General features: G+C 37.9%; 2 protein-coding genes and 1 long non-coding RNA gene across 5 annotated transcripts; 1 reads left to right on the forward strand and 2 right to left on the reverse strand.

Annotated features, from left to right (window-relative positions):
* Positions 1-1,861: 1,861 nt before the first annotated feature.
* LOC135327782 (uncharacterized) lies at positions 1,862-5,791 on the reverse strand. Its single transcript, XR_010388159.1, has 2 exons — positions 4,584-5,791; positions 1,862-2,621 (listed from the first exon to the last, which is right to left on the reverse strand). It is a non-coding gene; the product is annotated as an uncharacterized LOC135327782 (long non-coding RNA).
* A 2,081-nt stretch (positions 5,792-7,872) lies between these two features.
* RPAP3 (RNA polymerase II associated protein 3) lies at positions 7,873-29,930 on the reverse strand. 2 transcript variants are annotated; one of them, XM_064508295.1, is made up of 17 exons: positions 29,675-29,930; positions 27,841-27,999; positions 26,861-27,001; positions 26,315-26,437; positions 23,630-23,757; positions 23,009-23,130; positions 22,555-22,625; positions 21,478-21,609; positions 18,772-18,899; positions 16,853-16,974; positions 15,953-16,023; positions 15,695-15,811; positions 13,419-13,627; positions 12,005-12,200; positions 11,247-11,344; positions 9,695-9,795; positions 7,873-8,286 (listed from the first exon to the last, which is right to left on the reverse strand). In XM_064508295.1, the coding sequence occupies exons 1-17, from the start codon at positions 29,825-29,827 to the stop codon at positions 8,195-8,197; spliced, it is 2,163 nt and encodes a 720-aa protein (XP_064364365.1). In that variant the 5' UTR covers positions 29,828-29,930; the 3' UTR covers positions 7,873-8,194. The 2 variants fall into 2 exon arrangements, with proteins under 2 accessions (XP_064364365.1, XP_064364368.1); XM_064508298.1 differs by lacking the exon at positions 29,675-29,930 and adding an exon at positions 29,328-29,347.
* Positions 29,931-29,949: 19 nt separating this feature from the next.
* Positions 29,950-36,789, forward strand: ATP23 (ATP23 metallopeptidase and ATP synthase assembly factor homolog). Of its 2 annotated transcripts, none has more exons than XM_064508300.1 (6): positions 29,950-30,178; positions 31,008-31,053; positions 31,177-31,258; positions 31,626-31,763; positions 34,153-34,236; positions 36,247-36,789. In XM_064508300.1, exons 1-6 carry the CDS (start codon positions 30,016-30,018, stop codon positions 36,448-36,450), a joined length of 717 nt encoding a protein of 238 aa, XP_064364370.1. In that variant the 5' UTR covers positions 29,950-30,015; the 3' UTR covers positions 36,451-36,789. The 2 variants fall into 2 exon arrangements, with proteins under 2 accessions (XP_064364370.1, XP_064364373.1); XM_064508303.1 differs by having other exon boundaries at positions 30,064-30,178; positions 30,950-31,053.
* The last annotated feature ends 35,300 nt before the right edge of the window (positions 36,790-72,089 follow it).

Here is a 72,089-nt window from a genome sequence, read left to right on the forward strand (position 1 = left end):
TGTAGACCTGGTATGTCACAGGCAAAAGCATGAAAGGACAAAGACAAGGACAAAAAGTAATTGAGAGAGAAAAGCTAGCTGAAGCTATTAAAAACAAACCTAAGTCCTAAAGAGGGCTGGCGGGTTGTTCAGTTCCCAGGTCCTAAAAATTTCACATTAGAACTGTTTGCTAAAATTCTTATTTTATTTTTAAAATATCATTTTTCTGGAAACCATGTCTTTCAGACAAGCATATCAAAAATATATATGTTGTCCCACTTTCACTGAGTTTTAATGAAGGTTTTTACCTTTTTCATTGAAATGTCTATGCAGCTGTTTCTTAAAAAAAAGTATTTCAGTAGGAAAACAAACTAGAAAAAAAATAGACAAAAAATCATAATTAAATACACAGGGACTGAACTATTGAAGCCTTAAAAATTATGCTTATTTCTAGTTCTGTGAGATGGGAACATTGACATTGAAAATTTTCCTAAAACTCCTATTTTTTTCCACCAGTCACCATATTCCTATGTTAGACTGGGAATGATCCGGTACTTACACTGGCAAAACACATCCTCTTCTAGATCCTGCTTGACACATTTTGTTAGCTGATGGTCCTGCACCCATGACAGCTCAGAGATGAACCAATCTCATGTCCCTCTCAGCTGGGCAGCTAAGTCCCTCCTAATCCACTTCAAGGAAAAATTAGCAAGTTAGTTTAGACCACCCACAGAAATGGTTTTGCTGCAAAAAGGGAAGTCTCTCCTCAGCCTATCCAGGCATTCATTCCCTCATCTCTAACAGCATGGGGCAAGGACATATGCTGTGCCACCATAAGCAAGTATCTCTAAGTCACTTCTATAAGCATCTATATAAGAACCACAGGGCGCCAGCCTCACCTGGGGCCCGAGGGATTACTGGAGTGCTACATTTCAAAGCACTCTGTATAGTCACAGTCTGAACAAAGCAGACAAACAGTTGATCCAGCTGCAAATCATTTCTTCCAGTTAGCCAAAAATCATATTTGGAATTAAAGAATGACATGAAGTAGAAGTTTCTCCTCAGAAAGGCTGCAGCCAAGACACAACCTTCTCACCATGGCTGGTACTCATTTTCAGGCAGCATTAAGTCATCCATAGTACTATTTTTAGGGCAACTGGGGGTGGAACCCATGACAATGAGACCCTCAAGCTTAGAGGATCAAGCTAAAGCTTGATAGTTTCAAAACAGTGCAAGGGATGAACCCACTTCTATCTCTTGCTTTAATTTTAACGTGTAGAGAGCGTAAAGTTAAAGTAAGTTTAGTGTGGCCTACACTTATCATTGTTGAGAAAAAATAACTCAGATGTCAAAAGTTATCTGAATGCCAATACTGCAGACACATCAGATCATCTGATAAAGACTGCAGCTGATCAGAGAAAAAGACAGTAGACTGGGCCATGTGGTGATGAACATGCTTCTGAGCATGCTGTGAGGATTCATGGCCCAGGGCTGCTACCTGGAAGTGTCTCTTCTGCCTTGTTTCAGATGAGCCTCACTACCTTTCTGCTGCTCTGGTATCCTGTGCTACAGGATCAGACATGTCACTGAGCTAATCAAGGCACTTGGAGTCTGGGAAGCAGAGAGAAAGAACAGTGTCATGCTCCTCATGCACAAAAAACAGGCACCCTAACACAAGACTGAGAGTGATCAAAAATAGCACTTCAGTGACCAAAGCATGAGACTTGACAAGCCTTTTTTCACTTGTAATATTTCATGTCTACATGATATTCTCCTGAAGCTCAATTAATGCTTGCAGGTTTTTGGGTGAGAGATGCCAGCTTTACCAATCAATCAGACAAGCTTCTCCACAGAAAAATGAAACATGAAACAGAAGAAACTCTTTCCAGAAATCTGGCAAATGCCAAAGTATTTATTTTGTGCCCTTTCATTGCTGCACATTATAAGGGAAATATTCCCTAACAAAGTCTTCAGCCAAGTGTTGAGAAAACATACCATTTTCACTTAAATATCACATTAATCATTTAATAAGATGTAACCATGCAATAGCCTAATTTCCCCATCACTAGAATTCAGTCACAAAATGCAAATTAATTTTTAACACTGGGGAGAAAATTTGAGTCCTTAAGGCTCATGCGCTATGTATGGTGTTACATACAGACTTCGGTGTACAGCAGTAGCTCATTACTTCTCCTTGCAACAGTTTGCATGCCAGGCTATTTTAGAAAAAGCTAGCAGCATTTTCACTTCCCCATCAAAACATTACAGTACAATTCTCTGAAGTCAGCAAAGTCTGCCTGATTTTTTCAAAAGTGATAGCAATTCATTATAAATCAAGTTTAAGCATCACTTCTCAAATTGAGTAGTCAGACTGGTGCAGTCAGAAAGGCCCTGGATTTGGACTCAAGGAACACTGAGGCTCCCATCACAATCACAACTGGGCAAATCTCACATTGGATAATCCTTCTCTGCTTTTTGACGATATACAGACTGCAAATTCTTTAAGGAGGAAGCTGTCCTTGCAATCTGAAGTACAAACAGTCATTCCTGTAATGCATGTAAAAGCATAAAATTTGCCTTTGATTTGGTGGTGCGTTTCCTCACTTAGGTCCTGATCAAGCACTCGGAGCCGTGGGACAGACCTGTTAAAGGATGTAGTTACAAGATAGGGTTTTAATTTGATAATTTATAGAGAATGTTAATCTGGACCATCTCATCTGGCATCAGAACAAGGAAGACTTTCGTATACTCAGTTGTTTGTTAGTCTAGTCCATACTTGCGCCTAATGGTTCACTTCTTGTTTTAATGCCCAGGTGGAATTATTTGGTATGAAGAAGCAAGAAATCTAACTTACTTGTTAATCTGTCACCATAAACTCTATTAATATAACAACTGTTGGGAGACGGATCAGAAGGTCTGAAGTCTGAAGAAAAAAGAAGTCTGGAAAGCAAACATTACTTTCTGCTAGTATTTAGAAAGCAACAGATTCTAGCATATCCCTCTACAACTCAACTCGGCAACAACTTGAATAAGAGGTAAGAAAAAAAAGAGAAGTCCCTTGGTCTTTATGCTGTAAAGTTCATAAAGTCATACACTAGAGAAAAATATTCCTATAAAATGGAGCCTAAAGAAGTAGAGCTGTTGAATGAGCCTTTTAGAAACATAAAGAGCCTTGAGTAAAAATTTTTAGAAAACTAAAAAGAAACTTCAAAAGACACTTTTAGAGGCTCAGCTCCTCGGTACTACAGGAGAAGCAAGGCAGTGGAGAATGTTTGGAACCTGATGGAAAACGGAAAGGACACAGTGAAAAGGAAGACTGAAATTCAGAGAGTGGGATTCAGTATAAGGTGACAGATCTAATGAGAAAGATCTGATACAAATGGTTTATGTGAAATAGGACAAAGAAAAGGGAATAGACAGATGCATAAAACCCACACAAATTCACTGCTGCAGTCAAGCTGAACTGTATGCTTGAGATGTGACAAAAATGAAAAAAAAGTTCATCTTTTATTCCAAGTTGTATTTTCCTAAGCCTAACCAGGAAAGCAGATAACTCCAGATTAATCGTTAATGCAGTTCCAGGGCCTTTAATGCAAGCAGGTGCAGGTCTGTTAAACGAAGACTGGATTTAATCTTAGGATGTATTCCTAACGGGCCAGGCTAGTTTCCTCCTTTGTCATTGATGTTTATCAATAGTGAAGGATTTTGCAGAGTAGTTTTGTCATCTAAATAACGCAAGCTTGGGAAATATGGGTTGAAGGAGTTACTAAAGAAGTTGCAGTTCAGAACATCATTAGTTCAGTAAGATCTGAGACAGAAAAATATAGCAAGATTGACAGTTGCTAAGAAAGAAAAGCTACTGTCTGAGTTTTACTTGGGGAAAAATGAGAGCCCACAAACATGCAGCCCTATAAAAATACTTTTATTAAGATCTTTCTTGTTGTTTTTGGAAGAGCACTATTTTACCAAAAGAAGAAATGTTGTGGCAGGAAATGAGGATAGACTCCTTTGCTCTTTGTTACTATTGCCATCACAGAGGATATAGGTGGAGAAAGAGGGAAAAGGGGATGGGCATTTAATGCCCCAAATTCTTAGCTTCTATTTTAGCCCCTTAGACACTGACAGAAGAGTGATTTCAAGCTGCCCTCATGAGACTTCAGCAGCCTACACACCACAGAACCCAAATACAAGGTTTGAAGACTTTTTGCACTTCCTTATTCTTCCGTTCTGACACTGGAAGGTAAGTTTTTTGGGAGGTGAGTAGAAGGGAAAAAGAGTTCAGGAGCTGGCAGTTCCCAAAGAAATGATATCAAGATAATAAGCTCAAACTATGCAAAGGAAGGGTAGCACATGTGAAAAGGGACTAACCGGAGCAAAGAGCTCCTCACTGACCTTAGAAAAGGAAAGCATGCAAATAATGGAACTAGGACAGATTATTTAAGAATACATACGAGCAATGACAGAACACAAGTACAGTGTCAGAACCAGAAAAAGAAAACAAAACAATCGACAGGAGTAAGAAGCAGTTGTTCTAAGTACACCTGCATTAAAAGAAAAGACAAAGTAAAGTGTTAGATACACAACAGAGAGGGAAAACAACTCACAGCTGATGGTGTTAAGAATGAACTGTTTGATGGTTTCAGTCTCCACTGATGAGGGCAACTGCAAGCAGTTATATTTGTATCATCGACAAAGGAGTGAGATCTCAGCCTAGCAAAAGAAAGGAATGGGTTAGATTAGAAGCTTCCTTAAACTAGGTGCTTGCAGGTTACCTGGGTCCAAAAAACTTCACTATAAAATGTTAAAACTTGGCTGAAGCAGGCTCAAAAGTAATAGCAATAGTTATATTTGAGAATTTTAAGTTACTGGCATTTTGAAAATGCCTATTTTTAAAAGGATGGAGAGGGGAGTGGAAAAAGAGAAGAACAAGGGTCTTATTGACCAGAGTCAACACCATTGATTTTTAATTCTAAAGAAAGTTTTGGAACAAATACTCAAACTATACTCATAAATTTACGCCTTCCACAGTAACTGGCATAAGTTGGTCAAGAACAAGTTAGGACAAAACGGACTGTCTTCTACAGTTGCATAATATAAAGGTAGTAGATGAAGTATCTTTATGTTGGTATATGTCCGACTATCACAGGACATTCTCATAAGTGAGACGGAGAAACATAGCCTAGATGAAACTATTACAGTATGAATGCAGAAGTAGCTACAGTTATCAAAAAAAAAAAAAAAAAAAATCTATTGTCAAAACAGAAAGCTGTAAGGATGTTCTGCAGAAATATGTCCTAGGATCAATTCCACCAATATTTTCACTAACAACCACCTAAGTAATGAAATAAATAGACAACATGTAGGATGGAGGTCCTCTGCATCTACTGGAAGGCAAAATTCAAATTTAAAATGATTATGACAAGCTAGAAAAGTGGTCTAAAATATACATTCTTTTGTTCTCATCAGTATTAAGTGTTAATCACTTGCAACAGACATACGATGAGTGAACAACTGGTTAGGTATTAGTCAACTGTGGACATATCTAGCAAAAGGGAGAACCTATCCTTAATCAGTAGTCTTTCAAAGCTCACTGGTTGCGTCAACTACCCAAGACACCGATATTTGAAACTCAAGCGTGAAACAGTCACTGCAGGGAGTATGAACTAAGAGTTTTGCCATCTTGAATATCATAGCATAGCAGGCCATAAGCTACTCCATACGGTTTAACTGCCTTGTACTATTTTCCTTAGCCTTTTTTTCCCCCCAACACAATAGAAACACCACTGCGATGGTGTTGGATTAAAAAAAAAAAAAAACAAAAAAACAAAAAAAACAAAAACAAAAAAAAAAACCTCCCCTCCTCCCCCTGAAAAGAGAATTCTTGATTTGATCTACGAAATTTCTCCATGTTTCGTTAAGCTTTTCAATTCAGCAATACAGCAATCTCCAATTTAGAAGGGAAAAAATACTGCCATCTCCTGGAGCAAATTAAGCTTGCATTCTCTGAATGCTTGTGTTGTGTTGCCCATCTTGCATTGCTTTTATGCACGGAAAAATAATCTCAGAGACTTTGTTCCAACAGGCTACTATCAGATATTGCATTCAAAAGTATAAGCAATAAGCTACAGCATAGTGCAATGAGCAAGATAAACCTTGGTGGCCTAAATTCATTAGGAAAATTAACCAGATCCATCCATCCATCCACACCACTAAATTCCACATGCAGGAACAGCATCCTTTCAACCAACCCTCCTCATCATGTACAAATACTGAGGCGGACTCTACATAAAAGCAAGAGCGGGACCAGAAGGCAGCAGCTTGTTCTCTGTAAAAGCACAGCAGGGTGGATGGAGTTGTGACTCTCAGCCTACAGTTTTCAATGTTGCTGCTATCATCTTGTGCTTTTACTTTTAGGAGTCCATATTACAATCACCGGCTCTTCACCAACAGCCTTCAGGAAACAGCTTCTTGGTAAGACACCCAGTGTTCCGTGAGCATAACCTGAGACAGGTACATCTGTGTTCGAGGGCCACTAAACAGCTCATAGGACAAGTGTAACAGCCCATTAGAGAATATCTGTATCTATACAGGTATATAAAATTACTTTGGTAACTACTTTTTATTCACATCTATTAGTTGCAGCAACATCACTTACACATTATCAGAAGTGCTTCACAACAGGGGGAAAAAATAGTTTGTTATCAAGTAACATGAGACACACCTAGTAGTAACAGTTCACGTTGTGGGTAAGCAGCAGTGTTCTACAAAGGCTCTTCCATTTCCCTAATAACACCGGTTATTGCCCTAGCCCTTATTTCCAGGCCTAACTCAAAGCTACCTTAGTGACCTAGCCCTTCACTCATGTCAATTAAAATTCAGACCCAGCTGAAGATGTAGCTCAGTTATATTTTTTGCTTTGGATTGTATTCTGAGCTGGAACATTATACAGCTGGGAGTCTGAAGTTAGATTTCAAAAACTACACAGAAGATAACATTCACTCCTATTCCCATTAGTCCTCCTTGGAAGTTTGAATTCTTTTTGAGTATTTTAACTATTCCACTAGTCCTCTGAAAAAGAGTACAACTACCAAAACAAATGTGTTACTTAATGTCAGAAAGCTTCAATAGTAAGAGAAGCACTAGGAAAGCACAAAGTCTGAATCAGGGTGAAAGCAATCTGACAGGATAAATACCAACAGGATAAAAAGACACTGTCAAGTCTAGAGACGTATATGCCAGCAAATTTTTGGAAGCCATACTAGAATACTACTTTTTAACATAAGGTTGGTAAGTGCTATTCTTTCCTTCTTCTAATCATGTGAACAGTTTGAAGAGTTTATTATGCCTTTGCCTAATTATTTCTTTTCTCATCTGTGAATTCCAGGTTATTTCATGCCTTTGTTGTCTTCTTTACACTGGAAAAGCGTTCTGCTTAGCTTTCTGAGTCTTAAGAGCTTTACCTCTTTAGGGCCCATTGACCCAAAGGATAAATTTGATCAGATGATTCTAAAAGTACTGCTCAGAGAACACAAAATACACTCATTTCCCTCCACCTTTTAATTTCGTAGTGTTATGCTTCCTTCTATTCTGGAATTACAGTTTAGGTTCACAGGAACATCCTAGCTGTCAATAACAAAATTCAGCTTTTGGATAAACAGTAGAGAAACTCAAGTAAAGGAATTCTGTAATCTTTTGGCCAACATACCTCAGATTTGCTTAGCATATTGTATGTTCTGGTGTGGTGTTTCCTTAGAGAAAAATGATTTAGCACCTTAATAAGAAGCTTCCTGACAATTTTTGTATTTTGAACTCAACATTTAGTTTATTTTCTAAAATAAAAAAAGCAGATTTGTAATGGACACCAAGTAAATCATTTGATTCTTACCAAAGACATTCATAAATATTTTTTCCTTTTTAATAAAGATCTCTGTCTACAGTTCCAATCCTGAATGCCAATCCACTCAAGCAGTTTTTCAACAGAGTCTGCTGAAGACAATGTAGATCTGTATTGTTGCAGGAGTTGGAAAGCAAATATACTTGCACAATTAGGTCATTATCTCTCCAGGCACTTGCCATGTGGCTAAATCAAGTGTACGAGTTTCATTACTTATACAAAAGCAACAAAATTCCAGTCTGTATAGACTTCTTCGGCTGATTTCCACAATAAGGAAGTGTGGGAATATAGCAATTTACATATGTAATGTCAGTAATCTCACTAGGAGAAAACTCCGTATTTCTTCTCCAATTCTTCAACAGAAGGATCTTTCAACCCCATGTGGTTCACATGACTGAACAATACTTGTGCAACTGTAAAAATAGAAATCCAACATTAACTGTTATTTTCGTGATTCACAGACTTAAGGTAAATTAGTCCAACTCTTTCCTCAGTGAGAGCAAGGGTTGGATTATGTAGCTGAAATATGATAAATTATTGCCATTGAGAAGATGAAACCAAAAGTAACAAGATGACTTCTCTCTGTTCTGATACACAGGAGCTGGCTAACAACATTTTCTTAAACAGGTGTATAATCCTGACAACATAAACAGATTTTATTTTGTTTACTATCTTGGCACTGCACCATTAAACGCAAAAGAAAAAAGTTAATGGCTGGTGAGAGACAAAACTTACATAAAGTTATGGTTTGAATGTCATGTAACATATTTGTAGGTGGAACTTATCTGCACTTCTGTAAGTTTCAAACAAGAAATTTTATTCTAAAGAGATTAAAAATTCTGTTATATAAAAGCATGATGATTATTAATGAAACTCAGATGTATACAGGTCTCATAGAAATCTTTGCTTTTAAGTGTCTCACTGTTATATAGTCTGTTTGGTGTGCTAAATAGAGACGGACAAACACACACTTTTATGAACCAGAAACTCAAGCCAAAGTCAACCTGAACTGCAAACTCATCTAACTGACGCTTCAAGAACAGGATGGAGGCAAACAGGCTGAGTGGTTTGGAGATACCTGCACTTTTTTTGCTGCAATTTGTTTTGTAGGTAAGCTGGAAAGAGCCAATGTCTAGAAGTAACCAATTTAGTACCTCTGTGAAAGAGGCAATTAAGTGGTGGTGGTGCTGTGGGGGGGGGACACAACAGACTTGACTTAACTGCTTGATGGACTCTCTTACTTAACATGCATTGCAGTAGTTGTGTTCTAACATGGCAATTATTCATTGGTAAAACAATAAAGCCAGAAGCCAATGGTAAAGTCAGCATTGACAAGAAATGGCTTTAAGTTGTGAGAACTGCATAATTTTGACACCTTTTAAGAAGCATGTATCTTTGACATAAGATATCATATAAATTCATCCATTATTAGTTGCAAACTGTAGTGCTAATGTTATCAGACAAATACGGTGGTATTGTTTATAAAAACACAGAAAACTACAACTAAATCTTCAAGTTTTGTCATTTAATAAGCAATTAAAAATTTAATAAAATTTTATTTTCATATTAGCTTCTAAAAAAATCAAAAAGCTTCTAACCAGATAAGTAAACTTGTCTTAACTGATGATTTAATAAATAGTAGCACATTTACAAAGACTGAGCTCCAACGAAAATAAAGCACATCTAGCTTCCGCTAAGAGATACGTACATATTCTAGGACAATAACAACCCTCATAAGAGTAGCACTACATTTTGCATATCCCTTGTTAGATTCTATAGTATCACAATCCAAGTTTAAAAAGATGCTACTGAATTACTTACTTTTCTTCTCCGAGCCTGACATAAACATTACTGCCATATCAAATCTTTTTAATTCAGAGAGCCTCTGGAGGATTTCAAGGATGAGTGATGGCTCCTCTTTCCTAAGGAAGATTATTAGATACATAAAAATAACTACCGTTGATTAGAAAGCTTCAGTAGCTGCAAGCAAGATTAAAGACTTCAGGAATGTCAAATTAAAGGACCAATGGAACTTCCTTCCCTGCCTTTCTCATCTTTCCTCCCATTCTTCAACCCACAAAGCAAAAAGCCAAACATCTACACACCTGCATGCAAGCATTACACTCCTAATAATACAGAGCAAGAGTGAAGAAATACAAATAAAACTGCACAGATGGAAAATGACTGTTGTTGAGGCGTAGAATAGCTATTATATGATTTAATGCTTATACCTTGGCGTAAGTTTGCTATTTTTCTACACTTTGGTGTGTGTGCGGAGAGAGAGATGGGGGCAGAGGGGGCGAGAGCAGAGGGGGGAAAGGAAGAGTGGGGGGAGCAGAAAGAAAAATATATCATCTGTGGTTAAAGAAAACTCAGCAACAAGCACCACATTACAGCTGCTGTCGTTTTTATCTGTAAAGAAAATTTTAAGACTGCAATTTAATTTTACAATCTTTTGGGCAACAGCAAGCAGGTACTGTCTGTGTTACAAATACTAACAATAAATAGTATTTTCCTTCAACAGCCTGTCCTGTCTACCTCCAAGAGAAACATCTTTTACCTTACTGCAAACAATTTCAACTCCTTAGTCTTCATATGTCATACCACCAAAAGTAGGTCCACAATGCTTAGGATGTCATGTTTCACACACATAATGGACAACTGCTTTTAAAGAAACGGAGGGAAAGCCTAATATTTATTTACACTTGCTTTTCTGCATAAAACAACCTAAAATTCTAAGACAGGAGTAATTCAGGAGTGGCACATTGCATCTAACATGCAAAACAAACAACTTAAAAAAAAGAGTCAAATGGTGGCATAGATAGACATGTCAAGAATTATCGCCAGGTCCTTGCTCATAAGAACTTCTGGCTCCAATATTTATTTGCTACAACATCCTGCTTTACTGTAGAATGCTAGCAGGTAATTAAAAATAAAATTCAGAATGCATCACTGTTAACATAGCACAGAAAAAAGTGGAAATACTGGCATTTCTTAGCTATTTCTTCATTAAAATATTAATACTAGGCAACTATATGCGATAACAGCATACACAGTAAACTGAACAAAAGACAAATTATTTCATATAATCTAATAATCAGTTACCAATGCTAGTTATATGAACTGAAGTCAACAACATACAGTAAATGCTTTTTTTTTTTAATACTCTTTTCGCTCCAATCTAGCTTTTCAAAGTAAGTTTAATTTTTTAATAAGGAGCAGCTGAATCATTTGAATGATTGTGTCCTGCTAATGTAATGCTACATGCTGGAAATAGTTTGGTAAACCCAGGGATGGGGTGATGGGAAAGAGCAGAGCAGAATGGCAACAAGCAATATAAACCTCTACACAACAAAGCAGGAACTGAACTTACCCAATGTAGAAATCATGTAGAATTTTCAGTATCTGGTTAAACAAATCTGGATCTAAGGACTTCTGGAACAGTTTTGGATAAAATGAAGGTTCTATTTGCTTTGGAAGAATTAGTGAAAAAAAAGATTTTATTTATAGGCAAAAATATAGTTGAGTCATGAGAATTAGAAATGACTTTACGATCGCTTGGGCAATGCTGGAAGTGCATGACACCAGAAATGAAAAACAAATCAGTGCTATACTAGTTGACATGGAACATAGCTTATGTTGAATAAAAATTAGTTTTGTTGGGGGGGAGGGAGGGAGGAGTTAGCAAGAGGATTGCTAAGTTAACTTCTCAAAAAACAATCTTTTACCAAATACTTATAAACAGAAGCACACACTAAGTAGACTGATGTGCTTCAAGTATGTGTGCAGCTTAGAGAGAGAAGAATGCTGCCATGTCTAACTAACCTAGAAGTACTCATCTGAAAAATCAGAATTTAACATAGCTACTAACATATTTAAGTATTTACAGAACTGGGGCCAATGTGTGGGAGATAAGACAGATTTATGCAGAGACCATACTGAAAGTGAAATAGATCACACAAAATAGGAGAACCATTTAAATGTGGATCAAGCTACTTAATATTATGTGCAAGCAGTTAAAAGAAAGACTAGTGTACGCTGGTAAGTCATGCAACTTAAATGCAGCTACCCTTTTCAGTCATTCGTGCTGTTCTTCAGTATCAGTTGGGATTAATACTACATGTTTCATACCTTCAAGTACATGTACATTTTTTCTGGACATTCTTTCAACTTTCTGAAATCAGACTCAAGCTGGAAAGAATTTGCAGGAATAACAGGGACTGGAGATGCAGATCGAGTTGATGTTTTGCCTTCATTTTTTATCATCTTTTTCATAGTGAAAGATGGATGTATGACTGATGAAATTCCTTTCACACTGGTGGGAAGTCTGCAGAGAGATTTGGAAATTCATAATCCAGGAAACACTTAAGGAATCTTGCACAGACTTAACTGAAACAGTAGCACTTTGGATTCCTGAAGAAATCTAAAAACCAATAATTTTTAAAGTTGATAGTAGTTTTGTCTAAACAGGTATTTTAAAAACAAACTATGAAACCCTTCAAACTATGAAAAACCTTATAGTTGATTCATCTTTTCTAAGAACACATCTGCAAACACTAATAAATATACTCAGCCTGTCTCTACTTTGTTTCTGGAAATAACTTTATTTTATGGTAAAAATTTCCACCATACACAGCTGCAAAAGATACTAGGTTTTCTGCAATTTCGTAATGTGAAACAACAACCATGTCAGATGAACAAACAGTTCTCAACATTGATTACAGAGGAGCCATTTGTTGTCCCATAATTTGTCATTTAAGTCCATTTATTTTTCAGAAGTCATAAAATTGCTATAAAATATACTTTTGTCTTCAACTCTTCACACTAAATCCATTTGAGCTGAGAAAGGGAAGTGAGAGGGAGGAATTCTCACAGAAAGCCATCAATCAGCATATCACACAGAGCATCTGCTATTAACATGATGAGATGACGCTGGTGCAAACAAAGCTTTCCTAAGCAGACAACAGGCAGAGTTCCAGCACTTGGTTGGGAAAGAGTCAGTACAGCTCCTGCTATATCTCAGCCTGCTCTCACCCAGCCAACCTTTGGTATGACTAGGTAACACAGCAGACCCTCAGGAACTCTGAGCAAACCTGAAGTTACTGGCTACTTGCTCAGTGGAGGAAAGAGTAGTAAGTGACACTGTCATCTCTATTCCTTTCATCTCACAGGACTGGTGTGCAAAGAATGTGTTTGAGCTGTGCTTAAGAATCTAGAACACCTCAGATAAAAATCACTTATGGGAAAGATAAAGGGCACAAAGAAGAGAGTATGATATATGGGAAAATAATACAAATTTCTTTATATTTGGAAGGTAAGGGCAAAATTACTCATGTTAAACAGCTTTCCATCTGATCATATTTGTTTCAACCACTAGGTCATCACAGAGGTAGATGTGCAAGAATTCTAGGGTTTTTTGAACATTTCCTTTTGTAAACCAAATTTTTCAAAACATGTTCTAACTCATCACATATAGAAATCTGAAAAATGAAGATTTCAATTACATTTACCTTTCAAAAAAAAGAACCGGAATTTCTATACTTACTGTAATGTTGGCACATCACTGATTTCTTCTATTTTCAATTGTTTTGCTTTTGGAATATCCATTGTAGTTAACTGATCATCTTCACTTAGATTTGCAGTTGTTTCAATACTTGTAGAATTCCCCCAATTACTGACTAAAGAAGAAGTGCTGGGAAAATCATTTTCTATGTCATCATCAATTTCTTCAATGACTATTCTTCTCAAAGGCTTCTAAACAGAACACATACCTAATGTCATGTGCATAGCCTTTACATCAGTATATATAAAAACCCTTGGAAAATGGGCTGCGTTTAAACCTAAACAACAATTCCACGATAACCAGGTTAACCTGAGTTCATGCACATGGAAGATGCTTTGTATTAGAATTAAAAAAAATAAATTTTTTGGCATAAAGATGCCAAAATAGGAAACTCCAACACATTCTATGGAAGTGTTCTATGACCATTTTCTTGCTTCACCCCTTATAAATCAGTGTATACTTCTCTAGAGGATCTCAGAATCTGCATTCCTCTTTTCCAGTAATGAAATATCATTAGTTTTTGTTTTTTCCTAAGAGATGAATGGGCAAGGACTAACGTGTATTTTGACCAACGGCCTGATCAGTCTTTGTATTTTGGCTAAACAAGTATCTAACAACATAGGAACTGACAACCTTTATTTTGCATACCTAACTTCAAGTTTTGAAATGATAAATATTTGTAACTCAGTCTTACTGGTTGACCAAGTTACATACACCCCAAGGCAACTAATTCCACCAGTGAAGGACATGCTGTGCAGCTAAAATGCTTCAGCTTGTTCACTTTTGCCAGTTATTAGATTTCATATCTGCATGATCACTATTATTTTTAACACTGCCAAACACCACCTTCACAGTACTTAAGGGGAGGCATCATTTAGTCAGAAAAGCAATTCATCACTTTTTACTTGGGAATTCCATTCGCTGAACATAAAATGTAGTGTATATTGCTCTGCAAATATACACAATTAAACACATTCAACAATTTAGATATCTTGATATGGCAGATTTCTCTGTCCAGCTAACACTGTTCCATAATATGTCTCCAAAGCAGTTTGCAATTTGCTTTAAACTAGGTCCAAAAACCCTGTCGGGCTGGTGATGACAGACAACAGATGGCTTGCTTTGAAAACATCCCATCCCATCATTGTACTAGAACCGGGAGACTGGGTAAGAGACAGAAAATCATAGCGCTCTCTGCAATCCTTGGACAATAAAAAGAGTAGAGATGCTTAGTCTAACACTTGCCCAACCTTAACAGAATTACACTAAAACAGCAGCCTAGTATCTCCAATTAATTTAACGGTCAAACTGAAAAACTGAATTCAATTTTCTATAGTATTTCAGCTACTTCACAACAAATTCATTCAGGTTTTAAAAGATATTTCATCTAGCACGTAATATGTTTGAAAAAATAAGTATTAAAATAATCACACCTTTTCTACTAAACTATCTATTTGAAGCATATAATTAACAGAGCTAAATAAAATTACAGAAGTTATTAAGAGCAGAACACTAGAGTATTCTACACAGAGTGTGAACACTTTGTACATTCAGAAGCAAGTTCTGTAAATATAAAAAATACTAGTAAATGTACTAAAAGGAGCAGCCTAATGCATAAAGAAAGCTGATCCTGCTTAATACATTGCATACTTTCTTCTAACTCATTAATTTGACCAGTACCACAGATAATTCACACTCCTAAAATAACACTTCCCGTGAACCATTGGCCAGCTAATCTACACATTATGTGGATGAAAACACAGGATCAAGGTAAGTGCAGTTAATTTGGGTGACACCAGAATACGAGAATAAGGACAGGCAACATGTCTTTTTACCGCTAAATCTACTAGAGAAACCTAGCAGAGCAGAAAGGGAGTTTATTCAGAGCTTCCTCAAGTCTGCAATCAGCTGCCTCCTCTTTACTCTCATCTTCTCTGTCAGTGTGGACCCAATAGAGGGTTGTGGTATCGCCTCTCCATTTCATATTATTGGCATAAGCATATACCCTGTTTCCTGAGCAGTGATGAAAGCTGAATGTTTACACCATCACTACTGTATTCACTGTTACACACACATGGAAATGCAGAAATTACAATCTTGAAAAACGCTGCAAAGGTAAATCTCTAAACCCTGGGTTTTCACACATAAGGCATACCTATCAGGAGGCAGTCACACAAATAAGCAAGAAGTGGATTTTAACTTTAAGCTCTACTTTTTCCATCATTCCACAGATTCAATCACAAAAGGAAACTACTTACTGTTGATCTCAGGTGTAATGGTTTATCAATGACTTTCACTATATTCTGTATTTCTGTTTCTTTTACCAGTACTTCAGGATATTCTTGATGAGTCCACCGCTCTTTCTCAGATAATTCCTTAAAAAAAGAAAAGATAGTTATTCAGAAAATCAAAAATTTCAGGAATGGTTATAATATGCATTAAAATTTACATACTAGAGAATGAAACATTCTGTTAATATAAGCTTAAAAAAACGAAATAATCACAAGTATACGTACATTCCTTATTTTAGCAAGTTCACTTATTGCTTGTTTATTGCCAGGTTCCAGCTTCAGAACAGCTTCAAAATCTGAATGAAAAATTAACATATGAAAACTGTATAAATTTCAACTGATGTTAAGAACTACTGGCAAATTCTTTAAACCTCCCATTGTCCTTTCATAGCTCTAAAATAATTTATGGCAGGTAAGTCATCCCAATGCTTATATTGCCATCTAATTTTAAACACATTTTTCAAAAGATTTCTTACTACTTATTATAAGCAACAGAAAAGTAGTCACCAAATATACTCAAGTTTGTATGGAATTCTACATTTTTGACGAACTAACACAGGACACCCAACTAAGCCTGACTTTGCCTTACAGCAAGAGCAAAAAAAGAGAGCAGATACGCAGAGCAAAATCAAGTAAAACATTCTTTACTTCTTTTGCTTGTTTTTTAATTTAGTCTGCAATAAATCAGTCCTTAATCATGAAATGATTATCATACATAATTTTAGACAAGAATTAAGGTTTGTTTCAATGCCTAGCCTGTGTGTTTCCACACCTCCAGCATACGTAAGTTTCTTTTATACGTAATACTAACACTGAATTAGCATAAACACTAATTAATAATTTCGACGAGTAAGTTGCATGATTTTGACAATCTGTTACTCACATATTATTACACACAAAACTGTCTTCCTATCATGTAGATAGCAACACAAAGGTTCTATACATATTCTATTACCCAAAAAACAAAACAAAAAAAACAAAAAAACCCCAAACCTCCACCCATTCTTAAGTTTTGCACTAACAACCTCAATTAGTCAGCAACTGATTTAATCGCTATTAGAAGGTAACAAAAGGGCCTCCTTCTACTCACCTCTTATGCACCCACTAATGCTAATTCAGTCTTACCTTGCATAGCTTCTTCTAGCTTTCCAAGAGCAACTCTGGCAGCCCCTCTTCTAGCAAAAGCTTTAGAATAGGAGGGATCTAACAGCAGAGCTTGTGTACAGTCATCTTCAGCCTCTTCATATCTCAGCAGAAGAGTAGTACAAAATTAATAAGCACTTTCAAAAGAAGCATTTTCAATTGAAAAGACAGTTCTACCCAAAACATTTAAAATATGAGTTAAAAACAGATGACCCAGGACTTAAAGTGTTCAACCATCTTGAGCTTTCTGATGACTAATGCTAATATAAAGCAGTTTGATTTAGGTCAAAGTGCCTAATTATAGGTTTCAGCTTTAATTCTGGCAATACGCTACTTCTAAAGTCTTCCAAGACCTTTTACCAGACATTTGACTATATGGAGGAGGAACATACGTTACAATTCCTCAACTCCCCGAATTTCAGACAAATCATTTGGTATGTCACAACACGCTGCTGCCTCTTTTGGTAACATGTCACAGAAATTCACTTCCTCTGAGAAAATAAACGTCCTTAAAGCCTGTCAGAGCCGAATCCACTCTAAACATTAAACAACCTTAAAATGAAAGTAAGCATCACAGCTTTGTACTTTTGAAAACTAGAACTACCGTTACAAACAAACAAAAGAATACAAGAAAGGAAAACCAAGCATATGCAAAAATAATTTCTCTAGGTCTGCATTTCTTTGACTTCCCATTCTGAAATAGTTACAGTCAAATTCAGCATATCTTTGCATTAATGTCATTTGTTTTCAGTGCAGGATCAAATTTCCTCATTCCAGTTATATTTGATCATGATTCTCCTATGTACATAAAGTATCTTCTTTCATTTCTCTTCTCTCATCCTTCATTCTATTAATAAATTTACAGACTAAGCATTTTTGCAGCTCTCATCAGTTCTGGAGATTTGTAAGAATACCAATGAGCTTCTGGTGCATTTTATATTTGTGTTCTCTTTGAAGTGTAAAGACCAATGATACACTGATTTATCTTACAGAATCAATTTTCTTGCTTGGTCATTCAATTAAATTACAACTTCCTCTGATTCCCTGTTTTTCAGACAACAGTACTTGCATTATGACATTCTTTTATTGCTTCGATACTAAGTTATAAGTGTTGTGATACAAAAATACTACCTGTGCAACATATTTTATAATCTTAGAATTTGAGATGAATGTATGGTCTCTACAGATACCCATGTTAGAACATGTTAGAACAGATGACAAACATAGTGTTCAGCTTCCTGCTTCCCATTTTGCCAGTTTAAATCTGTAACTTCAACTACCCGCAGGTAGTTGAAACAGAAGAATTCAGAGATTTCAAAAACAGTCATGTGGAATCTCTCTCACGTAGCACATTTCCTACTTCTACTGGCTTATTTGCGTAAAGCCTAACTGAAAATGAGCAAACTATAGGTACACACTGGAATTAAAGAAAAAATATTTTAAAAGATGTCTATTTTCAAAGAAAGCTCCTAGCCAGCCTCTTTGAAGTCAGAAGTTATCTATTTCTTTATACAGTATAATATTCAGTAGTTGACTGGTTTTTATAGCTGTCAAAAATATATAGCTTTAGGCAGGCCCTTTGAGAAACTAGAACGTCACACAGAAGAATGTGAAAAAAAAAATAAAAAAATCAAACTTTAGGAAAGTTATTTAGGTTTCACTATAATTTCAGACCATTGCTATTTTATTCTTTAGATTTTTTTTCCTAAGACATACACTGCAAGATTACACACACTTCTTCCCCTTATTTCTTTCATTATATTTCTCTCTCTACCGAATTCTAACTCTAAGAATTAGGATGAGCAACAGTAACTGAACTTCAGTGAAAACTCAATGGATTATTTTTGCTTCTAATTCACAGCAAGGAAAGAAAACAGTCTTGTACATGCAATACTACTTACTTCTGAATCTTTAGATAGGCCATAGCTCTGTTAGCTGGCAGAAGTGCATTGGTGCCATCTGCTGCTATACCACGTGTATAGCATTCTATTGCAGCTTCATACTTCCCTTCTTTGAAGTAAGCGTTACCCTGTTACATTTATGTTAGAGAGAAAAAAAAAAAGAAAAAGATCTAGTGCAATTAGCTTTTCTCATCTTGTTAGTAGGCAAGATCACTGTGAACAACAGCGATTGTGAACACCACCCATATATGGCATATTTCTTCATATCTATGCTCCTTTGAAGGTAGACCACAAAAAGCTGAGTTCTTATTTGTTCTAGTACTTCACGGATAAATAATGTATGTATCAAGAATTTTTAAGAGCAGACTTATAAGTCTATAGTTATGATTTTTTCTTCCCTTCCCAGGCGTAGTATAAGCCACTCTGTAGCCACAGTTAAGAGCAACACAAGCAATTCTAGCCCCCTCTCCCCACCCCCAAAAAAAACCCACACAGGTGTAAACCAAAGGAAAGGACCAAACAAACCCTTAGTATTCTATGGACAAAATTTTAAATAATACCATTTTGAAATGTTATCTGGTCACAAAATGCTTTATGAATTCACTGATCTTTCCCTTCCTCCTTGAAGTCCTTGCTTTTTAAGCAACTGCAAAATTCAAGTAAGACTAATCTGAAGAATTTGAACTACTTCAAAAAATACCTGTCTATATATATATTCCCCCCCCTATTTACTGCATTGAAATGCATCACTCACTAAATCTAGGAAGTAAAGAGCAAAGCCTCATGCTTGCCTGCAACCCCTGCAGGAAAAAACTCAGCTAGCTAAAGGCAGAATTTGCTTTAAAAAATAAACAAACAATGCGCCCCCCCCCAAACAGATGACAAACAGTTGCTGACATTCTGCCTTCTTACATGTACGGCATTGGGAGAACAGGACACACCAGTGAGGTGCTCCCTGCTTCCTCCCATTGTGAGAGATCATAAGACACTTGCAGAAAGGAGAGTAATGATTCTAATGCATTTTCTAATGCACATTTTTTCTTATTGGGCAAACAACAAAGGGATATATTTGCAACAGCTCTTTCTATATACATAAATACTCCTACCAATTCTTAACAAATCAACTTAGTATCAAAATGCTCATCTATCAACATGCTCATCTATCAATTTTTTTTTTTACAGTTTTTCAAGTGTTTTATTCCTGGTATGTAGGGGCAATTATCAGTATAAACCCACTTTTCTTCATTTTCAGCTCCCTTCTGCTATCCTTTTCTATTGTAACTGTTTCACCTCCTTTTCTTCAATCTACATCTCCCATAACACTGCCTTTACTCTCCCACTGTGAAGAGCAACTCCTAACCAGGACACTAAAGGACTTACTGACCCTGACTGCATCCTTTTTGAAGTCCGTCCTTTCTGACCATACATTTTGGCTTTGAGTTTCCTAACTCTGCTCTTTTGCAAGTCTCTAACACAAAGATGCATTTTTTCTTTATATACACACAAGTAATTTTAACTTGTTTTCATCATTTTAACAGAAATGTACCTTTCCACTTGTTTCAGCTTCCCTTGCCTAATTCTCATACACAGCCTACTTGTCAGACCTTTCCAATTTAAACACCAGCTGCACAAATTAACCTTTATAATTTCCCTCTCTACTCTATACAAAGCCTTCTTTACTTCACTTCATCCACAAAAGAGTTACCCTCAAAAATTACCTGGGCCAAAATGTTGATGTCATTTTTCATTTAGTGCTCCATACAGATACATTACATTATTTTTTCTACTTTGTTTACAAGAGACTAAACTTATATTACACTTACATAGCACTAAAATTTTGTTTATAAAGCTGTATCTCTTATCTGTTCTTCTACCACTCTCTCCTTGTTGACAAAAAAGCGAAGGCCACAATTCAGACACAACAGGATCCATGTCGCCAGGCACACACCTACATTGATGTAGCCTTGCTGCCACTGAGCTACTGCATTACAGTAAAATTCCTCTTCTGTGGCCTTTTCAAAACTTTGTTCACATTGCCTAATGTATGCTTTAATTCTTTTCCTACTAATTACCTCTTACAGACGGTATGGAAAAAATGCATATTGATAAAAAGTCAGAAGTTATAAATAGCTACATAAGAGAACAGTAAGAAAATCAGGTTTAGCTCATAATGTTATTTCTAAATTGGAAAAGGCGAGAGGGGAAAAAGAAAAATAAAAAACAAGCCAACTGTGAGTCAAAGCAATGTATCCAGAAATACATTTTTATTGTCACTATTGCCTGCACTTTCTGAAGTTCTTTCTTCATAGCTACTTTTTACTGTCTAATCAGAGGCTTGAAATTGTAAAACATAGTCTACAACTCTACCATGACAAGCAGGGGTCAAAATGCACATAATACTGAAAAAATAGGATCTTCATAAAATACAGTTCTTGTTTCACTTAGCGTACCATCTATGTGAAATTTACTGTGTACAAATTCTGCTGTAAAAGCTACCTTGCATAATTTTGTTCCAGAAGATTCTAAACAGAAGAAACTCAAAAAATGGGAACTTAGGAAGTGGAATGAATTAAGGGCATATCAAGTATGCTCTGTTTATGAAGTTCAGGGAAGTATCAAGTTCAATTTATATATTTGCATAGCCAATAGCACAATACAACAGTTTCCTGCGTTAGTTCTCCCACCCACCTGAAAGCCATGACTTACCAGATCTTTTTCCATAACAGCCTTTTGCTTGAGCTGCTGCTCTTCAATGTGCCTCTTCTCTCCATCTGATAATTCAGGTTTGACTGCATCTTCAGTCTCTTTCTGTTCTGAACTTTCTTTTGATGACAAAGCCTGCAAAAGATACCGTTTCTCAACATGCATTTCCCTCACTTCGATACATTTTCAGAACATACAAATTCTAAACTTTTAAGATGTAAAAATCTCCCAACCATTTTAAATAGAAGTGCTTTTGTTATAATTTGAGTGCAAACTGAAGAGATCATTCTAGCTGTCCTTAAAAATATATTTCTATGAAGGACTGTGAATCAGAAGAGCACATAATAAAGAAAAGGTACATAATTTCTGAAGCACAATGCAAAATGATCCATGGAACTGCCTATATGTTCCACTTCACAAAAAAATTACTTACTCAGTTATTAGAGCTTTTGGGTCTTCATTTTGAAATAAACTTTTCTCAAGCCTTTCAAAGTGACAGTTGAAGAGGTATAAACATGTTCACACGTTAATGCTAGTTGAGCTCATGCTCTACTAAAGTCATCATAATCAGCATTCTCTTGTGGTCACAAAAAGGGATCAGACTTGCAACAGGTTATGATGTACTGCTAGGGTTAAACCACATTTTGGCTTGGCATACCATAGCAATCAGTGGGACTACAAGCATGCTAGCAGTCAGCATTACTCTGTGGCCAAGAGAATACATAGGTTCTCACACATGCAGTGATACCCTGCAGTTTGTACCAAAATGCTAAGCGTGACCAGAAAAAACAATATGGGAGGTAGAAAAAACATTTGAGGGGAAAAAAAAGACCGGGGGCAGGGCGAGGGTGTCAGAGTTTGGTGCGCACATCTGATCTTAGTCTGCAAATCTACCATTATACCAAGGTATGCATACATGCCAGTTAATCTAAAAGAAATTACAGACCTTGACAGCAGTAAACTTCAAATGCCAGAAAAATCTCAAGAGATGTTGTTGAATTCCATTTTTGTTATAAGCTGATACAGATATGAATTGAATACTGTGTATTAACCTATGTTAGCAACCATTACTCTTATTACCTGATAAATTTTCTTCAGTTCATTTTTTGCATCAAAGTTGTTTGCATCCAGCTCTAAAACTTTTTCATAATCTATCAGAAGATCAGAAAACAATGTTTCAGGTGGGAATTACAGGCTAGGTAACAGAACATAAAATACAGGCATCCTTTGAAATAACTGTTTCGTGTAGTTCATAAAGGACTGGAGACATTACAAAGAACATATTATTCCAAGACATTTAAAGCTGAACTATTCCAGACCTGTCTAGAGCTACAGTAATCATCTGGACACTCTACTTGAATTTTACCTTACCAGAAACATGACATCTGGTATTTTATTTCTCTGTTTATAGAAAATGGAAATTAAATTCCTACACCAAATAAGCAAATCACAGCAGCTTTAATCAAGTAGATATATGAACAGATTGCATGTACTATAAGGAATGCATTAAAAAAAAAAAAAAAAAAAGACCCACCTTCTTTGGCTCCTTGAAGATTTTTCAAAGCAAAGCGAGCAGCCCCTCTCCTGGCATAAGCCTTTGTGTAATTTTTATCTAGAGCAAGCGCTAAATTGCAGTCAGATTCTGCAACAGAAAACCTATCAATAATGTGAATGAGTTAGTTTGAACACAATTTGAACAAACCCAAAACCTCAGCAAGCTAGCTTACTCTGAAGTTTTACAGGTTTTCTCCAAACTGGAAGTCTTACATACTCCACAATTTAATCAACTTACACTTAACCAACTCCACCGTACCCTTTTCTTCTCCTCCAACAAATTAAAGCCTGAGAAACAGTGCTTAAAGAACCTGAAGGGCAAATTAGTGAACTTTCTCTGTTTTTTCTAAGTTTCTTATGCTGTAATACAGATATTAAACTTCTAGCATGAAAGTACAGAGAAAAAAAAGATGAGAGACTATCAGATTCCTTATCCTGGCAATCCCCATTTTACTTTGAAACTGCAAAGCACACTGTGACTGCAGTCCTACATAGACCTGCATATTACAGCATGATTAATAATATAATCAAGACATAAAAACAAACAAAAAATCTGAAGCAAGGTTGTATTTCAAATAAAAAAAAAATATATAAATCTTACTTTTTCATTCTGTAAAATGCAGATGCTCTGTTTGTGGGCAATACTGGATTGTATGGATCAGAATGCATCCCTCTAGTATAGCATTTTATTGCTTCATCAAAATTTCCTTGTTTAAAGTATTTATTACCCTGCAAATACAAGAAGTATTAGTAAATTAGTAAATTAGTAAATTCACTTTAGTAAATTAGTATATACTGACAAATATGTTACTAGATTTTAGTGGAAAAAACAATCCAAAGCCTTGCATTTTAGAATGCTCAAATGTTTTTTGTTTAACATCTCTCATCAAGTATTACTTTACCTTGAAACATTTCTTTCAACTTAAACACTATAAACACCCCATATTAAATATTTTTCACCATTTATGCAATAAAAAGGACTTATTCTACACTTATTTTCAGGATCTTTCAGGAACTGTAGGTCATTTTTGCAAATCTAGAATACATGCATACATAGCTGCTCAAATAGCCATGCAGAATTACTGAAATTTTTCAGTTTTTAGCAATTAGATTCAGCATGTTTGCTTCCCAAGGTAAATGTTCTAGTCTCTCCTTCAATTTTTCCTATCTGCATCACAGATCAAGGGACAACAATCTTAATAACCTGAAAGCTTTAACAAGGGAAAAAAGAGACTAAATACAAATAAATAAATATACAAATATATAAATACACACACAGAAATCAAGCATCTATCTTCTTCTCGTTGTTAAAACCAGTAACATTCAGGGAAAATATATATTCTAGTTGAAAACAAAGTGGAGAAAAAGAACAGTTATTCACCTAAAATAACAGCTTTCTACATGGATTTCACTTCAAAACAGGCATACTGCCACTGTATGAGATCCTTTTTTTTTGGCTACCTCTGGGACACAACTTATACCTAAAGTGCCCTCATCTCTTTCAGTGTAGTTGAGGTGATAAAGATCAAAGACACCTCAATTTCTTCTCAATACAGAATGACGGAAACACAGTAGGGAACTCCACTGCAACAGGAAAAGAAAGCAGATAATGTCACCCACACAGACAACTAAAAAACTAAGAAACTACACTGAAGGAAAGTATGGACTGACATATAATGTTAAGTGTTTGTTTGTAAAATAAAGTTTGAGAACCAGAGAAGCTTCTATACAACAAACCTAGTTAAACAGACTATCTCACATAATGATATAGCTCACAGATGAACTAATGCTCAAACTATTCATTCCACCTAATACAAATGTCAGATCCCCTCATGGTTACTAACTCTTTGGGAAAAGTCATGAAAAGACTCCTTTTGTCACAGTGGTATCAGAAACATATCAAACATTCAGTACATAACAGGATTGACAGAACCTTCTAATATTACAATGGGATAATAAGCAGGTTCTAGGACTGTGAAGAAGAAACTTGCTCATAAGTGGAATTCTTGATGAGCCTAGAAACCTAAAGGCCTTAACACAGAATAGGTGAGGTTTTTACCTGTCAGGAAATCTTTTTCCAAGAAAAAAAGCCAGTAACAACCAAAAAACCCAACTGCATCACGGAAGTATTGTTACATCAAGATTTCTTTTTTTCCTAGATGAAGTAGCGCCAGCTGTTTGGTAATTACTCTTAGTACTGCTAAAAGACACTTCTATTTGAATTTAGGATAATTTTGTCTTAGGCAAATAGATATATAGAAGAAAGTGCCTAACAGGTAGAAAGCAATAAATTCCTACTGGAACTCTAAATACAGAATTATTAGGACTTAAGTTGTTATCATGGTTTGACCAAATGTCCCTGCTACTTGAATCTGTCATGCATGACAAATAACACGTTCTGGAAACCTTACAGAAATTCTTGATTTTTCTCATAAACAAATGCTGTTGAAATAGAGATCACTGTATGCCCTTAATGAGTTCTAACAGATTTTTCATAGGGGGCATGGCATGTCTAATAGGTATCCTGGATACCTACAAAACCTAAAGACCAGAATTTATGCATTTTCCCCCATAATATTTTGTAGAGTTGGCAGACTGTTTGCCACACGTCTTAAAAGTTGTCTAGACAACTGGCAGCCATTATATCTTCCTCTGAAATTCAGTGGGAGAAGAGTGGTTTTGTAAATTCAGAACCTTGCCCAAAGGCAGAGTCTGCTGAAGATCTTGTTGAATGGAATAATTCTTTTATTTTGGATCTCAGGAAATCCTCACTATGTACACTAAGAAGGGGAAGCATGAGAGAGGGATTGCTGCATTCTCTTTGCAAAATAGCATAAAACTGAAGTGGTACCAACTTGCCATTACCAAAGTAGGGGAGACATACCACTTTGTTCATCATTCCCAAAGGTACAGGGCTCACAAAGGGACCAATTTAAATCCTTCGGGATTTAGTTTTGCACATTATGACCTTGAGTTCAGGTAAACGCTGATTTGATCAATAAGGCAATTCTATATAGCAATCCAACTTTTTAAAGAAAAAACGTACTGATTATCATAAGTGTACATTAAGCACAGTCTAATCGGCTTTGCCGAAATGTGTGATGAGAACACAAACTGTGTCAAGAACTTTATACATTGGAATAAAGGCAGTAAAACAGACAAAGAATCTGAAGAACAGGCACATTCCCATCAAAAGCGCAGTCTCAGTTGACAATTTTTTTAAATTATAAATGCGTATTTGTTTAAGTTTTACTTTGTAAACAAGGAACATTTCTAATGTAATAACCTTTTCTTTCTCTGCAAGAGCCTTTTCTGCATCTATACGAATTCCATCTTCTTCAGAGTCTGATTCTGGAGATATAGAATCATGAGTACTATCTTCTTTATCAAGTTCTTCAAGTATTTTATCCTGAAATTAGAAAAATAAACTTTTATTTTCATTGTAATTTAACAACATAAAATAAATGAAGTAGGACTTTAGGAGAATAAGTAGTGCTTCTTTAAAAATCTCCACTGCTTAAAGTCCTCGTTGAGAAAAATTCTGCAAAAAAGCGATGTATCTTCTAATACTGTGTTCAGTCTTATATTCTACTAGAATTATGACCTTTTAATAGACTTATTGTTAAACCAGGCAGGCAGTATTTCTCAACTTTTCAAAAATTTTAACACGCAATCCTTTTGAGAAAAAGCTATTTTCTATGTTTACACAGTATCCAGCACAATAAGATACTGATTTCTAAACTGAACTCTCAGCAATACAACAAAATCTGATTTAAAATAAAATCAACTGGAGACACAACAACAAAGATAACAAGCAGATATTCTGACTCACCACATCTAGTTTTCCCCATGCTTCATAATCGTAGGACTTGATTTTGTTTTTCTTGTTTTCCTCAGTGGTTGTCTTAGAGGGGACTTTAGTTTTGCTTTTTTTCTTTTTCTTAAAAGCCTCATTTCGAATTGGTGGTAAATTCTAAATTGAAATAAGTAATTTATTATAAAACAGAAGCATGAAAGCCATTTATTTTGGAGAAGACTGATTAAAAGAGGTATCACTACTCTTATAAGCTGAAAACAATTCTTTGTTGCTGAAGATGTTTGACCACTTCAAGTTTTCAAATGCTTACACAGAAAAATATTTTTTCCTGCATAAACCAGGTTAGTTGTTGTAAAATGAACAAGTTAAAATTCATTATGTTGATTTTGACAGCCTTAAATATAGAGAACAAAGGCATACACTAAGTATCTACATCTATTGGCTGGTTTTATTTTAGAAACCCAACAAGCAAGCTGTTCTGAATTCTATAAAACCAGTAAGGACAACAAGCATAAATCTTTCAACACACAGTAATAGTACACATTACATGTATGGTAAAAAGTTAAGTTTTAGAAAACAATTCACTGAAGAACATCACCAGCAACACTGAGGCTGCAGACAGAAGTACTCTCCTAGATCTACCTGGAGCTGGTTAAAAATTTATTGGCCTCAAGCATTCATCAGCTCAAGAAGCTACTGTGCCACAGCTCTGTTGGTGAAGCAGTTATGGAAGAATCCTTGATCAAAAGCAACCAATCAGCTCGGTTAGTTCATACCACCTATGCAGATATTTTAAGTCAACACATGTAATTTTGCTGAAGTAGACTGGGTTGTCTCAAATAAAACACCTACAAAATGAGTATCTTTCTACATCTACATCATTCTACACCATTATATGAGGGGAAAAACAAACAAACAAACAAAGAAGAAAGCAACTATTAAAAACAGTATCATGAATAGCTGCGTTAATATTCACACTGGACTGGTGATTTTACCTCTTCCACGACACCACTCTGTTTCCGTAGTTCAGAATCCACCTGCTTAATATCTTTTTCCCAGCTCTCCAATTCTCTCATGAAATCCTGCAGCTCTTCGGCATTTTGCTTCATTTGCAGTTGTAGCTCCAACGCTTTATTTGGTGCAGTCATTGTAATCTGCCAAATTTCAAGGAAAAACTCTCTAGTGAGAACTATAAGTATGTAACTGAAGGAAGCTATACTTTTCAAATTGAAAAAAACTGACTTATTTTACATGCATGACAGGATTCCCAACTGTGTAAGTAAAAAGCATTAAACAGTAAGACACCAAGAAGAAACGCACGTTAAATGTCTTTGAAAACATGAAGTGAAGCCATAGTATTCAGATAGATAAAATAAAATACATCAGAATAAACAATAAGTCATGCTTTCATACTTAAGTGCAAGCTATAGGACCTAATGAAGTTAGTGATAATCCTGAACAAGGTGATCGCAATTTAAAGAAATTTCTATAGTGTTTCCCAGATCACAGAAGGAAGAAAATAACTTTAATACATTAACATTTAATTTTCAACTATAAAAGAGACTAAAATATACATGCTGCCTTGTATCTTAATAGAAACAAGACATCTGACAAATCAATCCCCAAAATCATTTTCTGCACCTACAAAGCATGCTCAAATATGCACGTATTTACATTTTAGCACAGGAGAGAGTAAATGCATGAGGAGTTTTACTATGAAGTCAGGTGAATTATAACTCCAGTATTCCTTGAACACGCTCCTTCCACACACCTGCAGCCTTTCAAGTCCCTAGAATATTGTTTAATAATTACTAATATTTATAAATCTCCATGAATTTTGTTGTCTTATTTTTAGTGTTGAAGTCAACAATCCGATATTAAGTTGCGTTATTTTCTTGGATGCTAAATCATTTCGCAGAAATGTATAATTTAAGCAGGCTGTTGTCATCCACTCGCCAAACATCGTTCGCCACATCCTGCACATAGCCTGGTGATGATCTTAATCCAAAAGTTGGCAGCAGATCCCTTTACAGCACAGATGTTATATACTGTTTAAGGTAGCTTTGTTTCACTCTCAGTGTTGTCCCCCCCTTTCTTTTCTTAAAATCTTTCCCTAGAAGCCTAGGGCTGCCTTGTCCCAGCAACTCCAGCAAGGAGTACACTGAAGGAGTCACCTGATGATCCCAAGCTGACTTTGCTGATAACCATCAAAGTAGGTGAACTTGTGGCTTCCGCATACTACGCCTGTACTATACTGTAGGCACCTATCAATAATGAGATTTACCTCAGCCCTGAGGCTGACCGTGCCATTCAGCAGTTCTGCGCCTCAGAAAGCACGAGGCTTCAAAACAGAAGCCCAAGAAGAAAAGCGAGTTTATCTGAATTTCGGAGTCGGCCTCTCAACTGCTCAGCAGTTACACGAGGGCTTAATCAAGACATCCGCGGGGTGGACGCACCGAGAGGTCCTTCATTAACCACTTACGCTTTCACCGCTCTCCCTCCCGCGCGTGTGGCGGGTGTCAGGCAGCAGCTCGGGAAACACCCGGGAGCTGCGCAACAGCGTAAACACAAGGCAGGGGGCGGCCGCCACTCGGCGGACGGGACGCGCGCAGCCCCGGCCCCGGCCCGCGCGTGTGGGGGCACATAGAAAAACCGCCCCGCTTCCCCGCCATGTCGGGGCACCGCGATGCTCCCGGGTATCGCGATACCCACCCCCAACCGCGGTATCACCGCCGCGGAGGCCCGCCCGAAGCAGGCTGCGGTACGGCCCCCCGCCGCGGGCGGCGGCCCCCTCGCTGCCCCGCTCCGTCCCGCCGCGCCTGGCCCCACCTGCGCCGCGTCCCGCCGCCTCCTGCCGCCGCCGCCGGCCCCCCGCGCCGCGCGGCCCGGCCGCCTTCCAGGATGCACCGCGGCCCCGCGGGCGAGCGGCGCGATCGCCCCAGCGCCCCGGCGGCCCCGCGGCGACAGGGACAGACAGCGCATGCGCCCACGCTGCCCCAGTTCGGCCCGACCGCGCTGCGCCTTCCGGCTCGCGGAACGGCGGCCCTGGCGCTGCCTGGCCACACCCCCTCCCGCGTCACGTGGTGGGCAGCCAGCCCGGCGATTGGCGGCGCTCGCCGCGCCCTTTGCTCCGCGGCCGGGGACGGTGGCCGAGGCGGGGAGGGGCGGACATGGAGGCCGGGGAGCCGGCTCCGCCGCCGGCCGAGGAGGAGGATGACCTCGGCTACCGACTCTTCCCGGACCGCAACAAGAAGCCGCAGAGCTTCCTGGCCCGCAGCCTCTTCACCTTCCACAACAGGTGCCAGCTGATGCTGAGGATGACCCTGGACACGAGTAAGCGCTTCCCCGCCGCCCGGTGGGGGCGCCTCGCTGCGGGGGCGGGCCGGGGCAGCGGCGGGCGCCGCCGGGGCAGAGGGAGGGGGAGGCTGTGTGTGTGTGTGTGTGTGTGTGTGTGTGTGTGTGTGTGTGTGTGTGTGTCTGTGTCTGTGTCTGTGTCTGTGTCTGTGTCTTGCGGCGACCTTGGCTGCGGGGCCTGGGCTGCCGGGAGCCCCTTCTGCGAGCGCTGCTGTCCTGCAGCCGTTGCCTTCTCCTGTGCTGTCCCTCGGGGCCCGCCGCTGGGCACCGTCTCTGCTTCTCCGGGGGTGCTGGCGGTGGGCCTGGCCTTCCTGAGGAGTTGGCGGGGATGCGGCCAGTGCTTAATGAACACCCTGGTTTTGGTTAAGGCAAAGAAAACATTTCAAAAATGACTGTGTGTTTTCTTTCCCATGGAAAAACTTTTTCTACTTCTTCCTCTTAAAAATTTGAGAGGATCAAGAGATTTTTGGTTTACACGTGGATTTTTCATTATGGTCTGTTGACTGTGCTAGATGTTGGTGAGGACATGGAGACAGACATTAGCCACTATATTGGCATTTATTATCAATAAAATAATGTTAGGTGTGACTTGATTCCTGAATAGCATTGTATATATATCAGTTTACGTAGCCTGAGCGCTACTGATTAGATGTCAGCTACAATGAGTTATAGAGTTATACAAATATTGCAATATATAAATTTGTATGCATGGTGCTTTTTTCGTGACTGTCTTTGTATTCTTGATTATAGATGACTTTCTGTACAAAACTTTTGTCTAAAGAAATTGATTGCAGCCATGTTTTTCTAGATCCATATGCTCAACTTCTTCTTGAGGCTATGAAGCAATCTGGTTGGTATGTAAACTAAATGATGCTGCTTTGTGTGGTTACATCTGTATTATATGGGGTTAATAGTCTTAATTAATCTTAAAATTCTTAAAATTCTCCACTGTAACTTTGTTCATTTGGGTCTTTCAGCACTGTCTTCAATGACCGGCACTTTTCTTGTGAAAACTGTGATGGCTGTGTCAGTGGAGGTTTTGATTCTGCCACATCTCAGGTAGGCACTGAATTACGCAATGTCGTCCTTCAAATAATGTTTTAGTATTTTGTTACTAAGTTGAAAAGGAGTTTAATTGCTAATACTGATATCTGATTTGAAAACATAAAAAGAAGACGTGTGCAAGATGTCCAACAATATGGAACTAACATTACTGGTACACTGCAGAATGATGAGACAGTTAATGTTGAAAAACATTGGTCATTTTTAAGGGTCTAAATGATGTAGGTGATCCCCCCCAGGGTCTCTGAGGAGTTAGGCAGGTGCTGAAAGTTAGTGTTGCTCAGAGTCAGCAAATAAAGTATGTACCACTAGCAGTGATGGTTTATTTTTCTAAAAAAGACTACCTATATCTTTTCTTCTACAGATTGTTCTGTGTCAGAACAATATTCGCCACCAATCCCATATGAACCGTGTGGTTACACATGAATTGATTCATGCTTTTGATCACTGTCGTGCACATGTTGACTGGTTCAAAAATGTCAAACACTTAGCATGTTCAGAGGTAAGTTAAAATGCTTCTAACATTGTCACTGTATTACTGCTGAGTATTAGGGATGTTTCGTGTTTTAAGGCTTTTGACACCGTCTCCCATGACATCCTCATAGGGAAGCTCAGGAAATGCAGGCTAGATGAGTGGACAGTGAGGTGGATTGAGAACTGGATGAATAGCAGAGCTCAGAAGGCTGTGATCAGTGGTGCAGGTTCTAGTTGGAGGTCTGTAGCTAGCGGTGTCCCCCAGGGGCCAATACTGGTCCAGTATCATTCAACGTATTCATCAGTGACCTGGATGAAGGGACAGAGTGCTCCCTCAGCAAGTTTGCTGATGGTATAAAACTGGGAGGAGTGGCTGATACACCAGAGGGCTGTACTGCCATTCAGAGGGACATTGACAGGCTGGAGAGATGGACAAAGAGGAACCTCATGAGGTTCAACAAAGGGAAGTGTAGAGTCCTGCACCTAGGGAGGATAGTCCCATGCACCAGTACAGGCTGGGGGTTGACCTGCTGGAAAGCAGCTCTGCAGAGAAAGACTTTGGAGTCCTGGTGGACAACACATGGACCGTAAGTCAACAATGTGCCTTTGTGGCCATCTTAGAAGGCCAGTTGGTATCCTGGGTTGCCTTAGGAGGGACACTGCCAACAGGTCAAGGGAAGTAATCCTCTCCCTCTACTCATCCCTGGTGAGGCCTGATCTGGAGTAGTGTCCAGTTCTAGGCTCCCCAATACAAGAGAGACATGGAGTTACTGGAGCAAGTCCAGTGAAGGGCTGCCAAGATGATGAAGGGACTGGAGCATCTCTCCTGTGAGGAAAGGCTGAGAGAGCTGGGACTGTTCAGGCTGGAGAAGAGAAGACTGAGGGGGGATCTTATCAGTGTGTATAAGTATCTGAAGGGAGGTGTCAAGAGGATGGATCCAGACTTTTTTCAGTGGTGCCCAGTGATAAGACGAGAGGCAACAGGCACAAACTGAAACACAGGAAGTTCTGTCTGAACAAAAGGAAAAACTTCTTCACTGTGAGGGTGACTGAGCACTGGAACAGGTTGCTCAGAGAGGTTGTGGAGTCTCCATCCTTGGAGATATTCAAAGCCTGACTGGACACAATCCTGGGCAATATGCTCTATGTGACCCTGCTTGAGCAGGGGATTTGGACCAGGTGATCTCTGCTGGTCCCTTCCTACCTCAATCATTCTGTGATTCTGTATGATTCATGTTTAGCTGGACATACCGTTACAGAAACTTCAGTTGGTTTAATCCAGTTAATTTTTTGTCCTTTCTGCCAGGTTAATCTAGACAGTTTCATTCAGAGAACAAATAGTTTGTTTTCACAAATGCTAAAAAGTCATTGTCATAGTGAGTAGAATGCTATCACTGTAAGTGGAACAATAACAAGAAGTGGTTGTTACCAAATGAGAATAGTTGGAGATTAAAAAACATTCACACGTAATGGAGTATTTGTCATGCTCTTTTTCTTCCTTCCAAAGCTTTATATATTCGGTAGTTATGAAAATAGTACATTAACTTTGTTTTTATTTAGAAATTTTTGTTAGTAATAAACTTGTCTTTTCCCGTAACATACCTCTTTTTCTGATTAAGTGTAACATTGCTAATAGTACATTTTGCTCATGACTTCATATCCATTTCAAAGGAGATAGGAATAAGCTACTTGAAAGGCTTTGGAAACTGGATACATTATGAGGTGAAGTCAGACCACTGCATAGGCTACTAAGGATGCCTCTTATGTATACAACTTGTGTATATTCACATACTTTTAATTGTTTTCCTATTTAATCCTTATCATTTGACCACATACAATCTTATCCTTATAATTAATGTTAGAAAACTACATCTTTGTGACTGTGCAAATGAATTGGATTAGGTGACTCTTTAACTATGCTTTTTAAAAATAAAATTATTTCAAAATACTTTGCAGACATTCTTTAGGGAATGTATTTGATTTGAGACTTAAAATATGTACAAGTTTCATCTATAAACTATAGACAGTAGGTGAGAGAACCGACATGACAGATTTCATACAGAGAAGATCAGACTTCATAAAAATAAATTTTAATCATATTTGCCTTGGAAATGCTTTGCATTGTCAAGTATCATCTTTATCTTTTAATAGATACAATTTAGTATTTGGTAATTTAGCATTTAGTAATGTTATATGGTGTCATTAAAGCCATTCTGTGTAATTCAAAATGTTTATCTTATCTGCTTTTTTTGTCTATGTATCTACACAGTGCAGATTAACACATGTACATCTCAAACATAAAATTAGACAGCATGCATAAAACAAGTTTGGCTTGATCTTGCTTTTGTTGAAATTCTTTGGATGCTTCAGCTCTTTTTTTTCCTCTGATTTTGCGGCTTTTTTTTCCCCCACAATAGATTCGAGCTGCTAATCTCAGTGGAGACTGTACACTGATGAATGAAATAGCCAGGTTTAAATTTGGATTAAAGCGACACCATCAGGTAAAGACTGTAGATGTTAAAGTCTATTGATTTGTTATGAGCATTCCTTCTGTTTTTGAGCTTTGCCTTCCATACTTTCATAGCTGAAAACGTCATAGAAAGAAGTAGATCTCAGAATCATTGATACTCTTGTAAACTTTTATCTGCCCTCCATTTTTTCCTGTTAATTTTATTCTCCCATTTTTGAGCCCTACTTCTCTCTTATCTTCTGTGTCTCCTTCCTCAAGGCCTGTCTTGTCTTTCTGTTCTTAAGTTTTCTCTTGGAAATGTATTCCTACTCCCCTTGTTCTGTCTAGCATCTATATCTGGCTTGCATAAGTTGTGTTTTGTTGCTGTTGGATGTTTTTCCTTTTCCCCAGTGCCTCTTTCATTCTTGGCTCTTCTCAGTGTTTTTCTCTACTCGTTTTTCATTCCTGGATTCCTTCTTAAACCTGTCTACTAAAGAAAAGAGAGAGGAGCTATAGCTGAATAGCTCTGATAGCTGCTGACTAATCTGCATCCTCCTTTCACTGCTCTCAAAAGGTAAACGTCTTCACTGGCAGGGGAAAAAACGCCATAAAGAGCCTGATCCTGCTTGGTTTTTCAGGAAGCTGCAATGAATTTCCTGTCCTGTCCCACAGTTAAATGGCAGCTGACTGAGTACTTTGTTGCAAAGCAGCAGTCTACTTAATACTTAAGTTTTTTGTTACTTCCTTCTACTTTTTTACAGATACAGTGTACAGGCCACTCCTATAACATTAAGCCCTAATTCTGTGTTTCACAGTTTTCATCATCACTTGCACCTGCAAAGTGAATACATAATGACACCACTCCCCCTTACGGCTTTTGGTATTTATTGTCCCCACTTTATATCGCTAGTGGGTGTTTGTCATATTCCATCACAATTCCATATTTGCAGAGCAGTAGGGTACAGCAATGCTGGACGATATGCTGTGGACTTGCCGCTTTCTCTTAATTAAACTGTAATGCTTCATGATCGTTTTTGTTTGCCTTTTCTGTTATTTTTGTTGGAGTGAAATAGCTGAATGCCTGGTCATATTCTAGAGCAGTATCACCAACAACTGAAGGGAGCTGAGTGAATGATAAGCATGGTACCACTGACAATGGAAGAGCACTGAATGAACAATAAAAAAATTCTTAAAGGCCAGGTTTGAATAAACTTAAAGGCCAGTTTCTAAAATATCTTTGGAAAGCTTTACCTGCTTTGTAGAAAACCTTTTTTGACTCAAGAGTGATAGATTTTTAAACTAGGAGCTTGTTTTCTCATCCTAGTAACTATTTAATAATTTTGTTAGTAGATGGTTAATAAGCACCAAGCAAAAACAGTTTTGGCAGGAAATATCTTACCCTCTTATATGGTTACAAGAGTTTGAAAACTGGAAGAGAGAGAATGACAAGGTGTCTAAATAACCTAGTGCATTAAGTCCTGTATTTTTGTTTCTTTGATAAGAATAAAGACTACAGGTTGAGTCCCAAGTAATTGTTCCCTTTTAATCTAGAGCAGCAGTGACCCTGTAGCTGCAGATATTTTCCACCTTTTTTCTTCTTTTAGTGGATAAATCATATCAGCAAATATCGTAAGGAGGAGTATCAAAATGAAGGCCAGCAGAGGAATCCCTTCCTTTGTCTTATTTTTTACAGCACTTCAGTTGGAAAAGTGCTAACTGAAATTTATGCTGGTTTATCTTTTTGACTTACTTTCTCTTGTGTGTAATTCTAAGTTGTACAAATATGTGATACTACAACAAAAGTCAAATTGTATTTTATTTCCTATTACAGGGAAACTCCTTTTTTTACCCAAAGGCTTATATGCATAATGAAAAACTAAAATACATAGTAAACATAGGATTGAACAAAAGTGGACCTTATTACAGGCATTGTGTGACTCTTCTGTGGTATAGAATTTCTGCAAATGCAGTAGGAGTTAATATTTGACAAAATCTGAACAATGTAATTTATTCTGACTTCTCAGATAATGACAGATTTTCTTCATCTATTTTCCACTTTCAGACTTGTGTACGAGACAGAGCTATTCGTTCCATTCTGGCTGTTAGAAAAGTTAGCAAAGAAACGGCAGAAAAAGCTGTGGATGAAGTTTTTGATGCCTGCTTCAATGATCTGGAACCATTTGGAAGAATCCCACACAACAAATCAGATGCAAAACGTGCTTATAAAGACTTTCAGAACCGAGATCGCTATAATGCTAATTTGTAAAGGAAAAAACTTGAAAAATTATTTTAATATCTGATTATGCCTAGGTTATGCCTATGCACACAGCTCTGGTGGAAAGGGCAATTCTACCAAGTGAATCAATTCATTTTGTAGACTTTATCCAGGAGCCAAGTTCCATCGAGGTAAACGAAGTAAACAAGACTGTAAACGGTGTGTTTCCTCACCTGTTATTTCAGCAAGACCATTCAGTGTATCAAATGACTTGGCAAATAAGACCTATTCTGCACAATTCAATGCAAATTAATTCTGCTCAGTATGACTAGGACTTTGTTTCTGTAAGTTCTGTCTTTACTGAATAAATCTTTTCATAAAATCTTTAAATTTCCATCATTTCTGATACGTAGTCATAAACCTGATAATCTTGATCATTCCATTGTCAAAGGTGAGCGCCTGAAGTATAGCTCTTGGGTCCCCGTTACATTTTGGATTTATCCCTAGTTGCCTAAACTGCTGCATTTGTCTCTAAAGCTCAGTCTTTCAGCACCTCTGAGATCCTTGGAGACCCAGCCAACTGATGTACACTGCACAGGTACATCAAGCCCTTTGATTTATTAGGAGTTTAACTGACAGTTCTTTGGCTTAAGCTAAATAAGCCTTGTGAGAGTGTATTCACCTGAATGGGCCTTGCCCAAAAGGTAGGGGTAGCTTACAGTCTTCTTCCTATACTGCAAGGCAGATAAGCTGTGCAGGGTATCTAGCGATTCAGATCCGCTGTTCGTCCCCTGTTCGTCTGAGGGAAGAGAAGAGGGGTTACTAACTACATCTTCTATCTGAGAGAAAAATGTCTTGGATACCACAGCACAAACAAAGATCTAATGTCTCCCTCCTCCATTATTTCCAAATACAAGGTATTCTAACAATTGTCTCGGATGTGAGATAATTGCATTCTTTTCTCTTTCTTGAAATTAGAGGCTTCTTTACCACAAGTATGGTTCATTGACATAATGGAGAATTAGAAGGAATTTGCTCTATTTCAGTTTGCACTTGTTGCCTCTTGTCCTTGCCCTTGGCATCACTGAGAAGAGTCTGGCTCTGTCTGCTTTACTCGCCCCATCAGATATTTATACATATTGATAAGATTTCCCCTGAGCTTTCTCTTCTCCAGACTAAACAATCCCAGCTCTCTCAGCCTCTCCTCATATGAGGGATGTTCCAGTTCCTTAGTCATCTTCACGGTCTTTTGCTGGGCGTGCTCCAGTAAGCCCATAACTTTCTTGTACAGGGGAGCCCAGCACTGGACCCAGCACTCCAGATGTGGCCTCGCCAGTGCTGAGCAGAGGAGAAGGATCACCTCCCTCAACCTGCTGGTGACACTCTTCCTAATGTAGTCCAGGAGACTGTCGGGCTTTGCTGCAAGAGTGCATTGCTGACTCATGTCCAGCTTGGTATCCACCAGGAGTTCCAGGTCCTTCTCTGCCTAGGCTTTCCAGTCAGTCAGCCCCCTGTCTAATTCAACTCCAGGTGGGCTTTTCTTTTCCTAACCCTGTCCCTGCACACTCAGTGTCTCTGTATTCCTCCTGGGTGACCTGAGCCTACCTCCACCTCTTGCATGCTTCCTTTTTACACATGAGTTCTGTCAGGACCTCTTTGTTCATGCATGCAGGCCTCCTCCATGTTTGCTTGACTGCTTGCATGTCATGATGGACTGTTCTTGGGTTTGGAGAAGATGATCATTGAAAATCAACCAGCATTCCTGCACCCCTCTTCTCTCCAGTGGTGTATCACATGGGATTCTTCCAAGCAGGGACCTGACCTGGCCAAAGTCTGCTCTCCTGAAGTACAGTGTTGTACTCCTGGTATTTGTCTTGTTTCCTCCTCTCAGAATCCTGATCTCCACTGGTCACTGCAGCCAAGGCTTCCCCCAGTCTTCACATCCATGACGAGTTCTTCCTTGTTTGTAGGATCAGGTTCAGTAGAGTACCTCCCCTTGTTGGCTCTTTGATCAACTGTATCAGGAAGTTATCAACACACTCCACAAAACTCCTGGACTGCTTGTGCCCTGCTATCTTGTCCCTCCAACAGATATCAGAGTAGGTAAAGTTCCCCATGAGGATCAGGGCCTGTGAATGTGAAGCTTCTACCAACTGTCTGAAGGAAGCCTTGTATACTTCTTGATCAGGTGGTCTGTGGCAGGCACCGACCATGTTACCTGTGCTGGTATGCCCTGTAATTCCATCACCTGACCCTAGGCAGAGCTCCATGCATTCCCACTGCTCTCTCACATAAAGGGCAACTCGTCCTCGGCCCATCCTTCCTAAAGAGCCTGTTGCATCACTCTGGTTGTGTGAGCCACCCCACCATGCCTCTGTCATCTTAGTGAGATCATAGCCACATAGCTGCATGCAGGCATCTGATTCCTCCTGTTTTAGCTTAATTCTTCATAACTCTGCTTTGCATCTGCAGGATAGGGCATTGCTAAAAAACAAACCAAAAAAAACCCAGTATCTTAAAAAATGATTGAATAGTACAGACTTCTAATGTATCCTCTAGATTATCCCTTTCTTCAGCTGAACACCTAACAAGATACTATGCTACAGATACTAGTTCAGTTTTAAAAACAAATTTTACATTAGTTCTGTGCAGCAGTTAGATTTGGATCAAGAGAAGGAGCTGTGTAAGTTAAAGTTCAAAATATTTTCTCCTGTGTTTCAAATGTTTGGCTCCTAGCATAGAAGTGACAATGCTGAGTTGATGCTGGTTATCTGCAATGCTGTAGTAAAATTTGGTGCCTTGAACTGTACATGGGACAGCCTACAAGAAATGCCTGAAAGAGATGGATCTGTGTTGTAGAGTGTAGATGTCTGGGTGAGACTGACACTCCCAGTGTGAAATTATTCCATGCACCTAGACGCTAAGGTATTCTTTTCATGACAAGTAATACAGTCACATGAACTTGGGAACATTCCCACTAGGCAGTTGGCATGCCTGCCTTCTGGAGATTTGAAAAGTTTAGAACATATAGATGGGAGTTGTTTTGTTCACTCACCATCAGTGTCAGATAACCATCACAGTCATGTTTCATTTATCACTATAGATGTACTTAGTTATACAGCATCTGGAACCTGAGTCCTAAGCACAAGAATCTGCCAATCATGTTTTGTTTACACAGAATTCACTCAAGCAAAAAAAAAAAAAAAAATCCTCTGCTCTGTTACCTTTTGAGTTCAAACTACTTGGAAATAGCAGTAGAATGCAACCTGCTACTTGGACGGGCTTAGATGACATGTAAGGTCACTATGCAAATTTGTAGTGTGAACCCAGAGCTCAGGCTCAGTCTTTTGGAATAATAGCTGCATAGACACACACATTTTATTTGCTGCCTGTTTAGTGTAAAATGCGTAAGTAGTCCTGGGAGACCTGAACTCCAAGGTCTGCCAGCCCAAGTTCCTCACTTGCCCACTCCGAAGAGGATGTCCCTGTCACAGAGCTATAATTTGGTGTTCTTGCTCTTGCTTTCATTGGCCCTGTGCATTCTGCATTCTTGGATTCTTTCTCCCAGCAAGGTTTGGAAAGAAAGCAAGAAAAACTGAATGAGAGTGGATGTGATTACTCTGTAAATATGTTGGGAGAGGGAATTATTTAAGTAATGGTACAAGGTCAAACTGTTATAAATTGGTCATGATTAATTTAAATAGGAAATTAAAAGATGGTATCTGAAGAGTAAAGGCATTCTTAATATGATAGTGGACAAGGAACACGCATTATTTACACAGGGAATGTAAAGTTTATGGAAAAGGATGATCCCAAAATGGGAAAAATTAAGCTCTCCAGTGTTCCAAAATTGTTTAAGAGAAATTAGATTGTTGTGTATTCACATTAATTTGTATTTTATTTCTGTTGTATTAATCCTATGTTTCAGGATTTCTGCTAGTTATTTGCAGAGTTCATAAAGTAAAGGACTGGTCTTTGCTTCTTTCTTCTTCTCCACCTCCAAAGTTCTAGTTCTTCATTTCTGGCCCTGCATCACTGAGGAGTAATAGGCATGAGTTAGAATGAGCTGATGGATTTAAGGTCTTAAACTTTTTTAGTGCCAGTTTGGTGTATTTTACTCATATGCTGAAGGTTAAACTAATCACTAAATCTGGGATCAGAAAGGAAATTTGCAGAGTTCATAAAGTAAAGGACTGGTCTTTGCTTCTTTCTTCTTCTCCACCTCCAAAGTTCTAGTTCTTCATTTCTGGCCCTGCATCACTGAGGAGTAATAGGCATGAGTTAGAATGAGCTGATGGATTTAAGGTCTTAAACTTTTTTAGTGCCAGTTTGGTGTATTTTACTCATATGCTGAAGGTTAAACTAATCACTAAATCTGGGATCAGAAAGGAAATTTTGCTTGAGTAATATGATAGAGATCACTGTTTTTTCTTTTGCCTTTTTCATAGTATGAAGACTAAAACAATGCTCTGAAGGCTTAAAAAAGAAGTATTATAGTTATTGTAGCTGTCCTACAGAAGTCGTGAGAAGGTGAATAGTGTGTGTATAGGGAAACAGATGCTGGACTAAGAACAGGCTGCCTGTGAGCCATTAAAGGACTAGCTAAGGTCTACACAAGACATCTGTGACATTGAGTGGAGGAAGGTGTTGATATATAACAACACGTAGCATGAATGGAACATACAGTGCTACGACTGGTTGGTGTTTGTATGCATACTTAGCATATGAGCAAAGCACTGGAAGTGCATGAGAGAGGATCATATACTAGGATAAACAGTATGATAAAATGTATACGGACCTAACTAAATGCACATAAAGAGCCGTTGCTTGGATTCTTTGGATTCAAGCTGAGGAACAGCTGGACACTATTTTGTGCTGCTCAGTCACTAGTACATAGCTTTATGTTTGCTGCCTACTATTACTGCTCTGAATAAAGAGGCCTATGACAGTGTGATAAGCTGTGATAGTGACAAGGATGGTTGAGCCTGGCCCTCAGAAATGAGATCTGATATAAGCTCTGGAGCGCTCAATTGAGTCTGTGTGGAATGAGCTACACACTGGGGTTTTAGCTGGGAGTTAGACTTCCTGGGCCAATAGTAGCCCTGGACAGCGTGGCCAGTGGAAAAGGCACATCTGGAAGGAGCAGCTATCAGATAGCATCACAGAATCACCTGTGAATTCCCTGGTAAACGATGTTTCTTTTTTTTTGCAGGGATGAAGCTCACTGGCATGATCTTGAACTCTTTCTCTTCTTCAGCTGTGGCACATCACAGCTGGGGCACAGGCCTCTTACTGTAGATCTGAAGCTTATCAGCAATGGGAAACCTTTTATAGCTTGTGTCATTCATGCTCTCAACTGTTGCTCATGTTCTGGTTGTCCCTGGTGGTGGAGGACTGGATACGGTAATTAGCGTTGTCTTTTCCTGGTCCGTGTCTGTATGTATTTTGTGATGACTGATTTGTCAGTGTATGAAGCTTCCTCAGAGGATACCACATACTAGATTTGGCTGGTGTGGGCAACAGACTCACTGGTGGGACTTGAGCAGGAGTGAGGTACTGAGCTGCTCAGTCAGGGGAAGATCTGGACATGCATAGAGGATTTCATTTGCCCTATAAACTCTCAGGCTGGAACGGGAAGGTCCTCTGTAGTTCCTCCAAGGTACCGCCAGAGTTAGGTAGCATCTGAAGGGGCTTTCGTTAAACTGCGGTTTTAGGCTCCTACAATCTATCTACAGCCTATATGAGATGCTTACATTCTTTGACTCTGATCCTAATTCTGTAATCCTCCATGATGTAATTCTCTCATGTAATTAGTCTCAGTTCCAAGCGGTCTGCTCCTACAGGCTTCGCTAAAGAACAAGTTGCATTAACAAGATGATAGAAAAGGCAGCAATTTCCTCTGTCACCCAAACAGATCCAGTGGTGTGCTGCCATTTCCTGAAAAGAAAAAAAAATTTAAATATTCAGATTTAAGCACTGTCCTCACAGAGGACCGCAGGAATGCATCCAAAGAGTCTCTGAGAGTTTTTGTCAAGTGGTCTGACTTGTTCTGTTCATGCTGGGTTACGTGAGGAATGCCCCTTTATTCCCATAGGTAGCGTAATACATATCATTAGGTACTATTGCTTCTGGGGTTACTCATTAATGCAGATCCCTCAGAAATGCATCCTAGTTGTCTTGGAGAAAATACCATCTTGCCCAAGATTCCCCAGACCTGTGTTTTCAATAGTTTTGCAGAATTTCACATGGGGATTTCATAATCTTATTTTCTCAGGATAATTCCATCAGTGGCTGACATAATCACATGGCTGAATATCCAGCAGGAAAAAAATGGATATGATACCCTACATACCTATGGAGAAAATTACACATTGAATTTTAAGCTTCCCATCTTTGATGTAATCTAGGTAGACCTTCTGCATTTTCTAAAATCTCCTGTGGATCAGAGATGCCTTGGAACAGCATAATCTTGTGTGTTAATATTCCCTTAACCTTTACTTCTTTTCAAATCCCCATTTTAGTCAGTATGATGTATTATGCTGAATTTTTCATAATGCTTCTAGCATATATTCAGGCATATATTCCTTCCTTTCATTATACCTTATTAAGCATAGTTCTGATTTAATGAATGTGTGTGTGTTTTGTATTTATATTGCTTTTTGACTCATACATTGGTTGAATATTTACAGTTGTCTACTATCTGGGATAAGCATTGTCAAGTCTATTTAGAAATGGGGAAACAACAAAGACTAAAATACAAACATACAAGCTGCTTCTTACTTTGTTTACCATTTTTGATAGATGAACACCATCAAAATCTAGGAAAGACAGTATGCCAGAGATGTATCTAAAAAGACACTGGTAATGAAGAGTACATAGATCTGCAGGAAGACATAATTATTTAAAAAAATGATTAATATATTATAAAATTGCATTACCAGGAAATGTCAGCTTAAGCAACAGACACATTCCAGTTACACCAAATCAGATTCTAATGGTGGAATATATGCACTACAAGTTACTGGAAAGCAATCAGAACTGTCTGATGGGCTGCTTGCTGTTCCCTGAAAGGAGGAGGGACAGTAATTATATGAAACTTTGCACACATTGTTTATCAATTCAAGCAATCATTTCATTGCTTTAGGTGCAATTTTAATCTGCATCATTTTTTCTCATCAAAACAGATGTAAAAAAAAAAGAGGAAAAGCTTATTGCAAATTTGAAAAACAAGGCAATCTACTAGACAGCAGAGGGAGCCAAAGGACCACTGAACAACATGCTGCAGTAAAAAGCCACCTGCAGATCAGATACAGCATTTGCTCAGTGTGCAGTTCTGTTTTTGTATAAATATCCGTTTTAATGAAATTTCCATAACTCCAATGTTAAAATAGATTAAAAATTAAACATATTTCCATTCCATTATTCTGCTTTTGCAGAATATTTGCTCCCTTCAGAGGATCACCTCAGAACATACGTGAAAATACATTTGCCATCTGTGACATTTTGCAGTGTGACTATGTTTGCAGGGGCAGTTATGTAAATGCTGGGGTGCACGTTGCAGACCAAAACATTAAGCTATAAAGACCCATCATCACTAATCAGAATTAGATGAATTACATTTTCTTAATCCCTTACTTCTCATGCCTGAATTTCCACTACATTTTTATTTTTTTCTCTTATTTTGAAAGGTTTGGAAGTTCTGGCTCAGGACTTGCAGGAATGTATTAATCTGGTTAGTCGCTAACTCACAGTTCTAGTGCCATCCCGTTAACTCTACATGTGGGAGTACCAAACACCAGCTAAGCATCCAGGCTTTTTAATACCACTAGAAGCACCAATGCTTTCTGCTTAAGTTGATTTTCAATGCTAACAAGCTAAAACTAAGGAAAGATGAGGGGTGTTGTCCAAATAGTAAGAAGATATACTTTTACCATAAAGAGTGATTTAAGAATCAGTGTTGAAGTGCTTTTTCCTAGAGAAGAAGTGCTAGCCATGGCATACCTCACTGACAGTTCTCTGGTAGATGCGTTTTTAAATTTTGTAGCTACTTAGTTCTCAGTTGCATGGACAGATGCCAGAGTTACCACAGGAGACTTCATGTATTGATTGTAGTTTTTTGAAACTGTTTTAGAGAATGGTAGCTATTATAAGTGTAAACAACACAAATCAGCAGTAAGCAGAAGAACCCAGCTCTGATATAGTAAAAAGTTATTGAGGTGTTTAGAAGTCTTCTTCAGGGCATGCACAGGCAGTAAATGCTCTTGACAGAGCTGATGAGTTAAGCATCCATTCCCACCAAAGCGCCCTCCAAATTTCCTAACAAACATTCCTCTCTGTAGCTTGCTGGTAAGCCTGATCAAAAAAAGACCCAGGAAAACAAAGCTTTTCATCATCTTTTTATTCAGTAGTTTGTTGGTTAGAGTTCATTAGCAGGACGCAGGAAATTCAGGATTCCTTCATCCAGAGCTTGGAAGAAGGTGAAGCCATTGCTCTCTCTTTCCTTGAAAAGAAGGAGGAAAGAGGGAAAAATGAAAAGAAGAGTATTCACAGAGGACTCTGTGTGCATAGGGTGGTTTAGGGAAGCAATACAAGAAGACTGATTTTGGTTTCTGTTCCTGTTCCATTGAACACTACGTAAAAAAAATACCGAAGCGGCAGCGGGATTTATACTCCCATACTCCTGGCTCACAGGCATCAGCTGGGAAAAAGGTTGTAAACAAATCAGGGCTGGGTGACAGGCTGGCAGAGTGATGGCTGCAGAGGGAGCAGGGTGCCTTTGCTGTCCTACTTCAGTTAGTTCCCCTCTTTCCGTCCCAGTACAAAATGGAACAGCCTTAGCAGGAGACAACTTTCTCTCTCCAAAATGCCTCACAACTGAGCGGTTTTCCTTAGCCTCCTTTTTCTTTCTCCTGTTTTCTTCCTGTTTAGTTTCTTCTCAGTTAACCCATTACGCTCATTCTGCTTTCCTCCTGAGCATCCTTCTCTGTGTGTGTGTGTGTGTGTGTGTGTGTGTGTGTGTGTGTGTGTGTGTGTGTGTGTGAAGGAAGCCCTTTCTTCTTTTCGTCCTATTACTAGTTCCCTCCTTCTGCTCCCACAGTGCATCTCCAGCTCACACAAGGGAGACTGTGAATGAGGATGTGAAATCCCTTCCCCCAGTGCTATTTTTACAGAACTTCCTTCTCTACCCTGCTCATATGCTCATGAATGAACTTGCGTGTGTATGTGTCGTGACTGCATCTCCCCACTCTCCCCACCCCCCCCCCCAGCTCCTGCAGCTGGCTTATGCTCCCTATTTTCCTCATACTGTCTGCATCCACACTGAACTGTGGTTGGGTGCCAACTAGTGGTCTATCAGTCCCTCAGGTTTCTAATTTGATGTTCTGCTGGACTACATTTGGGGTGCATTTGTACTTCTTTAGCATAAAGTCATGCCAGAGTGTGGGATTAATACTTAGGCCTCATGCTGATATGGAGCCGAACTCTAGGCAGGGTCAAATATTCATTCATGAGACTTGAAAATAATTTCTGGGTATCATAGCATAGGTATTATCCTTGGGTGTCATTCCTGCTGCCCTAGATGTGATATGAAAAGTAGGAGAGACTAATTACCTGTAGGACTAGAAAGATGAGAAAATGAAGTCACAAAATACGCTTTTCCATTTTAAATCCCCTTTCTGACGGCTGGGTAAGAGTAGCGGTAAGAGGCCGGCTATAACATTATATCCTTCTCCTTCTACTCTCTTTCAATGCCTCTGATAGAGGGAATTTGTCTACCAGCCACTAATTGAAGAGGACTGGTTATTAAGTCATCTCTTTCTGGCTTCCGCATTTACTTATTCCATGTAAAACATAATGAGGGTTTCCCCTTCCTTCTTTTCCGAGTACTCAATACTCTGCTAGTTAGGACATTCTCTGAGAGGTGGGAATGTGGGTTCAGATTCCCTCAGGTGTTTGCTTAGAAAGGAAGAATGCCTGCTCCATATTTCAGATCTAAGGCTCAGAAAGCTTTCCTAGGTTCAGACAGTGAATCCTGGGTGTAGGGTACCTAAGTCCTAGAGGAGTGTGGGTTTTTAGGAAATGTACTTTTCATAATCCTTTTTGATTGCGCATCTTGGGTGGGCATCCTTTTCTAGTCATCCACTAGCACCATACATTCCCAGAGAGGCCTGACATGTAACTTGTACACTACAAATTTCACTGTGAAGCCAGGCACCTATGGCATGTACAGTGCTACTGCAATAATCCCTATTATGACACATTGGTCTTTTATAAATTGAGCTTTATATGCCATTCTGCTTCCTTAAGCACCTAAGGATATACTGCCGACATCCTTACCACTGTTGTTCATCTGTCATAAAACCTTTTGTGTGTGGCTGTGACTTCAACTTGTCTCTGCTTAGCTAGGGTTTCAACTCACATTATGTCTTCCTTTCTACTGGTCCCACTCAGGCTGGCTTTCCACTTTTTGGGCAATAATTAACTGGCTTTTTTGAACTTTTTGAGATTTTCTCTTTAATACTTTGAAAGCTTATTGATACCATTGTGAACCTACTACAAAAAATGTAGATAAGAAATGTAGAAAATGTAAGTATTTGTCATGCTGCAGTTAATGTTAAAGGCAAAACCAGGACACAGATCTTTCCTTGCTAGGAAAAACATGCAGCGAGTCATTCTCCCCCTTGCCTTGGGCCAGTCAGTAATGAGTTGCAATGTGGCGTAACTTCATTAGTCTATAACCTGTTGGTTAGGGCATCCACAGGAGAAGTGGTTAACCTCACCCTTAGGGTAAGCAGGTTTGTGAACCTTGTCAGCCATTGTGCAGATGAATTATCTTACAACTGGATATTGTGAAACAGCTTATGACCCTTTTTTTCCTGCTGTTTTAAAAAAGGAAGTGACTTCTACTTCAGTTTTTATAGAAAGGCAGGCTATATACACTCACCTTAGAAATAGGTTCATGCCTCTGAATCACAGATAAATGAGACTGCTCATTCATCCCTTAACAATGTGTCTAAACCTGGAAAAAAAAGTAAATGCAAATTCTTCCCTCAACATTTCCTTAGATTTTTACTAAGTATTACGATTCAGTATGATGACTTCATATTGCTTTGTCTGGCCATGCTGGCCTTTGTGGATGCCTTTTGAGGCATATAACTATCATCTTTCATAAAACAGATACTTAACATAAGGAACCTAGCTAATGCAACGGCTGATGTAGAAGGTGCAGATGTGGCCCTAGGAGCGTTGAGAAGGTTTGGAAGGGTAAGCAAGCTAATTCTGGGGTAGAGAAGACTCCTGAACATCCATGTTTTAAGGAAGAATAGTGGCTGTCACTGAATTTGAGTACATTGAATCTGATAGGAATGTGAAAGCACTTCCTATTCCACAGTTAACTCAAATAGTTGGAGGAGTGAGTGGTTTGTGAAAGCAGCCAGGCTCAGGCAGTTGATCTGTCCAAGAAAGAACAAAGCACCTGTAGATAAACTTTGGGAGAAACTTAGGAGAACAAACCTCTATATTCAAAATCACCCTGCCCTCACGTGGCCCTCCCTCTTGCTTCTGTGAGACCTGCAGACACATTCTTCATCTCCTGAGAGTCTCACCAGACTACTGCCTGCTCTCTCCCTCACCACTCACCTTCAGCAGCCATGGTGGTAGCAGCTAACAGGCCTTAGGTATATTTGCCTCAATCTGATACCTCTCAAAGTAGTGCTTACAGTAGACCCTACTCTTACGATCTTTGCTACAGCACCAGAGACATCTATAGAAATAGGCATCTCTAGAGTTAGATTAACGAATGTGCAGAAGTTTTTCAGATGCCAAGGTTTTGCCTAAATTTCTTCTTATGTGCTTTAATCCTTTCTTTTTTTGTTTAATATGACCCTTTGTCCTTCTCTTCAACTGTAGCCCCACAGAGCAAATTCTCAAGGAATGTGACAGAGAAAGGATTTTGAGGGGAATTACCTCATTCTGTCCTTATAAACTGTGTCTATGAAAAATACTGATTCCTGTCACTGCTTCTGTTTCTCCACTTCGTTTCTCAGCCTCAGGCTATCAGGAACACTTTTCTACAGCTCTGTAACAGCATATTCTGACCTCATTTGCAGCCCTGCTCTTGACAGGCATTAGGATTTGAATCTGTAAGGAACTAAGCACTTGACTAAGTTCTGATCAGTAAAGTACTTAAGTATTTATTTACATTTAACCACTTCATTTTTACAGACTTACCATTTGTTGTCTTCTGAACCACAGTGCTCAGCACCTTCAAGAACCATGCTCTAATTGCATCAAGGAGTGATAAATGTCTGTTGGACTTGCTCAGTGAGTTGTTGGACGTGTGATCTTCTTAAAATACAAAAGAAAGGTCATTACATTGATGTGCCACACTTCCTAAGAAGTATGTTAACGTCAGTGATCTGGCTGAATTTCCATTTGAAGTGTTACTCTCTGCCTGCCCAGATTCTTCCTGCTTTATAAAAGCAGTCATATCTTGTCCTAAAGAGAACTGGAGTTCACTGGGCATTGTTAAAAGCCTTTTCACAACACAGGCTGCTGAACTTCAATGATGAATGGAAAAATTCCTGTATATAATTTGTCAAGTTTTTAAAGCATTTGGGGGTTTCTTTGGCATGAAAACCACCCTATAAATGTACGATCATTATCATTGCAACTTGTCTCCTCGGAGAGAGAAAATGTGACATCCTCACTGCTCTGACAAATTTTAGCAGCATCCTCATCCCATTAAAGCTTTGGGTCTTACTCATTCAAGTCACAAATTACTGAGCAGAAGTGGAAATAATAGGATACTGATAACAAATTGTGTTTTTCCACATCACAACTGTAAATATGTTAGCTAAGCCAACTTTTCTAATCCAATTTCAGTATAAAAGTTTACACCTAAATTTGGTGGAAAGAATGATGCAGACATTATAAGAGTGGTTACTATCCCTTAGCGCTGCTCTCTGATTAATCCCTGGATCTGTATCTTAAAATAATGAATATTTCACACAGATTCAGAATAACAAAGAAGGCCGATATATAGACTTTAGACTATAAAACCTACAGCAAGAAAAAAAAAATCACTGGTATGACAGTAGCCATGCTGATAGTAAGACAAATGAATTTGTAGAATTTCTTTTGTCTTCCAAACATATTTTTGTTTCTGATGTATTCATACACCTCCTTGTATTCTCATTTTTTGCCCCAAATGCCTTATTTACAATGTTATATTTGTGAATATATAAATTTATGATGCAAGGCAAGTTTTATGGCCATTATGGAGGATTAGATCAGCCACTGAAAGAACTGAAGTAACAAAGTGACGAGTCACACAAGTTCAGAGACTGAAACATACACATGAAACACAGGGAGAAAATGTTTATGAGCATCCCAGAGGCCGAAGTTTGTCTGCACAAAGTGTTTCTTGAAGAATTTCAAACAGACAGCAAACCTCTCTCTGAAAAAAACTGCTGTCTGTTTGCCATGGTACATTTTTTGTAACATGTGACATGTGATCATTTCTCTGAACCAGGTATAACACTTTTTACTTACATGCTGAAATACTGACTCTCCAGTGCAAGAATGTGGTAGGCTCTGATCTTGCAATGAAATGCTCAGAGTAACTAACATCTTGCTTATTCCTGTAGACTAAAAATACGGTGGAATTTCAGAAGCTACGCCCTGCTTTCCCTGTCATTAATGTCCTCTCCATTACAAATTCCTTCTGTAAAGGGAAGTGTGAGTGACGAGGTTTTGTTCTTCACTTGGGTATATTCCTATTTCTAACTCTTTTGCAAGGCTGAGGTAAATAAGAATAGCTGGAGGTGTGGCCTAGCATATGATTCAATACACGTAATTATTGTCAGAGACCTTCCCTTTCAAAAAGTATATTGTAAATCTTTTGTTAGTTAGTAGAGTTTATAGCATCCATAAACTTTACCCAAAAATCTGTATTTCTTCTCTTTAAGACAATTGTATATTTGAAATATATCATTTTCCTTTTTCTTTATTAATCCTGTAGCTGAATGTTTAAAAACTCACAGTTGTTAAATTTCTCCCAACTCCTACACATTGGTAAGATCAAAACATTTAGCATGATGAGACCCAAATGTTGAGAACCAAAGAACTTATGTACTAATGAAAAGTATGTCTAACGGTTGTGTATTTTCTAAAATCAAAATTATACAGCAGTGATGTGTCTAATTGAATGTCACAATATCAGTAATTGTGCTGTCTATGAGAGAAATTTGTTCCAAAATCAAAGTGTCACCTTGCTGTCAAATAATCCCATAGATTACCATAAACAGAGCTAGGGAAATTGTACTGTGACTGAAAAGATATGTGATGTGAATCCTAGTCATTACCAAAGACATGAATTCCATTGTAATTATCTGCCTATCACAATAGCTTCCTTCTGCCAGCTCTTGCTTACCTGCTGCCACACAAACTCATTAACATTTTCGTCAATGCAGTACCATTTGTACAGTTAACCTTTGTGCAAAGTGGGGTCACTTTTTCATTATGATGGATTCTGTAATACCACAACAACTTGCATTGAGGATTAATATTTCTCTTTTCTTCATTTATGGTTAAATTAGAAATTAGTCTAACACCTGGGTTCCATTATACTGAGTTGCCTTGTCGTGTGTGGAAAATGCAATTTGGCTCACAGGTAGCTTCAGTATTCTCCATCTAAGAAGAGATTAGACTGCTATTGCCCAAAGCTACTTTTAAAGGCAGATAAACCCTTGCACATTTCAGCTGTTTTTAGTAGAAAATAAAAAATATTGTTCAATGTGAATTAAAGAATTACGTTTTTCACTTTTAGATATCAAAGTTTAGAAAGTGTGCAAAACTTCTGCTATATCTAGACTTTATAATAAATGTTACAATCACTTTTCTGTATGATGCTAGGCTTGGGATTGATTTGATATTGATATTTCAAATTGATAGTAGCAATCTTAGGTTTTTACTTCATTTCTATGGTCTGTAAGCATAGACTCATTACATTTGTTGGACCACTGTAAACTATGAACTGTTTCTGCAATGCCCGTAGAATACCTTCCATAAGTAGTTACTTGATCCTTGTAAATTTAGATTAGAATTATTACTGCCTGGCACTTTTAAGATTGACTGTAAATACATTTTTAAATTCACCAGTACTGAGAAATATAAAGCAAGGGTTAGTGCTAGCCAGAGGAAATCTATTATGTTTCAGGTCTTGGGCAGATCTGTGGAGTTTTTTGCAGTTAGTGTAAACAATAAATCTGACATTTTGTCTAGCAATTTCATGAGGATTATGAGGCACCTAGTGTTTAAATTAACCCTATACCTCTCCTCACAATGATGAGCTTTGTGAAACTGAAGATGAATATGTTGCTAATTCTACATGTATGAGTCCTCTCCCTCATGTGTAACAGACACTGAGCTGCATTCTGGCTGGTCACATCTTTTCCTCTCTTGAGAGCTCAGACTCATTGTCACCTCTTATTCTTCTCACTATCCCATTCCTAAAACTTGCTTATTCCCTTGTTCAGTCCTGCTTCTGCTTCACATCAATTCGTTTTCTAACCCTTTTCGAAGGTTGGCTGGAATATCTGTCTTCACTTCCATTTGCTGATTTCTAGTCCCAGTTAATACAACAGCAGGGAGGCAAGTGTCTTACAGAGTGCATATTGGGGACAGAAGAGGACTCTTGGCAGCAACAGAGTGTGTTGGGTCAGGATGCATTTTGCACGCTGATTAGAAGAGCTCCACTAAAATCCAAAGTGTGCAAGTTTACTAGGCGTTAATTCAGCACAGGAATTTGGTACAATGCATAGTGATCTGAGACAATACAAAATGAAAATAACCTTCGGTGGTTTTTCACGAGATATGTTTATAGTTACAATGCATAGACTTAAATCTGTGATCTCGTAGCCCCATAATACAGTATTGCCCATGCTAGTTAGCTAGTTAGGCCACAAGCTTTGAGCTGTATTTGCACGGCCTCAGGACTTGTCAGGCTTGCTCTCTCTGAACTTTTATTGCCTTGCCTGAAGCTTTATTTTACTTGGGTTAGCCATAACAGCATTTTTTCTAGTTATCAGGTGGCTATGGCTAATTTGTTATCCTTGTATGGTACAGCCATAGTTTTATTTAGTTAACAGTAACAAGCAATTATCTATGTAGAATGATATATTTTTATAACTCTAACATAAGGTTGTACTATAGAGAAATACACAGCTGCTACAATAGCAGAGGCCTTGAGAAGGAGAGTCACAAGATGCAGCGTGCAGGAATACAGACATGGGATGATAAGAGATGGGGCACAGACCTGGCACTGGAGATCCCGCAGCTACAAACAACTCACTAATGGTCAGTTAAAGAAATGCAGATCTAGAGCTGTACAAAACTGGGTTCTACAGGTAACAAAGAGAACAAAGAAATAGTTTGTAAGATACATAAAAGGCACCATATATAGTAAATTCAGAAGCAACATGGAGTTGCAGACAGATGAAGAAAGAGCAAGGTGTAAAAAGGTGTTAGCAAACATAAAAATGCCCCCAGGTGGATTCTAGAGTGAGAAAGCAGAAACCATCAACATCAAGATATTCCTCCAGTGAAGGACTCTGGCTTATGACGTCTTGCGGTAACACTCCTCACCACCACCCCAACCAGAATGAAACCACTGACCATAGGACCCAGAGGAGCAGGAGGTGGGTGAATAAAACACCAAGAAAAGGGGTAGAAGAACTTAGAAGAACTTCTTAGAAGGACTAAGAAATGCATGTATAAAAATGTTGACCGTATTCTTATTATTAGAGACACTACTTTTCTGTATAAAAGTATTCTTTCATTTCCTGTAATAATTATATCTAGTCTAATAATGATCCTTGGATTAGATCGTTAAGATTTCAATTAGGCTAACAATAAGTTCTTGGCTTTATTTATAAGGTGAGTTTTCTCTTTGCTCTTAAACAGTATTTTGAGCATAACAACTATAATTATCAGAAGTGGAGAAAGATCATAGGGAGAATTCAAGGAACTAAAGAGGTTTTGTCCCCCTATTCCTGTAGCCCACTAAACTTTGAGAAGCCCTTCTGTGGACCAGCTTCAAGCAGAAGGTTAGAGCCTTCTTCCATGGGGTGAGCCATATGCTGGGAGACACTATATTTTAATTAATTTGTGCTTGCACCTTACCTATCTACCATAACCTCACTTGGGGGACACATCCTCATTCAAGACCATATTCACATGAGTGCCTTAAACCCAAGGAAATCTCTTGGATTTAGGTACGTGTTTTCTTAAAATTGGACCTATCTTCTTACGCATGCTATTCATAATCCTAGGAAAGGAACATTCTGTCATTTGTTTAAGAGAGTGACTGTCTCAAGTGTATGGTAACTCTCAACCAGAAAATGGCTATAGGCTAACAAAACTAATGGCCATTTTCATGTCATTTTCAATAAAAGCACTTACTGTAGCTTTAAAACATTGTATAATAGATGTGTTCACTTTAGTATTTTGAAATAAATGAGACAAAAAAAGAGGATTTTTTCTTGTGCTAAGTTTCTATGAAAACAAGAAATGTACCTTATTTCTTGTATTACAAAGTTCCTAATACTGAAGGCTTTCAAGATCTGCTGAACATTTGCAGGCAGGGTGGGAAGTAGGTACTCAGTGTCTGAAAAATTCAGCCTTAGTAGTGCAGTAGGTACCTAACTTTCCATAGTTTAATGAAACAAAAAGGCTTTTAATTTCAGGTGAAAAGAAATCTTAATCAGTTCTGATTAAGGATAAAAGTGAAGTAGATTAACCACAAAGAAAGATATACATGCATTTTATTGCACAGACAGCTTGGAACACTTTATAATTATGGGAGCAAGCGTTAAACCAGATAGCATACATTTTAAATAGGCACTACAGCAACATGCCAAATACGTCCATATCTGCATATAGTTTATTTTAAAAACATGCTAGCACTACCTCATATATTCAGAACCTGGCAAGTGGAAGTCAAAGAGGTCACCTGTACAGCTGGTGCAGGTAATGGAATTCCCATCAGGCAGATTTAGAAACTCTGAAGAAATGTGCTGAACACAACACTCCATCTGTTTGCAACCTATTGAGACAAACATGCAATTTGCATGCTTTAAAAAATAGATTCTGTGTCTTTTAGTATAATAGCATATACTATGGGTGCTTTATTACATTTCTGCATGTGTAATTTTTATGACAAATGTATAAATATACACATAATATATACATAAATACGTATAAGTGGGGTATGCTAGTGAGCTATGTAATGGGTTTGCCATCCCAATACAGCTGATAGTGAAAATGAGAAGGATCCCGATGATTTTAATGGTTAATCTAATAAAGCAAATTCTGAGAAATATTTTATTGCCAGACTGTGCCAGGTGGTTGTTACTAAAACCCGTCTAAGATGAACATGAAGTAAATGATAAAATCAATGTGAAAAGGTGAACCAATAAGCATGGAGAGTACAAGAAAAATACTTGTGAGAGACATAATAGGCCAAATTCTTCTCTTAGACAACTATGAGCAGCTTCAGTGACATGCAATGTAGTAATTTTGCCACAGATCCAAATTAATGGCAACATTTCTAGGGTCTGTTTTAACTTTTAAATACCTTTTTTACTTTATAATGAGAAACACAATAGCTTGAGACAATGACAGAATGTAAGATTTTGTATTGTACAGTAATTACTACATTGCAACTTTTATAGTCTGTCCTACTTGTAACTTTGCAATGATCCCATCTAGGTTGCCTCAGAAGCAGACAAGGGAATATGCACCTGCTAATGTGATTGTTTTTGGCAGTAGCTGATTGCTTTTATGTCTCACCGCCTGCCCTCCTACTAGCTTCAGCCATTTTCTCTGGGATTTCTGGGGGCCCAGCAGTCCATTCAAAGCAGCAGCAGGACAAATGACAGCTGTCTGTGTTCAATTCAACTATATTTTGCATGCTTGGTTAGTCCAATCTACTGTCCTTGGATGCACGCTGTGCATTGCGAATGTATTGTCCACCGTGCAGGTGTTGCAGAGCCAGTCTGCTCACGCACAGTGGGTCTGGCACAACTGTCTTCAGCAAGACTCGTTACACACGTGCTGACTGCACAGAGCACTCGTGCAGTACTCAGAACGTCCTGGCACATGCATACTTTTATTTGTGTAGCAAACCAGAGAGGAAGTGAACAAATTAATGCCATAATGATATGGTGTAACTTACCCTGTTTTGTACTCCCCTGTTTTTCACGACTGATGTGTTGGACACTGGGAAATAATGGGCAGCATCAGATTTCATTGCCCTATGCTTATCTGAAAGATAATTATGGTCTATATGGACAAGAAGAGGGCTGTGCTGTCATGTCAGCAAGATACACATACTGTGACTGAATTTTGAACCCTGAGTTTTCGGGAGGTGCACAGTCTGGTGTGGTTGAACTGGGAACCTGAGGGTGCTGCTGGAGGAAATGGATCTGTGACTGGACTCTGAGATACTACTGGCAACTTCTGTTTGTGGAAGAGGATGCCTCTTAAGCATTGAGTGGGTAGCTCCATTTAGCCTGATTCACTAAGGAAATGCATCTTATGTGTCCATAGCATTAATGTGATCATCCATCCATCCATCCATCTGTTTTCCATGTTGTCACTTGCTCATATGGCTGACCAAATCGAGAAAGGATATGAGGTGAGGCAGGTCTGTAAGGTCATAGGAGGCATTAAAGAAATAAAAAATCCCAAGGAGGGAGAGAACTGAGATTGAGGCAGCCGAGAATAAATTTGGGTGGCAGAAAAGTGGAGGTATTGCAGGGAAGATATGAGGGTGTTGCGGTGGTGTTGATGACAGCAGATGAAGAAACTGAGTATTATGATGAAGGGAGCAGAGAAACTAAAAGGTTCATGGAAAACATGAGGGATAGGTAGATCTGTTGTGGTGAGGCTGTATGAAGGACAGGACAAATTCTTTGGAAACCAGGCTTCAGTCACCAGATGTTTTGCAGTAGTTATCTTCTTGATTTACAGACCTTTCAGCTTCACTGTTTATGCCTAAAAAAAAAAATACTTTAATTAAATGAATGCTTCACTTTTAGTGTTGTGTACATATAAAAAGTAGCCAGGCTTTCGGTCCTTGTCAGTAGTATCTTCTGATCATGCTTTTCCCATTTAATAACTGGCTGTGTAAAATTCTTGTAGTCAATGAGTTAAATACCTTCATCAGCTTCTCCTCCTTCATGCCATCAAAAAAGTTATGAGTAAAAGAATTACTTACAAAGCCAAACACTTGCATTTTGTATTTGTTTATACATATTGAATCTCTTCTTCTTTTATTATTATTGAATCTTCTTCTTTTAAAAGATTATCAGAAAGAGTTGTAAGTAATTTAGTATTGATATAAAAAGGACAAATGAAGAAGATCGTTAATAATGAAATCTTCTCTGCCGTGTACAGGGCTTTAAATCATGTTAAGGAGTAGTATGAAGCATTTAGATATGAACTACATTGCTTGATCCCAGAGCTCTAAGCTCAACACACCTAACTGTGTGTATTGTGTTGTATTTAGTCTGTATTTAGCACATTTATGTTACTAAATTTACATCTGCTTTTGCACCATTAATGGAAGTGGATGAAAAGTGTTACTTTACCACATTTAGCAGGTAAATTAGGAAGTGATTTCAAGATGTTGCTTACATCAGAGTGCCCCTCAAAGGCCTGCAAAACTCACCAGCTGTAATTGTTTCCTCTTTTTTTCTTAAAGCAAAATTTTGTCACAAAAAAGATCAATAAAAACAATCCTCTCATATACTGAAGGCACAGTATATATTTCACCCTCTAAAAATTGATTCTTGGAAGGCAGAGTGCTTTAATAACCAAGGAATGAGAAATGTGGGTTTCAGTCTTGTCTATACCACAGACTGGCTCTGCAAATTGGGGAAGGTTAAGTTATCCCCTCAGCACTTCAATTTCCTCACCAAAGGGAAAGCATAATGGTGCTAAAGTGGAACAAAAGCTTTTCAAACTATAGATGAAATGTACTGTGAAAGTGTTCATTACTGGTAAGAAGAAAGTCATACCTTCTTTCCTAAATCTGAAGTTTAATTGGTGAAAAGAAGAAACATGACTTTTACCTTTGTCTATGATTTCTTGGAGGGTTGCTATAGGTATATTACTTTATTTGGAAAATTTTCAAAGAAATAAGACATGATTTATACAAATGGAGGTACAAAACATTCCTAACTTTCAGTTAAAGAATCTATAAATCCCAATTTATAATCACTGATTATGAGGAAAATCGATCCATAGATAATTTAAAACATGTTCTTTGCTTGAAAAATTCATTCAGCAATACTAATCAGTTATTGTGTCATAATTAGATAATGGATTTATAGAGAAGAAATGTTTTTATTTACTATACAAGAAGAAATTGTATATAAACATATATATATGTATGTGTATATATTATGTATATAAGTGTAAGTAGCTATGGAGTATCATGAAAGAGCAAAAGTAACGTGTATCATTACATAATAGCACCTGTCCTGCTGTTCTTTTATTTATTTATTTATTTTTTCAATTTGCAACTTAATCACAGAGCAAGCTTTTTTTTTTTTTTTTCCTGCCACAATGCAGGCAAGTGATATGTGGTATTGATTAGCTGATCTTAAAAAGTTCGTAGTTAAATTCTCACTTAGACTCAGTCATTCATATGACATGTGGAACCTTTGTAATGACACTTGCATGGAATGTGAGACAATGACGTGGTTACAAAGTACTTAAAGCTGAGATGTCTTTATGGATAAAAGTAAAGTAATAAGTATATATGCTCACCATTTAAAAATACTTTTAATACTCTTTTTTACTATTAGGAATATGCTAGTATTCCCACTTCATGCAAATGTCATATGAACTAGTGAATCCCAAGCCTACATTTAATTATTCAGTGTTGTGACGGTGTATTAAGAATTTAAATAGCATCTTATCCCCCCTCTGGTCCAAGATACGCTATATTAAACTCAGAGGAGTCAGCAGAGCACGGTAAGACAGAAGTTACTCAGGCAGTATCTTTAGTGCAGTGAACTAGAAGGTTTTAAATATCAAAGAAGAGATTGGGGAAAAAGAATGAATATTGTTCGGTTATATTCAATTAATTATTAACATATTAACATATATGCTAATCAAAAAGGATGCTGCTTGTAATAACTTTTAGATCGGTTGTATCTTGTTTAGGAAAATCAAAGGTGAAGTTAAGATCTTATTTGAGTTAGAAACAAAAATTCTCAAGGATTTTAGTGAGGCCCGATAATTCAGTTTAAATAGGGATAACTAAATACTAATTTCATATTAGAAAATAATTACAGTTGTCATATATTTGAATAATACGTCAGATAGTTAAAAAGAGTAATTTCAGATACATATCCTACAGCCCTTACTACACATTTTCTCACCAAACTGATTTTTATATCCCCTATAAATCCATATCTTAATCTTAGGATAATTAATGCCTTTAATACCTTTCACTCTCACAGTGAAAAACTCTTCTAAAATATCATTTGCAAACTGTATTCTACTGAACACTACTTCCTTCAGATATTTTCCTCAGTAAGAAAAAAGTAGATCATCCTCTTGGAGGAGATGGAGGTAATACAACTCACATTTAAATGATTTTTTTTTGTTGCTGGCATTGCCTTATATGTTTTTTTCGTGGTCTAGAATAAAATATTGGTACTCTTCTGATACCAAAGAGATATTTATATGCAGTACTTCAGCTCAAAGTTTCAAATCAATAGTGCAATGTCACTGTTTTTTAAACTGCCCTTTACTGTATTATATACACATTTTTTTCATATGCAGATGCTCTCTCTCATCCCACACAGAGATGCATAAATATACTTATCTATTTAAGGTCTTTATCCTATCAGATTGGGAGTTGGACAGAAGCTCTTTATCTTGCAGTACTGACATTGCAAGTTTTGGAACAAGTGCTTTTGAATTTTATAATTTTGTTATGAAATAGAAGTCTTTGTCTATAGTCTATATACGAAAAAGAGTCTTTCAGTGCCTGCCACATAAGACTCTGGTCTGAATAAATCTTTAGCATATTATAAATATCTGTCCAAATACTCACTGAAGTTGACACCACCTCTTTAAAATTTGAATATATCCAGGCAATCTGCCTAGAACATTTGCCTTGGCTCCATCCCAGTTGTTGTCATATGCTATAGCTAACTTCTTGAGGTGAATTTTGCCTTTGAAGGGGAGTAAAATGGGGAAACCAGCCAAATGCTCCTTGAGGTTCTGCTAGTCTTCTTGGGTTTGACTTCTTCGTGAGTGGAGGGAAAAAACGAAATTATCAACCACCAACACCCATCACTCATGGAACTAAAATGAATTAATAGTTACAAGATATTTCCCTAATATGATTTTTATTGTATTCATTCCTCTGTGGTCATAGCACTAAAATATTTAATATTGTTGGCCTAATTCTTAGCCACCTGATTTATACACACTGAGTTAAATAGCTTTAAATAGCTTAATTCTGAAAACCAAGATAGATAGCATTGTATTGATTAAAACATGGATGGGATGAAGCTTAACCATCATTTACAGTAGAGGCATAAAAATAAACAAGAATTAAGGGTTTGTTTCTGAGGAACAAACAGGCATTGTGATACACATTAGCCTAACCTGCCACTTGTACAAGAAAGCAAATGTAAGGTCTACCTTCCATGTAGTGGTGACTTTTGTTTTGGGGATCTTATATCCTGTGTTACAAGCAGAGGTGACACATAACTTGCTCACCTAATTTATAATCCTTTAATCCTCGGACATTTTTCTCATTCTATGAAATTGAATTTTAAATCAATCTCTAATCTATACTTGCTCAAATATTGTTTAGTTGACCTTTCTTTAGTACATTACTTATCTGAAGATTATGCTGAATATATATCCTTGACAAGGGGTTGCAACAGAGCCACTTATATTGGCCAGACACCCAGGATATCTTGTCATATTCCACATGAGAATGCAAAAAATAAAACAAGCATTAAGGCAGAACAACTCTTTTGTCTTTAGAGTGATATTTCAAGGTCAGAATAAAGGCATGCTAATGGGGCAATTTAGCATGTAATAAATAGTGCACTGCCACTGCATGTCTTATATTTCTTCTACTATCTGGATTTCAGTTTGCTGTATTTTCAATCCCACCTTTCCATGAATAGTAATGTTCATTTTTTTTAAATGAAGCAAGATGACTCTATAACTATGTTTTGACTTCAATACTGCTGATCGCGTAAAGTATAACATTAGACTTCTCATACCGTTTTTTTTTTTCGTTTTCTGTTTTAACATCAGAAAATGAAATATATTGAGGCAGCCTTTCAAACATTAAAAAAGTCGATATATTGACAGTATTTGCAGAGGTACACATTTAGCTAGGCAGCTACACAAAGAATTTGAGAGCAGAAATGTTGCTGACTGAAACACAGATGATTAAGCCTTGCAACTCTTACACAAGGATTTTGTTTAAACTCATAGGCTTTATCATGAGACACATGACCAATATTTGGCCATGGAACTGGCAAGAAGGAGGGTGACCTTTGGTAGTTCAGTAGCTGTCCAGTTAGCTAATCACAAGTGGGACTGATTAACCTAAATCTTTTGTAAGAACGCTTACTGATAAGAACTGCCTATTCCTGAGAACATATCTACTAAGCCTGATAACTTGCAATTAGTTAACCTGTGAATGGCAAGCAGGACCTGTCTTGCAAGGACGGGTGCCTTCTTCCCACCTAAAGCACTGTTGTGACTCTTCCAGTGGACACAGCACAAACTGCCAGAGAAATCTCAAAAGCTCCGCATTGAGAGTAGTGCACTTCACTTTTTGCACAGTAACTGAGGGGTTAGATTACTCACCTAAGCACAGCAACCTAGCCCCAAGGCTGAAGTCTCAAAAATACATCCTCATAACCAGCCTTATTGTGTCCAAAGCAGAAATATGCTTCATTCTGCCTCTTGAAACTAAGCTTCTGGGTAGTTACAAGTGCAAAAAAACCAGGCCTAGAGGTAGGTAAAAGAAGGTATATTTATGAGTGGTTAACAAATTCACTAGGAATGGAGCAGAACTGGCTTCTGTTCTCTATGTCTGGAACTAGGTTTTCTTTTTTTATCTATCATCTATTGTAATTTGCACATATCCTTCAGGATGGTCTGTCCCTGGCAGATTAAAATTGTGGGTGTGCTGAAGAGCTCCATGGAGGAGATTAGCTCTAGTTATTGATTATAAGGGAACTTTGGGGACTAATTTCTTAGTTCTCTTCAGTTATGTGCCTAAAGTCAAGTGGGATGACTCTGAGCTCAGGAATTTTCTTTGTAGTTTGAAACCTTACACATCCGCTTCTGATGTGACAGCTTTCTCTGTTTTGACTTGATCAATTAGCATCAGCATTTTTTTAGGTTCTTTTGGTGGGTCTCATCAATCGCTTACAAAGTTGTACTTACTGTTCTTTGTTCATTTTTAGGAACCAGACCTGTTATCACTGATTTCAGAAAATATGGAGTCAAGGGTGCAGTCCCAAGCACTGCTTTTCCTCTGCGTCTGGCTAACACCAAAGGCAAAGTATGTGTTCGCATAGCAGGTGTGTGAGGGGTGGGCAGAAGGCAGTGTGCTCTTGTAGGCCCAGATGCATTAGAGGTTTTGAGACTAGCAAAAAACAGACTACTCTCATTTGCAATGGGCACTGCCAATTAATCTCTGCCTCTTCTCAGTAACTTCTGCTATTTTTCACTCTGTGTTCGCAGATCTTGCTTCAGGAGTCAACATCACCCAGATGTTGATACTGTGACAGCAATACTTTCTTCTGCATTCATCCGTACAGCAACTGATAGTCAACTTCTGGTGGCTCTCCTAGTCAATTCAAAGGTGGCTGCACTTCTTTGTCCTTTAGTAAATATAGTGTGAGCAGTTTACTATGTCTGGACATTTTTATTTTCTGACATAATTTGCAATTTTTTATCTGGTGATGACTCTGTCATGTTGCACAATAATATTGAGACTATCTACCTAAAGAGATACTTGCTCCAAATTTTGAAAAGAAAAGTTATTCTTAATCGTGCTTATATACTACTTCCCATCTGGTCTGAGATGTGTTGCATTTTCTGCTGCAAAGGCTTTCCAAAACATTCTAGTTAAATGGAGCTGAAATTCATTCATGCATATTTTATGGAAAAAAATTACAGATTTATCTCCAGTTTTAAGTTATAAACTATGTCTTTTCTTGGACTATTAAAATATTCTTCTGCATTTAAAATGAGCTACATAATGAAAGTGATGTACAGTAATAACTTTATTTTTTTAATAACATAAAGCACTTTATCACTAAATGCATTTTGAGAAGATTTACGCATAAATTCAAGTGCTTTTGTTCCATTCTGCTCAGCAAATACAGTAAGAAAGTGATATGCAGGTACTATCTAAAACTGGAAAAAAATTGAGAGAGAATTCATTTTTTTAACGGTCATGAAGATTTCTGCTGAACTTTGCTAAAATTAAAGAGGATATGTTAAAGACATATCCCAGGATGCCTGGAGCTGAGGGAAGCAAGACAAAATCATGCAGTGAGAAATGCCATCCACAAAGTCTACCTAATACAGGTTTTTCAAATTTCTGTCATAAAGAGAGTAAAGGAAGACTTTAGTGTATTTAATGCACCTTAAACTACCAGCTTATGTGATTCAGGAAAGTTTGCTGAGGCTGAAGAGGAGCTTTTTGATCTTTGGCAAAACATGTATCAGCACTGCACTAACCAAGATATTTGGTGTGCTCTATCTTCATCAACAAAAGCAGAAGAACCTGACAACAGATTATACACAGTCTGTGTTGTGCCTAAGTTATTAATAATGAAAAGGAAATAAAATGGAATTGGAAACTCATAATGTGTTTACTGATGAAAAATGAGTTGTGAATCAGCAATTTAGATTATAAAAGGTGAGGTCCTAGTATGAGTTAAAACTTCAAAAATAGTATGGAAAATCAACCTTGGATATAAAAAAGGTATTTATTAAATTCTGTCTGAGCTGAAAAGCAAAGTCCAGTAAAGTATACAAGGAGAAAAATGTGTGGACCTATTACAAGACAGGTAGAATTAGAAATTCACTGTTAACCACCAACAACCACCTACTCTTGCCTGCCTGCCAGTATTTCAAAAGACTTAACTAAAGAGAAAGACTCCTTGTTTTCTGAGTCTCTCAATCTTAAGAGCTGCAGAGATTTTTAATAGAACTGTTAAGGTTAGTATGCATGAAATATGAATAGAAGTAGGAATGTGTATGTGTGTATAAGCACCAGAAGTGGAATGAAGGGTCGAAAGAATGGCCTGTATCGATGTTGGTGTTGAAGGACTCTGATGCCAGGGCACTATTCCCAGGACACCATTCCCAGCAGCAAAATTAAGGAATGTGATGTTTGAAGTCAAGATTGCAGGGCTTTCACTCTGATAAGACCCCAGCACAGGTGGCTCACCAGCAGAAGATCCTACATCTTAACACCAGGAGAATGGCAACAAGGTTGCAGCATATCACACATCTCATTTCTTTTCCTGTTAGCCCAACAGGAAAATGGACTACAGACATGTATTTCAGACATATATTCCGAACAAGGAAAGCAGACTATAGGCAGCAAAATGGCCTAAGAATTATGGAGTAACCAAAATTCCGAAGAAAAGGAAACTCCATTATAGCCAATGTCTCCTAAAGGCTATGAAGGATCTGTCCAAAGACTAGCTCGTCATTGCCAATAAAGAAGAGCCCCAGAGATGTCTCAACAGTCATCGTCCCTGTTCTCTGTAAGCAAACCACCTGGGCTTGTTGTGATACCTGTGAGTATGGGAGTGTGAGTGTGTGAGTGAATAAAACCTATGAGCAAATGGGCGTGTGAGAGTGTGAGCACATAAAATCAACTTTCTTAAAAATTTTGGAAGTAAATATCACTTTTGCCTTCCATGAAATCTAACACTAAATTTTATTATGTGAATTTCACTACATAGTAGGCTCAGAAAAATTGTGACCAGGTAGTATGAGCATCAACAGAAATCAGGCATTCATAGGTAGAAATCTGCCCTGCTTTCAAACCCAAACTTTCAGTGTACTCCACACAAACAAACTGAATTCACCAGACTTTTGGTCAGGATATGCCTCTCTCTGTTTGGTGCTCATTGAATATACACAAACAGTTTTCTCCAAGTTTAACACTAGCAATTTACTCATTCATTTCAAAAGATATTTATGCTGATTTTTTTTAATTTGATTAATGAGTTTGTATGAGAAGCTATTCCTTGTTCTTGTGTAAGAAACTGCAATTTTCCACTACATTAATCAAGTAGAGAAAACCTCATAGAGCAAGCTGAGCCAATTCTGCTCCATTATACTACTACAGATCCAGAGCAGTTGCTTCTTTTGGATTGTCTAAAATGAATACTATTAACTGGCATTAAAGGTCTTCTGTCAACAAATAGGGTTCCTTTTGCACAGGAGAAGTTTCATCTCTGGAAATACTCTTAGAATGAGCAGAGTGAAGGGTTTGTTGTCTGCAAATCCTGAAGAAACACTTCAGAAGTTTCTAGCCTATAATCAAAAGTTCAGTCCTAGGTTTTGAATATTTCTCTAACAAGAGATGTTCCCTATGCAAGCCATGAAAAAGCCATTTTCTGTTTAGCTGGGGGAAACTGAAGCTGAAGAGTATAAGAACAAAAAGAGCAATAAGCATTGGTGGAAAAGATGTGTCATGCAGTTACTCTAAAGTTAGAGGGCTTTAGCTGAGAGTGGCATTCTCTTGCGCCCTTCAAGATAGGACATGGAATACAACAAATCTTGGTCTTGCTGAAGTCAGCTGATTTCTGCCAATTCCTTCAAAGCAGCATTTGCTAACCACTGGTTAAAATGCCTTGCTTTGCTCTCTCTCTCTTATTGTTGCACTGGAGATGGAGTCTTTTGAACCTTCTCATACTGAGTCCATAGAGCACATTGTCCATAAAAGCTTTGGTCTGGACTTTACCTGCCAGATTCTGTTTCATTTTCATCCTGTGTTGACTAATCTTCACAGATTTAATATTGAAATACCATATTAGAAACCTGTCTATTAAAACAGGGGTTGAATAGAATTTGGAAAAGAGGTTTTTTTAATCATAAAAAGTTAAATTGCATCTTTGGCTTCTTTCTCAGCCTTGCTGGTTAATATGGCATGGAATTTTTATAGCCTGAATTAAAAATAATTACTAGAATCCTGGAAATCGTATGGTTTCAAGTCATATGTCTTGCAAATCAAAGCCTAACTAATTATGCTATTAAGCAATTACTATTGTCTAGTGACTAGCAAATGTATGTTTTAAAAACAAAATAAAATTTGCTGTAAAATAAGCTTAGATTCTATTAAATGAATCAAACTGGATGATAAACTGAAAAGTGACTTCTTAGCTAGTTACTGTAAATAATACTCTGAAGTGGAATTATGAGCCAGTGGGCAAGCTTGCTGGCTGGGATGGTTCAACTAAAACAGCACTCAGGCAAAGCCTTTTCCTCAAGACTAGTTTTTGTTTTGAGCAAGAGTATGAAATGGATGTAAAGAAGCTCCAAATACCAAAGACCATCTGTAAAGGGATGATAGAAAAAGCTACAGCAAGAAGCAATTTGCAGTGCTGCATCTACTGGATTATTTATTATTTTATATACACACACACACACTTAAAGAATCCTTTGTCAGCACTAGGTGTTTCCCAGCACCCGTCCTTCTAAGAACAGATTTTGCCAGTCCATTCAGGCCACAGCAGAGAGATCCACATGAAGACTTACTTAGATCTGAATCTCTTTTTTAAGGCAAGAGTTTTCATATCTAGTTTCCTATAAGTGATAAAAGATCTCCTAGACCTATGGCTGTGAGCATAACCCTTCATTTCAAAGTGCTCTGACACACATATACACATATCCAAAGGTAGCATGGCATATTAGGGCAAAATGTTTCTATACAAGCATGTTATACTTAGAAAAACCTGGTTCAGGCTTACCAGACTTAGAGAGACAGGTCATGAACATGACACTTTAATGTGATTTTTTTAAAATAACATTTCATCTGACCTTCTATGTGACTCTACTAGTTGTCTGAGCAGTTAATATATCATTACAATAACTGGCTGGGAAAGGCATGTTAAATCTTTTTAATGCTGCCTTCAAAAATTCCATCTCTTGTTTTTTTCCTTAATATTAAATAGAGTGTTGGTAAAGAAGCCAGGACTGTAGCTTAATTCTGATTGGAAATTCCCTTCCTTCTCCCCCAGATTTTATTAAGAAGTTTTAAAATGTTTGGTTCGGATAAAGAGACTCAGTGTAATCAGTGCTCTGTGATGCTGTGTGGGACAGTTACCAGGTGGGTGGAAGCAGGGGAAGGAGAAGGGCCTTAGGAACACAAATACTATGTAAAGATTGTGGTGTCCTGAAAAAGAGATAGTTGAGCTATGCTTTCTGCAGAAATACAAACTGTACCTATGGATGAGGTGCCCTATATTGATTTTCCCTTAGGTTTCTTGTACTATACAAATTGTTGTGTTTACCAGAATTCCTTCTGAAACAGAGCCATACTACATTATTCATACTTCTTGCCAAAAAGAATCAACAATCCCTGAATGCTTACAGTATACTGCAGTTTCATTACAAGCATCTGCTGAGAGCTGATTAAGCTTGAGAAAGAGAAAGACCAAAAAATATTATGGCCTGGACTGAAGGTCACTTAGTGCCATCAGTGATGTTACCTCCTCAGGAAGGAATGTATCAATGTGTGTACTGTAACTCTGGCCTCTTGCTTACCAGCTGGAACAGCAGAAGTATAATGAGGTAGGAATTACGCTTATGAAAGCATAATACATTTTTTTGGAGGTGCAGCTGTCAGGTGGGACAGTGTTCTTAGCACTTGAGAGGCAATATGACTTCCATGAGTGCCCTCAACAATTGTCAGGTTGCACTCATACACATTTTTGAGCAACACTTCCTCTTTGGGCCAGAACTTGCTGTTTGAATGCAGAGTTGCCATGTTCTTGGGAAGCTGTGTACTGGTGGAATGATGAAGGTATCTCACTGTGGTGTCCCAGGCACCCACTGCAGTCTTTTCTCCTCTTTAGACTGTCCCTAGAGTCACCTCCTTCTGTTGGTCCAACGTGATCATAGGGGATGGGAAATTAAGTGTCCAATCAAAAATTGTTCCCTGGCAAGAGATCTCAGCTGGAACATGGCACCTAAAGAAATTAATTAAAACAATAAAACATGTAATTTCCTTCATATCCTTTGTTTGCAGCCCCAGTAGGTTTAGATTAGTTCCATGCAAGAGCTGAGAGAATAAACCTGCTAGCAGCAGCTGCCACTGCCTCTCCTCTGTCTGCCAGAGGTCTGTTTTTAGCTGTTATGCTATAGGCCTGATGCTCACCTTAGCACATCCTCCAAACCAGCATGTTAAAGATCCTCTTCGGTACAGCCATTAGGCTACAGGTATTAAGCTAGTAACTTCTTCACAGGAAAAAAGCTAGCTGCTGTGTTTAGCCATTTACTGGGAAGTTCCATAGAGAAGTCATTACTCAGCTGCTCCTCGAACAACATTCGTTGATTTAATTCATTGCCTCTGGGCACGATAATATCTCACAGGCAAACTGAAGTGTAGAAAATATTTTATTCTTCATATCAAGATAATATGTATATAAATATGTATGACTATGTCATCCTCAGTGCCCAAACCATCTGTATAAGTGTCACCAGAAGTGCTATTGGTTACTTTTCTGCATGACTCTGCTTATTTGCAGTCTGATTAGAGTACTGAACTCCCACTTGACTCCTCATTAGCAGAGCAGCTATTACTCATATTATTTCTTTGTTACAGCCTGCTGTTTGGTTTTACTTATATAGAAAACAGATGTATCAGATGACACACAGATAGTTCTGAGAGAATAAAGTTGTCTGTGGACATACTGACTTGCCAAGGTATTACAGCTCAGCTTTAAGGAGCCTGTTTGGTTGTCCTTGTCCTTGTCCTTGTTGGTCTTCAATTTACTGGAGTGTTGCCAAGTACTACCACATGACAGTGAGGAGTTTGTAATGGGAATGCTTGATGGGAAGCAGAATGAGACCAAACAAAACTCAGAGGCATGTATAAGTTTTTATCTGGCAGCATTCGTGTTATAAGTTCATTGTATTGAGTCTGATCATCTGGTTTCAGGTCATCTACTGAATTTATCCCTCACATATGAAATTCACTTCTGTCACTGACTGTCATATGGTGTAACTGCTGGTTTTATTTATTTATTTATTTATTTATTGCCTGAAAATGCTCATTTGAAGAGCACAATAACAGCAGCAATGGAATAACTGGCTGACGGATGAAGATCTCCACAAATGACTCATCTGTAAGTTAGAGGCTAAATAAAATCAAGAATTGCAAAAGGAAACAGTGAATATACAGCATGAGTTGATTTGACAGGAAAAGAACTACATCCTTTTGAGGCAGCATCAAGTAGGATGTCTGCATGCTTTCAGACGACTTTTAAAATTTCTTATCTATGTAAGTTATTTGCATGGATTGTAAACAAGTTAGGCTTGTGATCCAGTAATAAGAAGAGGCATGAATGTACATCAAGTGGCAAGAAGGATCCAAAAGGGTTTGTATCAGCTTTGTAATGGGGCTGACACTTGGGAAATAAAATTTATTGTTGATAAACTTTCAGTGTTGAGCCAGTGTTACTCACAAGAAAACAAGTAACAAAACCAAGAAAAAAATAACAGAAAAAAACTAGCTAAGGAAATAAGACATTTTTAAACTCAAAGTTACATATTTTTATACAATGATGTGGCTTAAAATTAAAATTGTACTCACATGTATGTATAGACACATGTGCTCAGTTTCAAAACCAATGTCTCTATGTCATTCTTGTCATACCATTCCTCAGTATTCAGGTCAGTGTAATTTATATTAGCACATGAGCTTTTGCAACTATTTCAAAAAATACAGAAATGAATTCCTGTTAACTCCCTGTCTGGAAAAAACAGAGAGCTCAAGCAAATGTTGATGAAAACTTAGCCCAATAGGTTAAAAATACAGTACCTCCAACCTAAACTCTAGCTACATGGCAACTTTTTAAGTTAAGTGTTTTAAAGTGCAGCCCTCCCGCCAGGGATTTCAAAAAGAAAAAGAAAAAAAAAAAACGCTCTAATATGTAAAAGGAGAGGACTGCACAAAAATGTGCAATATCTGTGCAAAAAGTCACATAGAGTCAATTGTGAGATCCCCTTTTGCCAACAGCAAAACTCCTACTATCAGCTAAAGGCCAAGGATTTCATCCTTGGACGCTGTGTCTAGTGAAGAAAATAGCAGAGGTATAGTGTTAAATCAATAAAAATATTCTCATGATTAAAATAACTTACCAGTCTATTAAGAGAAAACAATGCTTACGTCAATGAAAAAAGCCCACAGACGTTTCTTTCTCCTTCATTGGCACATCCTGTTTACAAGTTCAGGCATGAAAGTTTAGAGATGTACTTGTTTGCTTTCCCTTATTCCTAATTCCTACAGGAAAAAATAATTCAGTATTAACTTAAGAATTTATGGCAAACATGGTTCGTTGTGACACTGGTGGGATTCAGAAAACATATTTCCTGTTAGGTAGTTGATGTCAGACTTCTGGTAGGGGAGTACTTGTGTTACTAAATATTTATTCTTTTTCTGCTCACAAAAACTGGAGAAGAGAAGGCCTAGGAGGGTGGTAAGAGCAGTCTTTCAACAGCTAAGAGAAGGTAACTGAAAAGATGGAGCCAGCCTCTTTACATGGCGGGAGAATGAGAGACAGTGGTCATAAAGTCAAACAGGGGAGCTTCTCACTCAAATAAAAGGAAGGGGAAAAATCACCTTGCGGATCGCCAAGCATTGTAACAGATTGCCCAGATAGGCTGTATGGGCTCCACTCTCTGAGGTGAAGGTCTGACTGGACAAAGTCCTGAGCAACCAGGCCTGACCTCAGAGCTGAGCTTGCTTTGAGTAGGAGGTTGGACTCCTGAAGCAGTGTGAATTTCAGGAGGTGGATGGTTATAGTTATTTGTTTTTGCATAGAAAACAATAAAAGTTGGAAGACATAGGAAATACAAGACTATAAATGAGTGCTGAATGCCAAGGTGAGTTAAAGATAATACTAAATGTTTCCTTAAACACTCAGTACCTGGAAGTGTCATGTAATACCAGTGCTGAAATCATCTAAATGCTGTTGCAGTGCATTCAACAGATAGGATTTATACTCACATTCCCTCCTGAATCTATGCCAGATCTCAAAAAAAATTTCATAGCCATATAGCTTGAATTTGGGTTAGGCATTTTAAGATAGGTAATTTCAATGAGAAATGTGTCTTGTTAGCAAGGGAACACTGTCATAATCTTGAATCTTCAGCGGAACCTGAGCTTTGGAAGTACATCAAAAATAGATACAACAAGAACTTTGAATAAGAGTGACTTTCTATTAGAAATTTCATTTTCTGCACATTGGAAAGTTGAAATTAAAAGATATCATTTCGCCAGAAAATATTGTTCATTTAGATATGTTCGCAAATCCCTAACTGCTGCAGGCAGTCTGTGAGCACTTGAGATGCTGGGTTGGCTGGTCCTAGGATGTTCTACTATAAAGCACCCCAGAGTCAATGTTCACAAGCCTTCCAGTTCTAGAAAAACCCTACTCTTAACTTCCAACCCTTCTGGGGAACTGTAGCTTTAGGATGATTAGAAAAAAGTTTATATAAAACCTTTTTTTTTGTCTTTTCTCTAAGGAAAATTCAAAATCCTCATCCTAGAGAGGAAAGGAGAAGAAAAGATTTTGTTTTCTTTTTATTTCAGGATGATTTTTAATTTTTATTTGGAATTACCAAATGAAGAGGATTTCCATTTTCTAGCCAGATCTAAACAAGAGCTGGTTATTAGCTGCCATGAGATGTGTATCTTCACATTCTTGGAAGGACTTTTTCCTCTTGCACACCGAGCTATCAAAAAACTTATTATTTAGCCCTGGATCATGATACATTTTGTTCCATTATAATAATCTGTTTTGGTTTCGTGAACTTTAAAGAGTTCTACTATCATTTTGAATAGAATATATTATGTTTATGTGCAACTTTTACATAAATCTCTGTGTGTTTTCATGCAAACTGCAGTAAATTGACCTCACTTTTGATCTTTAATAACTTATTATTTTAAGTGAGGTTTTATCTGAGCAGAATCTGATGGAAATGAGGTAATGGTTATTGAAATTCATTTCCATTTATGGGAGAAGTCAGGAAGTGATCCTCAAAGACTGACAATACTCGAAGAGGGTCCAGGTTAATGGCAGAATAGCCAAGCAGAAACAAAACAAAACAAAAAATCCCCTAAATGCCAGCAGTATTTTCCAGTCATCTTTTGTGTGTTCTCTTATATTTTCCAGACTTTTAGCATCATCTGATAGGTATTAAGTAGAAAACTAAGTGTAACTGGCAAACTTTTATAGTAATTCCCATAATGATTGACATTATAAGGCTGTCCTGATTATAAAGTAATGCAAGTGAAATAGCAAGTAGCTTACACTGACAAAAGCCAGATCAACTATTGTTGGTATCCAACACTCTAGCATGGCATATGTACCATG

The sequence above is a fragment of the Dromaius novaehollandiae genome, chromosome 1 (genome assembly GCF_036370855.1).
Source record: "Dromaius novaehollandiae isolate bDroNov1 chromosome 1, bDroNov1.hap1, whole genome shotgun sequence".
Classification (NCBI taxonomy): Eukaryota; Metazoa; Chordata; class Aves; order Casuariiformes; family Dromaiidae; genus Dromaius; species Dromaius novaehollandiae.

Excerpts from the sequence above, each read along its gene's own strand:
- RPAP3 (XM_064508295.1), bottom strand. The coding sequence starts at position 29,827 with ATGCGCTGTCTGTCCCTGTCGCCGCGGGGCCGCCGGGGCGCTGGGGCG. Across the intron at positions 16,975-18,771 it reads GCCTATCTAAAGATTCAGAA|ATATGAAGAGGCTGAAGATG; the intron begins GTAAGTAGTATT and ends TCTTCTGCTGAG. Across the intron at positions 15,812-15,952 it reads AACTTGCTAAAATAAGGAAT|GAATTATCTGAGAAAGAGCG; the intron begins GTACGTATACTT and ends TCTTTTTTTAAG.
- ATP23 (XM_064508300.1), top strand. The coding sequence starts at position 30,016 with ATGGAGGCCGGGGAGCCGGCTCCGCCGCCGGCCGAGGAGGAGGATGAC. Across the intron at positions 31,259-31,625 it reads TTGATTCTGCCACATCTCAG|ATTGTTCTGTGTCAGAACAA; the intron begins GTAGGCACTGAA and ends TTTCTTCTACAG. Across the intron at positions 34,237-36,246 it reads GATTAAAGCGACACCATCAG|ACTTGTGTACGAGACAGAGC; the intron begins GTAAAGACTGTA and ends TTCCACTTTCAG.